The sequence below is a fragment of the Camelus ferus genome, chromosome 17, assembly GCF_009834535.1.
Source record: "Camelus ferus isolate YT-003-E chromosome 17, BCGSAC_Cfer_1.0, whole genome shotgun sequence".
NCBI classification, from domain to species: domain Eukaryota; kingdom Metazoa; phylum Chordata; class Mammalia; order Artiodactyla; family Camelidae; genus Camelus; species Camelus ferus.
In genome coordinates this window covers 26,584,133-26,652,158 of record NC_045712.1, presented here as the reverse complement: position 1 = coordinate 26,652,158, position 68,026 = coordinate 26,584,133, and the positions used below count along the sequence as shown (strand labels likewise).

The window sequence follows — 68,026 nt, the reverse complement described above, 5'->3', positions numbered from 1 at the left end:
TTCCCGATCCTTCCTTGCGTCCTTGCAGTGTCCCCTGCCAGGTTCTCAGGATGCAACTCCCTGGATGGGGGTGTGCCGTCCCTGCCTCCAGCATCTGGCTTTCCTTGTTTGTCCTCACAGCCTGTCAGAGTGGAGGTCTTCTCAGGAAAGACCCCACAGCCCTTGTGCCCAGGCAGGCTGGCCCCTGAACCCACATCTGGTCCTTGAGAAACCATTATGCACCCGTCACCCCAATAAACTCAGGGAATGAGCCGTGATCCTGCATGGCCCGCCTGCTTTTCTCCTCCCAGCCATCTTTCTTGTCTGTGAGAATCCAGGATAAAAGGAAATGGACCCCGGTCTGCTGTGCCCCAAACCCACCAGCACTCTGAGTTGGCCAGTGGATGAGGAAAATGAGACCCAAGTAAATCACTCAAACAAGGAGCCTCTGCCCAGAAAATGGCAAATCCAAGACATGGACCCAATGCCTCCCACTGACCCACCATGCTGTCCCTCTCACGGGGACAAGGGGAGGGATTGGGCTCACCCCTGCCCTCCCCAGGGTCCTGGGAAGGCAGCCATGGTGCTGTGAGGGTGGGGACTTGGGCCGGGGGTGAGTGTCAGGACCCTCCACGCAGGGTCAGCTTCCTCTTTCCCACTGACCACTTCACGTGAAGTGAGGAGCTGGGGAGAACCACGAGGGTAAGTCACCCTGGAAACCCCTCAGCCAGGCTGGGATGTCCCAGGCCCGGGGCTTGGAGGAGAAGGCAGCCGGCAGGAGGGCAGCCCTACTCCACCCCAGGAGGACAGGAGACCAAGCAGAGGCTGCACCCGCCACACTGCAGCCAGGAGACTCGGCGGGCATCCGGGGCTGTGCTGCTGCTGCTGCTGCTGCTGCTGCTGCTGCTGCTCCAGAGTCTGGCTTGAGCTGAACCCACCTCCCTGGCCACGGACATCAGCCTGAGCCAGGCCCAGGCTCGATCTCACCATCAACTAGGACAGCAAACATCCAACCAGCTGGTCCCAGCAGGATGACACGTTGAGCTGGGCCAGGGTGCAGGCTGAATGGGAGGATGCCCAGCTTTGCAGAAGAGACCAGGCTCCCAGCCCCAGATGTGGGGCAGACGGGTGGGCATGGGTACCATTCCTGTGAGTGGGTTTTTACTGGGGACACGGGTGCAGAGAAGCCAGGCTGGTTTCCAGAGCCTAAGAGGGTATTCTCTCCCCTTTGAGGATCTGGATGCCTCAAGTACATCACAGAGGGCACCTCCTCCCCACCCCTCTACCAGGACAAGGACCTGCAAAGCCCAGCATCTCAGGTCAGCCTCCTGGAGGCCGTGTGCTTCAGGCAGGAGGCAGGCCAAGCCTATCCAGACATTAAATTCCAGGAGGACGGAGTCAGACAGGACACCTCACACGAGGCGCACACCCCCTCCATCTCCCCAGGTGGCTCTGTGGTCCTTCCCCACAGCCTGGCTTGTTGTTAGTGTAGATCAATCAGTCTTTTCGTGATGCCTTGGGAAGGTAGAAACAGCCCCTCCAGAGGCTCTGACATCTACCGTGCACTTTGTAAAGTGACTTGAGAAGGGACCAACTCCTGGGGGAGGGACGAACTGGAGATCAGAATATAATTTCCACAGATTTCATTTCCTCAGTCCCACCACTCAGATGGATCCCAGGTCCAGCTCAGCAGATCCAGGTCTCACCTGCTTTTGCTTATTTCTAAAAAGAAATTTAGGAGATTTTAAAGGCACGTTTCTGACCACTCCCCACCAGCTGAGAACCACTGATCATGTCTCCAGCAAAACCTCCCTCCCTAGGAGTGTCTTCCCTTTCTGAAACGGAGCTCGGATTAAAACAACAAACAAGGGAAGAGTCTGGGGAGCTGGGATCGCAGGCTGGAGGGGGATGGAGACTGGGAAGGCTGGTGGGTGGCAGGGACTGTGGAGGGTAGAGCTGGGGCTGCTGGGAGCCATGCTGCGTTGGTGTGAAACTCAAGATATGAAGAGGAGACCAGCCTGATCCCCTGCTGTCCGTGCAGCTGGTGAAGCAGGGGGGTCCCTCCATGGTGGAAGGAGGTCCTGCCGTGATGGTCACCTGTGTGCCCATGAAAAACCTCACTGAAGTGTGTTTCTTTCCAAGGACTGGCCACCTGAGTCCAAGGATGCGGCCTGTGCATGTGGTCCTTCAGGGCACAAAGGACACCCAAGCATCCACCTCCTCTGAGCTCACAGCACTCTTGTCAGCAGGGCAGCCAGGGCTTCCACCAGTCTCCTTTGGGCAGGGAGGAAACTCAGGTCCAGGGCGGGGTTGAGGTGTGGCCTTGGGAGGAGGTCTTGGCCAAGTCAGGGTTGATGGCAGGATCCAGAGCTCTGGCTCGTGTGTGGAGTTTCCCATGGCCCCATCTGGGGCCTCTCTCTCTCTCTCAGACTAGCTCCCTGGTCCCCTCTGTCTGTCCCCACCACCCCCAACCCTGGCCAGCCCTGCATCTCTCCTGCAGCCCATTGCTTTTGGAGACTCAGTTCTAACTCTGGGCTACAGTCCAACAGCACTCTGGGCACCCAAGAGCTGCTCTGGGGTCCGCTTCTGCCTTGTTTTCCCGCTCTCTTCCTTCCCTTCCTGGGCCCTCCCCTGCCCTCTGCTTGCTCAAGGCTGCGGGCAAGGTCTCAAGGATTTTTAGGCAAGTGCACAGGGAAATCAGCTTCTAGCGCCTCCTGCATGTGTTGTGGGAAGTGTGGCATCACCACTGGCCAGAACTGGCTACATAACTAGCAAATTGAAATTGCAGGACCCCTTGCTCAAATAGTATAGAGTATTTCAAGACCTCAAGAACAGAGTATTAAACCAAGTATAGGGCCCTCCTGACCATAGGGGGCCTGTGTGACTGCACTGGTGACACAGTCATGATGCTGGCCCTGCCCCCAGCTCCCCAAATACAGTCATGGCAAGAAGGGCTCCAAGGAGCTGCTTCAGGAGTTCCTCAGATAGTGGAGGTTTTAATAGTCTGCGAAATACAATACTCACGACTCTGATTTACTGGTTCACTGAAGTCTTCTGTATAAAAAAAATAAGAGTTCTAAACACACACTCATACAGGCACGTATCAGTGCTGACTGTGGCAACTCCCATTATTCAGAAGGGGTGACCAGGCCCCAGCAGAACACGGGAGAACGGGATTAGTGAGGCCTCAGAGGCGGAAGTGGCAGGGCTGTGGCTGGACTCCGAGGCCAGTGCTCTTTCCACTGCCTACACAACAGACACTGCAGCCAGTGTCCAACATCCGGCAGTAGCACTGCCTCTCGCTTGCTATTTACTTTGCAGCAAGAGGCTCCCAACCTCCCTGTGCCTCCATTTCCCTCTCTGTAAATTTGTCCTCAGAAAGTACACACCTCATGTGGCTGGTCAAGGACATAGTACAGGAATCAATGCAGCTCATTACTGCTGAGAGTTCCTACCAGGGCAGAATTTTCCCAAGGAACTCAAAGCTGGTGAGAAGCCAACCAATGATTAGACTGCCAGACTCTAGAGCCTAAGGACCCAATGAGCATTTGGAGGCAGGTTTCTGCCCTGTTCATAGTAATAGCTGCTGTTTATGGGGCAATTCTGGGTCCTTCATTCCCAACTTCTTTCTCTGGGTTGACTCTTTTATCAGACCTCATCCTTGATCAGCCACCTGTCCCCATGGAAGGATGGGGAAGGAGACCTCAGTCCTAAGGTTTAGGAAACACAAAGGTGCAGAGGCAGGAAAGCACAGGGAGGATTTCAGGGGGACCTGATATCTAGTCACCGTGGGTATGTAGTTACTTTTTCCTTGTAATCACCTCCTTTTCCTCCTCTGACTTAGGGAAAGGATACAGCTTGACCAAGAGGCTACTGGGGCAACAACTGAACAGTGATGCTGGATTGCCCAGAAGCCCCTCTCTCCTTCCTTCTCCAAGGTTGAGTGTGCAATCAGCATCATCTGTCCAGGCTGTCAGCTTCCAAGGTGCCCCATCCAATCTCCCAGTGACCCACAGGCCAACCAAGACCAAGAGCTACACCTCCAGACACAGAGCCATTCCATGGGAGACAAGATTAGAATTAACTTCATGGTCTCTGGATTCCTCTATCACTATTGGCTCATTCATTCTCCCAGCTGGGTTCCCTTCTCCTCCCATGCTCGCCACTTCAGGGTGGTGTCTCAGACAGGGTCCTGGGCAGGGAGTCACTGACGTCAAGTCAGAATGGACCTCCTGAGGCTGTGGGAGCCCTGAAAGGAAGTGCCATGTCTGCTTGGAGTCAGATAAGATTTCATAAGGTGAAAGGTCACAGCAAGCAGAGGGATCAGATGCAGAGATGGGAGAAGAGCAGAGGCTTTGAGGGGCCTGAGGTTGGGATGGACGTGGTGGTGTTACAGAAAAATGTGTTACAGCTCACTGTTACAGGGCAGTTGTGAAAGGAACCTGGATCTGGGCAAGAGACCAAGAAGCACTCGGAGAGTTGGAGAACTCAGGTTTATTACGCCAGCGGGCCCAGTGGAGTTAACACTCCAAGCTCTGGACCCCGTCTGTAGATTTACACAGGCTTTTATAGGCTATCAGTTTACACTTTGCAATATCATATGCAAATAAGGTATAACAAAAGTTGACTAATTAGGAACAAGCTTTGTAGAAATGGACTAATCAGGAGTGAGAGAAATAACCAATCAGGAGTGAGCTTCATGCAAATGAAGCACTACAAATGGACCAATCAAGAGTTAGCTTAGGGAACCAGTAGAATCTAACGGGTAAGTTCCACTTTCCTAGAAGTAAGCCGTTTCAGAGGCAAAAAGTGAGATAAAGCCACTGGGCCAGGGAACCAGATGGTGCTGGCACGAGAGTAGTGGCCCTGCCTGGGGGTCCTGCCATTCTTTTTTATGGGGCTTCCCTCCTCATTCCCCACTTTCGATGCTCTCTAATATATGTACTGAGCATCAACCTTTAGAGTGGTGCCCATTATTCATCACTGGGCTCTTCCTGGTCCAGAGGCCTATACTGAGTAACTAGTAGCTGTAGCCTTAGTGACTCTATTTGTGAGCTAATGAAATGGGTAACGAGTTTAACGATGCAGGGACCAAACAGCAGTGCTAGAAGAATCATAAGGAGGGGGCCCGCTAGGGGGAGGAGCCAGGAGGCCCAACTCCAGACGTTATTCCATTGTGCCCAGGAATTTGCTAATTCCTAGTTTCTGCGTTCAGCTCGATCTCGTAGTTGTTGGACCATATTTCTGACAATTCCTAATTGATTTACACAGAAACAGCATTTCTCATTTAGGAAGAGACAGAGTCCCCCCTTTTCGGTAGTGAGCAAGTCTAAACCCCTCCTGTGCTGTAGGACTACTGCTGCTAGGGAGTCCAACTGGTTTTGTAGAGACATTAAGGACTCAGCCACTCGTTTTGAGTCTTCAGTGACCTCAGCAGATAAGTGCTGGTAATAGTAGGATGATGAGGCTATTCCTCCTATACCTGTGCCTACTCCAGTTGCTATTCCCACCGAGTGAGTAGTGGTATCAGTGGGATGGCCCTTTTTGATTGAGTATGGGCCACCAGGGGTATGGGAAGGCTCTGGTTATTAGGTATTATGTCCATCTGAGGGGTAAGGAAGGCCAATGTGCTAGTACCTGTCCAACTGGCTGGCAGGCACCGCTAGGTGTGTGTCCCGCATACAAAAAAGGTTCCTGGGCTCAGTGTGCACCAGGGTTTGACAGACATACAACCATAAACAGCTGTGCAGTTATGGGTTTGGGCACACTGGGCAGTAGCTAGATTTCTCATTGAATGTTTTGTCCCTGGGTTGTAGATGCAGTCAAGAGCTGTATGGGCCAATCATACATTAACTGACTTGCGGCTTACATCTGCGGAGTCTGGGGACTACCCAGGCTGACCATTAAACTTGATTAGATCTGAGAGACCTATCAGGCTGGCTACATGGTGCAGGGGACCAGGACGCAGGCAGAGCCAGCGATCACTTGCTAGTTGTGGGTTAGTAGTATTAATGTGGTAATGGACCTTGCCTAATAAGGGACTTAATTGAGGGTTCCGGTTATAAGGCGTGGGCCTACGTCTGTTTTTTACCCCCAGTCCTTACCGGGTCTATAGAAGAGCCCTGAGCGTGTGGGCCGGGGATTTTTTGGGGGAAAAAGGTCCCTGCCAAGTGCAAATCGGTGAACGGGTCCCATTGGAACCCCCATCATTGAAACAGATATGTTAGCAACTATTTTTACAAGTACCAGAAGGGACTGAGGTTTCTTTTTTTTTTTTTTTTTTTTAACAGAGAGGTATGGTTCCTACAGCAGACACTGACGGACCATTAGGCTTCCTATTGTAGAGAGATAGAGTACAGCTAGTATTAGATTCTGGCCTATGTTCCAATCCTGGAGTGCAGTGACTATCAGTCCTACAGCCAGCAATATAGCAATACTCATTACTAAAATAAAGTCGGGGCGGCAGTTCACTTTATGTCTTGATCGGTGGTTCCTCGGGCTTCCGCCGTGCGTTCACTAGCCAGCTTCCGGGTGTGGCTAGAGCAAGCTCTCTGGCAGGTGAGGCGGGTGTCTCTGGTCCTCATTTCAAGTGGCTCCTCGAGGTCCTGGTTGATTCTCCAGACATCCTCGTCTCGCAGTGGCGCTTCCCTCTTTGCTCTGGTGTGATGAATCCACGGGGTGATACCTGCAACTTTAAGAGCTGTTGGAATGGTTAACATAACTGGGTAGAGGCTTCTCCAAGTGGGCTCGAGGGGCTCCTTTTCCCAGTCTTTTACCCAGACTTGATCTCCAGGCTCATATGGGTTTAACATTGTTCCCCGTGAGACTGGGATCCTGTCAGTTACCCACCTATGGACTTTCTGCATAGTTTTTTCGGGGCCCTGCATTTGCTTATGAAGTTCTAAGCTTCCCGTGTCTCTAAGTCTTTCTCCCAGTATCATTAGGGGAGGGGGTTTCCCATGTAGGATTTCAAAAGGGGAGGATCCCATCTTGGACCAAGGGGCACAGAGTACCCACTGGAGAGCCATGGGAAGGGTGTCAGTCCAAGGTAGTTGAGTCTCTCAACTGAGCTTTGTTATATCCTGTTTTAGGGTCCGGCGCATGCGCTCTATCCTCCCTGAACTCTGGGGCCTGTAGGCCTCATGTACATTCCGGCGGACGTTTAGTGTTTTTGCCACTTGTTGTGCTATTTCCACCATGAGTGCGGGTCCATTGTCTGACCCTACGGTTAATGGCATCCCGAATCTGGGAATAATGTCTGTGAGTAAGCCCTTTATTACTTCTCTTGTTTCCTCAGTCCGTGTTGGGTATGCTTCTACCCATCCTGAAAAGGTGCAGATAACAACCAGCAAGTAGTTGTATCCTCTGCTGGGCCCCATTTCTGAGAAACCCATTTCCATATCTTTAAAAGGAGCCTGGCCATAGCACTGGATTTCTCTTGGTCCAGCTGACCCCTGTTGTGCATTGTTTTGAGCACATATGGGGCAGCGCTGTGAGACTGAGGCACAGAGGGATGGAAGACGAGGGATCAGACAGTACCGTTCCAGCAGGGCCTCTAAGGCATTCTTTCCCAGGTGGGTGAGCTCATGTTGCTGAAGGACCACCTGGTGGGCTAATCGTTCAGGTATATATATCCGTTTGTCAGGCATCACCCACCATCCTTCCTTTCCGCTGGTTCCTCTAGTTTTGGCCCATGAGTTTTCCTCTTGGCTGTATGCTGCAGATGTTGGCAGCAGTTTGGGTGCCAGTCGAACCTTTGAGATGGCCCCAAGATCTCTGGCATGGCATGATCGACTTGCCGCTTTTTGCGTAGCCTGATCTGCTAGTTGGTTTCTTCTGTTTATGGGGTCATTTCTTTTTTTGGTGTCCTTTACAGCGGATGAATGACATCTCTGTGGGCTCCCAGATTGTCTCTCATAGATGCCCATGGCGGACTCGTCTGGCTTTTGGATTATGGTGATTTTAGACATGTTGGTTGGTTTCCTTGGCCCGGCTCGCAACCCATGTAGGAGGGCTCTCTGATATGTCCGCAGAGCCTCCCGTTCGGCTTGGGAGTTAGAGTTCCATTCTGGTCTTGCGTCTGGGGCTGCGTTCCAGGCCCATTCCTCCGCATCCAGGGTTCCCTCTGGGGCCTGCTCTTGTAGCCATTTTCTAGTTTCTGTTATGATCTGCTTTCTTTCTTTAGTATTGAAGAGTGTCAGGAGCAGCTGCTGAATGTCATCCCAAGTCAGCTGGTGGGTCTGGAAGATGAACTCTAGGAGGCCAATCATGGCCTGGGGTTTTTCTGAATGTGGCGGAGCGTGGTGTCGCCAGTTCAGGAGATCCGTTGTACTGACAGGCTGGTGGTACAGGATGGAGTGGCTGGGCTGTACAGACCCATCATCATGAACTTGTTGGGGTCCTTGTGTCGCCCAGAGAGGCATCTGGAGGGTAGCCACTGGCTGGGCGGCCTGCAGGGCCGAATGGAGTTTCCACCCCTTGGGCTCCCGGCCCAGAGCCCAGGGCCACCGTGGTGGTACAGGCGGCGGTGGACCGTCTGGAGAGGCAGCTGTGGTGGAGCCGCAGAAGCAGGAGGAACATACTGGCAGCGGTAGCAGTGGCAGTCCTTCAGGGTTCCCACGAAGGACTGGCCTCGTTGTGTCCTTTCTTTTCATCTTTAACGTCGGGACCACAAGGATCTTATATTGTCCTTGATCATTCACACAGACCTGGACCCATGGAGGCAAGGTCTGGGCGATCGTTAGCCAAGAGTCAATATATGGGATTTGGTCGCGGTGCCCTGGGGGCGTGGTGATTATCCAGTATATGGCCCCGACAGCTGACAGGTCGAGTGTGCCTTCCGGGGGCCATCCCATCCAAAGGCGGGCCACCCTGACTCGCACAACGTGCGCAATTTTTCTGGTGTCAATTTAATTCTATAGTTTCCTGAGAAACTCTTTCTGAAATTTTTAATCATGCAGTCCAGAACTGTCGGCCTTGATTTTGAGGCTCCCATTATTATTAGCTGACAGATTTTGTGGCCTATAGGTGTGGGTGTGCTCCTGGCACCGAGGACTGTGACCCCAGCATCTCTGTTTTTTCCACCCCTCAAAACTGTGGAGTTCTCAAAAAGCTCGCTGCCTCACTGGGCCTAATACCTATCTGCTTGGCTGCAAGTGCTGCCAGTGAGTCAGGGCTGTAACGTTTGGCAAGTAACCCTGAGACTCCCCTGGGCCTGGATGAGCTCTGGGGGTCCCTGCATAAAGTCTTTTCTATAGCCTGAATTGACAAAATATGAGGCCAGGATGGCTGGCTGGTGGCAGAATAAATGGACCAAAAAGGAGGACCTCAAAGGAGGGTTCCAGCCAGTCCTGGGGTGGGTCCCTCTAGCTCAGGTCTTGTGGTCTTAATTTTAGACAGAAAGGTAGTATTGAGCCTGGTTTATTAACTGCGACAGGATATTCTGGGGGACTGGTGACAAGGTCGTGTCTGAAACTTTTAAAAATAATCTCGTCTTAGTTCCCAAGGGCACAGGGGTCATTTACTCATAGGCTGTTCTACGTCACTTTCCCTCCCTGTGTAGCCACCCCGTGCCGGTGTCGCAAACGAGACAAAGGGAGGGTTTTCGCTGAGCCCGCCTGGCCGCTCCCCTCGTGGGGACGAAGGTGCCTCTTAGCTTTGGCGGGTCAGTATAAGCCGCTGACTCCGATCGACACACCGAGGGGCCGATACCACCACGAGCCGTATGAAGGTCACCACGGAACTGCAGGTTGGGACTCACTCGAACTCCATAGCAGAATGCCATGGAGCTACAAACTCGAACCTGATCAGCATGTTTTTCAGGCCGCACACAAATTCTCACACACACACACACACAAACACAGATTACCTTGCACATTTCCCTCCCTATCACCGGGGTGTCCCTAATCTAACCTAATCTAACGTGATCTCCCTGTCCAGAATACCATCAGATGGGGATCATAACCTGATCTCCCCGTGCAGAATACTATCAGACGGGGAGCATAACCTGATCGCCCCATTCAGAATACTGTCAGGTGGGGAGCGCAACTTGATCTCTCTGACTGGAATACCGTCAGACTGGGAGCCTGGAGGAGGTGATCTATCTCCTCTTCTTCCACTTGGACAGAACCTGAATACCCTACCTAAATATGGATGCTTCCTAGGGCTCCTACCTTGTCCGGCCGTGTTACTTGGTGAGTTGGTCCGTCCTTCCAGAGTCCCATTGGGGCATAGCTGTCCAGAGGACTCAATCACCTCCGCGAAGGAGGACCCAGGATACTGTCAGGTGGTGCGCCTCCTCCTTGGCTTTTGGCCTTCCTGACCTCCAGGCGGCTGCTCTGCCGCCCCAGCAGCTCAAGGGGCTGATGTGATTGGAATCTCGCTGGGACCTCCAGAAATGTTTCAGCAAAGTGTGTCACATCTCAGTGTTACAGCTTAGTGTTATAGCTCAGTTGTGACAGCAAGCTGGATCCGGGCAAGGGACCAAGCAGCACTCGGAGGGTTGGAGATCTCAGGTTTATTATGCCAGAGGGCCCAGAAAAGTTAACACTCCAAGCTCTGGACCCTGTCTGTAGGTTTACACAGGCTTTTATAGGCTACCAGTCTAGACTTTGCAACATTTTGCAACACCATTTGCAAATAAGGTATAACAAAGGTGACTAATTAGGAACAAGCTTTGTGGAAATGGACCTATCAGGAGTGAGAGAAATGGACAAATCAGGAGTGAGCTCCATGCAGATGAAGCACTACAAATGGACCAATCAGGAGTTAGCTCAGAGAACCAGTAGAATCTAACTGGGTAAGTTCCGCTTTCCTAGAAGTAAGCCATTTCAGAGTTTAAATAGCGAGATAATGCCACTGGGCCAGGAAACTGAATTGTGCTGGCAGGAGGGTAGTACCCCTACCTGGGGGTCTTACCGTCTTTTTCATGGGGCTTCCCACCTCATGAAAACACACACGCACATGCACACACGCACGCACGCACGAGCGCACACGGCCTGCCACAGTTAAGTACTTGGTCCTGGTAAGTGGGAGGAGAGGAGAAAAGTAAAAGTGAAGCCTGGAGCAAACTGTTTTCACAAGAATTTATTTTTCAAATCCTGACCCAGGGCAAAGCAGACCCTTAGGAGTCTCCCCGGGCCTCTGATTCGCTAAATGCCCTTATACAGGAGTTATCTGTAAATCTTTCACCTTCTTGTAGCAAATCTTGGCGGGCTGAATGGGAATGCAAATTTGGCAGGGGTAATTAGATGGGAGGGGGGAAATTTGGCAGAGGAAACTCAGGAGGAGGGAAATTTGGTGGAGGGAAATTTGGCAGAGGAAACTCAGGAGGAGGGAAATTTGGCGGAGGGAAATTTGGCGGAGGGAAATTTGGCGGAGGAAACCGAGGAGGAGGGAAATTTGGCGGAGGGAAATTTGGCAGAGGGAAATTTGGCAGAGGAAACTCAGGAGGAGGGAAATTTGGCGGAGGGAAATTTGGCGGAGGGAAATTTGGTGGAGGAAACCGAGGAGGAGGGAAATTTGGCGGAGGGAAATTTGGCGCAGGGAACCTCTGCCGTGGTATCCTCGGCGGTAGAAAGGGTAGCGGGCGAAATCTCCGGGCCTGTGGATCAAAAGAAAGTTTTCTTGTACTAACTGGGCCACAATCACAAGGCCCTTCTCTCCACACTGAACCACATTCCAGGTGGACTCCAGGAACTTGGGTCCCCAGTTCACCTCTGCCTGTGACATTAGGAGCATATCACCTCACCCACGCACAGATGAGGACACTGGTTCCAGAGATGATAAGGGGCTTCCCAGGGGCACAAGCCCATCCCAGCAAAGCTGGATGGGAGCAGGGGCAGAAAGTCCATTACTCTAGTCAGTGCCTTTCAAGCAGTCAGGATGCCCAGGAAGCCTTAAAATAAGAATTGCTGGCACCCACCTCAAACTAATTGGGTAGATCTCAGTGGGGCCAGAGAATCAGCCATTTTCTCTAGTTCCCAAGTGGGGAGCCCACTGAGAGAACCACTGCTGTAAGGGATTCCAGAGCCCAGCCTGGAGACCTGGGGCTCTGGTGAGGGGGAGCCAGGGGAGGAGGAATTTCCTCCCCTTAAAGTGATGGCACAGAAGGGAATTGGTCCAAAAGATGTTCCACACCCCACTCCTACAAGTAGCCCCTACAGCCCAGAAGGAGTCATTAACCTTATCACAGGTGATGTCCTTTTGGTCCTTGGACTGGTCCAGAGTGACTGTCCCCACACACTGTTTCACCAGCTAGAAGGGGAGACTCCAGGTCAGACTGGAAGCCCTGAACCATAACCACCCAGCCTCACCACAGGGGCTGCAAGCCTTCCTTTGGACCCTCCTGTTCAGGTCCTTGGGAGGCATCCGCCAGTGCCCCCAGCCTCACCCCATTCTCCTTGAAGGCACACTGCTCCGTTGGCTGCTGTGTCCTCCTGGGACACACGGTCTCCTTCACCGTGAAGCTCACAGGCTTTGGGGCATCTGGGTTCTCGTCCTACTCAAGGATCAAAGTGGGGAGACTGGCTCAGGCTCATGCTTCTTTGTGTGACCTGTCTCCCTGCCCCCAGCAGGACAGCCCCCTTGACAGCCCGTCCCATGTGCCTGGCCCTGGGCTGGGAGCTGGGTGCAGAGGGGAGGAGGACACAGCCTGGTCCTGGGCTCCCAGGCGCACAGGGAGCAGGAGGGGACCTCAGACCGGCTCTCCTGAGGGGCAGCTCCCCCTTAGAGGGGTGAGGGAAGTCAGCGGACACCTGCAGGGAAAGACCTTGTCACTGGAACCTCCAGGCTGAGCACAGCCCTTCCCTGGAAAGGAGACAATGGTGTGCACAGGGGAAGTCACATCCCAGAGCCAGTGACCCCGGCGTATCCCTGGAGCCCCCAGGAGTCCCTGGAGCCTGAGCGGGCTGTCAGGGCTCTGTTCCCACAGCAGAGATGCCAGGCAGAAGGCTTTCACAACGAGAGGGGACCCAGCTCTGGGAGGATTTCTGTGATAGGTGGGATCCCACCTACAGGGAGAGGTGCCTTCCTGACAGGAGGTACAGCACGAGCAAAGGGAGGGACAGTGTGGCTAAGCCTGGCGGGAGACGCCTCCCTTCTCAGCCCCTCCCCGACTCACAGCCTTGGGCGGCAGGTCCAGCTCCAAGAGGCGGTAGAGATTGGGGTCTGAGGACTGCTCATTGAGGCGATCCACAGCTCGAAGCACCGCCTCCCTATAGCTCAGGGCCTGGGCGCTGGCCCAAGGCACCGCTAGTCCCAGCAGCAGTAGCCACAGTGGCCAGTGGCCCAGGGAGAGGCTGGCCCTCTGGGTCTCCATGGTCCCCGAGTCTGCCTCCTCCCAGCCCACAGGACCCTCCTTTATGCTCAGCCTGGGCCTGATGCAATTGCTCAAGCAGGAGCTTTCCCCACCTGCCCCATCCCTGCCCCCTGCCAGGGTGTGAGCTGGACTTGCCTCAGGCCCCGCTCTTGCCTCAGGGGATTGCTGGGCAGTGGGTGAGGTCTGCCTCCTGTGCAAGGTGAAGAAATGGTTTCTCCATCTCCCTGACAACATCTCAGCCTCTCCTGGGCCCCGTGGGGACTTTCATGGGCAGGGTTGCTCCAGAGGGTTGAGTCCTGCCAGGAGACAGAGGGAACAGGCTGTGTCCTACACCCTCTCGGCCTCCTCACTGTGACCTCCTCAGAATCAGGCTGACATCCAACCAGAGAAACAGCAACTCCCCATCTCGGCTCCCACAGCCTCACGAAGTCTCTTCTGACTTGTCCCCAAGGTACTCCCTATCCAGGGCTCAAGTTGAGACACCAGGATGGAGCGGCCGGTGTGGGAGGAGGAGGGGGCCCAGCTGGGAAAATGAATGAGTCGATATGTCAGAGCGGCCTAGAGACCGTGATGTCAATTCTAATTCAGTCTCCCATGGAATGGCCCTGTGATCGAAAGCCTGAGTTACCTCTTGGCTTTCTTTGACCTATGGAACTCTGGGCAATCGGATGGGGCACCTCAGAATGTGACAGCCTGGACAGATGCACTGGTTGCACACTCAGCCTTGGAGAAGGAAGGAGAGAGGGGCTTCTGGGGAACCTGGTGTCACAGTCCAGGTGTTGCCCCAGTGGCATCTTCGTCAAGCTGTATCATTTTCCCAAGTCAGAGATGGAAAAGAAGGTGAATACAGTAGAAAATAACTAGCAATACTCACGGTTACTGGGTGTCAGGTCCCCCTGAAATCTTCAGTCTGCTCTCCTGCTTCTGCACCTTTGCGTTTGTTCAGACTTTAGACTGAACTTCCATTCCTCATCCTTCCCTGGGTCCATGGAGTGTCCCCTTTCAGGACTTCAGACTGCAACTGCCTGGATGGGGGTGTGCTGTCCCAGCCTCTAGCATCTGACTTCCCTGGTTTGTCCTCACAGCCTGTCAGAGCAGAGGTCTTCTCAGGAAAGACCCCATAGCCCTAGTGCCCAGGCAGGTTAGACCCTGACTCCACATCTGGTTCTTGAGAAACCCTCATGCACCCATTACCCCGATAAACTCAGGGAGTAAGCCATGATCCTCCACGGACATCATTCCTTTTCTCTCCCCAGACATCCTTCCTATCCATGAGACACCAAGGAAATGGAAGTGCACCACTGTCCGAAATAGTACCCCAAATATGGGGGAATATCAACAAGCTCTCTGACTGCCCAGTTGATGAGGAAAATGAGACCCATGGGCTACGTCATTCCATCAAGGACCTCCTACTCAAAAAATGACAGACTGGGGACATGGAGTCATGCCCCTCAATGACCCATCACCTGTCCTTTTCACAGGGACAAGGGGAAGGATTCAGGCCCTGCCCCCTGCCCCCTGCCCCCTGCCCTCTGCAGGGACCTGCGATGGCAGCCATGGTGCTGTGAAGGCAGGGATTTGGGTCGAGGGTGAGGGTCAGGACCCTCCGCTCAGGGTCAGCTTCCTCTTTCCCATGGACCAATTCAGCTGAAACTAGGAGCTGAAAGAGAACCACGAGGTTAAGTCATCCTGGAAAAGACAGCAGAAGGCATTTAGTGTCTGCAGGCGTGTCTGGGCGCCTACAGGATCGTCACCTGCCAGGACCCACTTATCGGTCAGCACACTAGGCAGCGGTCCTAGCCCCTGAGACATCTAGGGATCCACAGAAAGTTTCACTTTTAATTGTTTAAAATCACAGATGAAAACACTGACATATTGATGAATACATAAGATGAAAAGCAGCTTGGGTTATATTCATGTTTATATGAATGCAGTTGTATAATACAAGTTTTAAGAGTATTCTGTGAATGAAGAGGCCCAGGAAGATAGAAGTGCCAGGGCCCTGAAAGTCCCAGTGTACCCCTGTCTCCCCTGTCAGCATCCTTCCCTGCTCTGGCTGGGTAGGCAACAGGGGCAGAGTGACACACAGGAGAACACGGGGGTGCGAATGGGACACAAGGAACCCCCACTCTCGGGCGGAAGCTAGAGAGTCCATGGGGCTGGGGAACAGGACTCGGGATGTGACTGGCACGGGCATCCCTCAGTCGGAGCAGAGCAAGCCTGGAGGCCCCCCACTGTGTCAGCTGCTGACTAGTAAGGACCAGACGCAAAAGGCTCGTGCAGACGGGCCAGTTCTGCTCGCTCAGGACAGAATGACATGTATTTCCCTCCTGCTGTTCTGATGGGGATTCCAAGTGTCTCTCTGGGTCCCTGCTCCGACACACGAGCCAGATCTGTGCCCTGAGATGGACCCAGACTAACTATGGTCTCCTAGACTCCATCAGCCTCCGCCTCAGATTCAGCCCCTATGTGGTACTCGACCTTGTTTTTCAAGCTAAGCCATTGACCATCCTCTCAAATTAGGCTATGTGGGTCCCAATTACAGATAGACAAAGGCCCAGAAAGATCTCTTCTTCTGCCTAGGGCCACACAGGCAGAGGAGCAATGGCTTTCAGATGTCCATACTCCTCAGAATTCTCTTTCTCTGCCCTATTCATGACAATGTGAAGTGCCCTGTCACATATAGGGGCCCCGAAAATGACTCCGGAGACCTCAGAAGAGGGGGTCAAGGGCCACATCAACAAGGACCTTGCCTGATAACAGCCCAGTGTCCCTCCCTGGCACAGCGGGGGTCTGGGGGAAGGAGAAGCCCCTGTGTGTCCCCATTCAAGGCCTCCCCTCTTCCTTACCTCTTGCTTCTCCTCCCCTCACTGCGTGGGACTTCTGTGCCCCCAAATCTCTGAGGCTGCCCCCACTGAGGTCCGTGGCCTCCACATCTGCACAAACACCGGGAAACCACTAGGAGTCATCGCCCCGGGCTCTCGGGCTCCTGTCCTACTCTGAGCACTTTGTAAACTCCTCAGGGCCCCTTGGCTGCCAGCGCTGCCCCGCCCCAACTCCTCTCCCGCACCCCTACCCTGCACACCTCTGCCTCTCCTCTCTCTCAGCTCCACGTCAGGCCCCACACCCGAGCCACCTGGGATGAGCTGGCCGGGCTCCACACAGCTCCACCGCCATCCTAGGCCGGTTCTCTAGAAGCAGGGCCTGAGCTGGGAATTCAGAGTCATGTGATTAATTGAGGGGTGTGGTCAGCAGGAGGGGGAGGAGAGCAGGGTTGTGCAGAGGAAGGAGCTGAGCACAGAGATGCTCCCTGTGAGCCCAGCTTCAGCCTCACCTAGAAAAGCCCAGGAACCAGAATTGCACCCCTGCTTTAGGAGTGACTGAGGCAGGGGCTGGGCTCTGATGTCCCCTCATAGTCAGTCACCAGCCACAGAATGGGGGCAGAGAGGACAAAACCCCCAGGCTTCTCTTGGGGAGGCCTTGAAGCCGGGGAATATGGCACCTGAGAGCCATCAGCATCCATGTCCCACCCTCCTGAAGCAGGATCAGCAATCCTGGGAGACAACTGCAAACAGATGACATCAGCACAGCCCATATCATCCTGATGAGTGAGCCCTCTCTCAGGTTGGACAGTGATGGACCAGCTGTGATGGGCCTGATGTGTAGCATTTGCTGATTTCCATGCTGTAAATTCTTCCACCAAGGCAGATTTCAAGCAACCAAGAGTTTAATGACCAACTCAGAAAATCCTGAAATTTTAACAAGTAGCTCTTGCAGTCTTGTATGCTGTGGCAGAGACACGACACAGTCCCTGGGTTTCCTCTGTGAGGTTTCCTGCCTCACCTGGGGTGATGTAAAGTGAGAAGCATGGGTTCCTCTAACCTGCCTCAAATCAGGCCCACCTGCTCCCCATGAACAGACGAGCCTGACAGATTACAGAGCCCATGCTCTGCGCGGGTCCCGCCCGCTGTCCCTCTGACACACGGGGGCTCTGTGTGTTGGTGCAGGTCGGCCCAGGAGCAGAGCTCAGGCCAGCATTCAAGAGGAAGCAGGTGCTCTGGGAGGCGATTTCTTCGAAGCACCAGCAGGAAAATAGAGATGTGAGACCGGGCAGAATCGACATCAGAAGAGGACAAGTCAATAGACAGGTCACTGAAGTGGGGACAGGGGCTCCACCCAGCTGGGGACCTCAGGGAGGGGGGACACATCTGGGAGTGGGCCCCCCCAAGGAGTGAGGAACAGAAGAGACGTTTCCACCAATGAGGGAAAAGTCCCAGCGATGGTTGGTTGAGGCTGCTCCCGGGACTGCCGCCTCCCCCGTGATTCCAGTCTGCCCCCAGCAAAGGTCAGCTACAGAGTGGGGAGTGGGCAGGACAGGGACAGTGTCTGAAACCCCCAGGCAAACAGACATGTGGCCTGTGTGTCACTGTGTGTGTCTCTCACTCAGGCAGAGCCCTTCACCCCGATGAGCAGGAGGCTTGCTTCTAATGGTGCCAATTGTGGTACCATTGGATCCCTGAACACAAGCCCACACCTGAAATCTGAGACCCCACAGAAGAAAGACTGATGTGTCTCAATGCCCAGAGCAAAAGCCAGGAAGGGTGGGCTCTTGCAGAGTTCAGATTGTGAGGGAAGTCGAACAATCTGGACATTTTACCTTCAGGCTGACCCTAGAGCCCGCCAGCAGGAGACAGAGCTGTGTCTCCCCGAGTGATTAACAAGCGACCTGGTCCTCCTGGACTGTCACCTCCATACCAGCAGGAACAGCATCCCCAGCATCACTGCACACAGACTAGGTCTCCTTAAGCCCCTACTGGGTGGAGGAGGAGGAGGGCGGGGGAGTGTGAAGGGCATGGGGTTCCTGGGAATGGAGCCCTGTCCTTTCCCCTCCCGGCCCTGCTGCCTCTCCCCGCCATCCTGGAAGGAACAGCTGCCACACCCATCTCTGTGTTCAAAAAGTGAGCACGCACGCACACACACACACACACACACACACACAAGAGGGCAATGGGGGTTAAGGACCACTGGTAAGAGTAGGACAAGAGATAGGTGAATTTGAAATTCATAAGAATTTATTTTCCAGAGTTTGAACAACTGAGCCAGAGTTAGGTGATCATTAGGACTCTACCCTGGGCGAATTTTATCACCAACGTATCCGATTACTTTCCCAATCGCATCTCGAACCCTGTTCACACGCTTACGGATGGAATCACGAATCCGGCCAAATAACCCGACACTTTGGAGCTGTGCAGCAGAAAAAAACAGGATTCTTGTGAGGATTGACTTAGGGACAAGACCAGATCCCTCCCCACCTGAAAATCTTCCATCTTGGAACACCGAAGGAGAGTTAAGGCACCATTTGACCTCCTTGTCTGTGTCACTTTGGAGCACGTGGTTGAATCATCATCTCCCACAGACAGATGAGGACCAAGGTCCAGAGATGACAGGGGGCTTCCCAGGGGCACAAACCCATCTCAGAAAAGCTGGGACGGGAGCAGGGGCAGAAAGGTCCTGTCTCTAGTCACTGCCTCTCAAGCTTCAGCACACTCAGAAATCCCTCAGAAGGGCTCTTAGAATAGAAATTACTGGGCTCCAACACAGACAATGCTTCCGTAGGTCTGAGTCATGCCTGAGAATCAGCCTTTTTCTCTAGTTGCCAAGAGGGGAGCCCAATGAGAGAACCACTGCTCTAAGGGATTGCAGAGCCCGGCCTGGAGACCTGGGGCTCGGATGAGGGCGAGCCAGGGGAGGAGGGCTCTCCTGTCGCTACAGGGATGGCACAGAGGGGAATTGGCCCAAAGGCTGTTCCACACACCACCTCCAACAATAGCTCCTACAGCCCAGAAGGGGTCACTCACCTCATTACATGTTATATCGAAGTTGTCTCTGAGCTGGTACAGGTTGACTGTCCCCAAACACTGTTTCACCACCTGGAAGGGGAGACTCCAGGTCAGACTGGAAACCCCTGAGCCATAAACACCCTTCCTCACCCCAGGGGCTGCTAACCACCACGCGCCCCAAGCCTTCTGTTCGGGTCTTGGGAGGCATCCACCAGCGCCCTAAGCCCCCAGCCTCACCCCATTCTCCTTGAAGTCACACTGCTCCGGAGGCAGCTGTGTCCTCCTGGGACACACGGTCTCCTTCACCGTGAAGCTCACAGGCTTCGGGGCATCTAGGTCCTCGTCCTGCTGAAGGATCAAAGTGGGGAGACTGGCTCAGGCTCATGCTTCTATGTGTGACCTGTGTCCCTGCCCCCAGCAGGACAAGCCCCTTTGAGAGCAGGTCCATGTGCCTGGCCCTGGGCTGGGAGCTGGGTGCAGAGGAGAGGAGGTCACAGCCTGGTCCTGGGCTCCCAGGCACACAGGGAGCAGGAGGGGACCTCAGACCGGCTCTCCTGAGGGGCAGATCCCCTTGGAGGGGCTGAGGGAAGTCATGGGACACCTACAGGGAAAGATCTTGTCACTGGAACACCCCAGGCTGAGCACAGCCCTTCCCTGGTGGGGAGACAATGGGGTGCACAGGGGATTGGAAGCAGGGAAGTCACATCCCAAAGCGAGTGACCCCAGCGTATCCCTGGAGCCCCCAGGAGTCCCTAGAGCCTGAGCGGACTGTCAGGGCTCTGTTCCCACAGCACAGATGCCAGGCAGAAGGCTCTCACAAGGGGAGGGGACCCAGCTCTGGGAGGATTTCTGTAGAGTGGGATCCCACTTAGAGGGAGAGGTGCCTTCCTGACAGGAGGTACAGCGCGAGCAAAGGGAGGGACAGTGTGGCCAAGCCTGGCCGGAGACGCCTCCCTCCCCAGCCCCTCCCCGACTCACAGCCTTGGGCGGCAGGTCCAGCTCCAGGAGGCGGTAGAGATTGGGGTCTGAGGACTGCTCATTGAGGCGATCCACAGCTCGAAGCACCGCCTCCCTATAGCTCAGGGCCTGGGCGCTTGCCCAAGGCACCGCTAGTCCCAGCAGCAGTAGCCACAGTGGCCAGCGGCCCAGGGAGAGGCTGGCCCTCTGGGTCTCCATGGTCCCCGAGTCTGCCTCCTCCCAGCCCACAGGACCCTCCTTTATGCTCAGCCTGGGCCTGATGCAATAGCTCAAGCAGGAGCCTTCCCCACCTGCCCCATCCCTGCCCCCGGACAGGGTGTGAGCTGGACTTGCCTCAGGCCCCGCTCTTGCCTCAGGGGATTGCTGGGCAGTGGGTGAGGTCTGCCTCCTGTGCAAGGTGAAGAAATGGTTTCTCCATCTCTCTGACAACATCTTGGCCTCTCCTGGGCCCCATGGGGAGTTTTTTGGGCAGGGTTACTCCAGAAGGATGAATCCTCCAGGAGACGGAGGGAGCAGGCTGTGTCCTACACCCTCTCGGCCTCCTCATTGTGACCTCCTCTGAATCAGGCTGAAAGAGTGTATTCACCACACAACCTCCAGCTCCTGGGCCTCCTGGTCCCCAACAGGCACTCAGTTAACATATGATGAATAGATGGCAGGACCACCCCCATCTAGTGCCTTTCACACCCATCCACTCCCTAGGCAGACATCAGGGCCACACCGTCCTATTCTGCGGACCCAGCCCTCAGCCAGTCAGGGCATCTCCTCCACTGTCCCCTCTTCTGGATTCTTCTCCTTTGCCTTCTTCACTCTAAAAATGTCCTGTCCCAGCCCCTTCCAGATGCACACTGTTCCCCTTACCCAGACAGCCAGTAAGAGAAGGCTCATCTACACTCTGACCCCACTATTTCTCCTCTTTCAACTCAAGGTCCATGCCTGCTTAACAGCTTTCGAATGATACAACGGCCATGCTGAAGCCTTGTCCTTGCCTTCACAGGTGCCAGGGACCCCTCTGTCTACTGAAACTGCCCCCTCCCCCATTCTCCCCTGGGACCACCTTCCTGGGTCCACTTCCTGGCCTCCCGGGTGCCTCCTGCTCTGTCTAATCTAAGTACTCAACTTTTAATAAAACTTTTACTGCAGGGCTTGCACACGTGATCTGTACAGCTTCTCAAAGCAGTTCTCATGCATTCTGGGCACATCCCTTCCTCAGATACTAGTTATCAGGGACACACATCACTGGTCTGTGTGTCCGAGGCAACACTCCTGTGAACACTCCTGGTTGTCAGCACAGGGCTGTCTGGGGCTGTTGGCTAGGAGCCCTCACGGGAGCCCTGAGCTGAGAGCCTGGGAACCCCACCTGCTCCTTCCTCTGAGGGCCCTCCCTGTCCCCACTGTCACCCCTGCCCTGTCCTACCACCATCTCCTCTCCTCTGAAGTGTAGCCACAACCTCCAGACTCCACCTTTTCTGGTTCCAGGCTCTTCCCACACCACAGCCCAGTGTTCCCTGCCATTGTCCAGGGGTCCATCAAACCTCCCGCCTTGAGTCAGTGGCTCAGGGTCTGGATCAGGTTGTCCTCAGGTGCTCACCTGCAAAACCCTGTGTCAGGCCGCCACGTCCACCCCAACCTCTCAGGCCCCTCGGAGCCTCTGCTCTTCTCATATCGCTACACCTGATCCCTCTGACTGCCGTGACTTTTCGTTTTGTGAAGCCTTATCTGACCTTCAACCAGAGAAACAGCAACTCCCATCTTAGCTCCCACAGCCTCACAAAGTCTCTCTGACTTGTCCCCAAGGTACTCCCTCTCCAGGGCTCAGGTTGAGACACCAGGATGGAGTGGCCAGAGAGGGAGGAGGAGGGGGTCCAGCTGGGAAAGTGAATGAGCCGATGTGTTAGAGGATCCCAGAGACCAGATGCCAATTCTAATCCAGTGTCCCATGGAATGGCCCTGAGACTGAAGGCCTGGGATAGGCCATGGCCACCTGTGACCTGGGGACTCTGGGCAACGGAATGGGGCACCTCAGAAGGTAACAGCCTGGTCGGATGTGCTGGTTTCGCACTCACCCTTCGAAGAAGGAAGGAGAGAGGGGCTTCTGTGCAACCTGGTGTCACAGTCCGGGTGTTGCCCCAGTGGCCTCTTGGTCAAGCTGTATCCTTTTCCCAAGAAGGAGGAAGAAAAGGAGGTGATTGCAGTAGAAAATAACTAGCAAAACCCACGGTGACCGGGTATCAGATCCCCTTGAAATCCTCTCTGTGCTTTCCTGCCTCTGCACCTTTGCGTTTGCTCAGACTTTGGACCGCAGTCTGGGTCCTTGGAATGTCGCCTGTCAGGTCCTCAGACTACAACTGCCTGGATGGGGGTGTGCTGTCCCTGCCTCTAGCATCTGACTTTCCTGGTTTGTCCTCACAGCCTGTCAGAGCAGACGTGTTCTCAGGAAAGGCCCCTCTGCCCTTGTCCCCAGGTTGGTTGGCCCCTGACTCCACATCTGATCCTTGAGAAACCCTCATGCACCCGTCGTGCTAAGAACCTCAGGAAATGAGCCATGATCTGCACGGCCCGGCTCCTTTTCTCCTCCCAACCATCCTTCCTGTCTGTGAGACTGCAGAGACCCCAAAGCAATGGAACTGGACCAGAACCCCAAACTGTGCCCCTAACCTTGGAAATATCCACCAGCTCTGACTGCCCATTTGATGAGGAAAATGAGACCCATGGGCTACGTCATTCCATCAAGGACCTCCTACTCAAAAAATGACAGACTGGGGACATGGAGTCATGCCCCTCGATGACCCACCACCTGTCCTTTTCACAGGGACAAGGGGTAGGATTCAGCCCCTACCCCCTGCCCTCTGCAGGGACCTGTAATGGCAGCCATGGTGCTGTGAAGGCAGGGATTTGGGTCGAGGGTGAGGGTCAGGACCCTCCGCTCAGGGTCAGCTTCCTCTTTCCCATGGACCAATTCAGCTGAAACTAGGAGCTGAAAGAGAACCACGAGGTTAAGTCATCCTGGAAAAGACAGCAGAAGGCATTTAGTGTCTGCAGGCGTGTCTGGGCGCCTACAGGATCGTCACCTGCCAGGACCCACTTATCGGTCAGCACACTAGGCAGCGTTCCTAGCCCCTGAGACATCTAGGGATGCACATAAAGTTTTACTTTTAATTGTTTAAAATCACAGATGAAAACACTGACATATTGGTGAATACATAAGATGAAAAGCAGCTTGGGTTATATTCATGTTTATATGAATGCAGTTGTATAATACAAGTTTTAAGAGTATTCTGTGAATGAAGAGGCCCAGGAAGATAGAAGTGCCAGGGCCCTGAAAGTCCCAGTGTACCCCTGTCTCCCCTGTCAGCATCCTTCCCTGCTCTGGCTGGGTAGGCACAGGGGCAGAGTGACACACAGGAGAACACGGGGTGCGAATGGGACAAAAGGAACCCCCACTCTCGGGCGGAAGCTAGAGAGTCCATGGGGCTGGGGAACAGGACTCGGGATGTGACTGGCACGGGCATCCCTCAGTCGGAGCAGAGCAAGCCTGGAGGCCCCCCACTGTGTCAGCTGCTGACTAGTAAGGACCAGACGCAAAAGTCTCGTGCAGACGGGCCAGTTCTGCTCGCTCAGGACAGAATGACATGTATTTCCCTCCTGCTGCTCTGATGGGGATTCCAAGTGTCTGTCTGGGTCCCTGCTCCAACACACGAGCCAGATCTGTGCCCTGAGATGGACCCAGACTAACTATGGTCTCCTAGACTCCATCAGCCTCCGCCTCAGATTCAGCCCCTATGTGGTACTCGACCTTGTTTTTCAAGCTAAGCCATTGACCATCCTCTCAAATTAGGCTATGTGGGTCCCAATTACAGATAGACAAAGGCCCAGAAAGATCTCTTCTTCTGCCTAGGGCCACACAGGCAGAGGAGCAATGGCTTTCAGATGTCCATACTCCTCAGAATTCTCTTTCTCTGCCCTATTCATGACAATGTGAAATGCCCTGTCACATATAGGGGCCCCGAAAATGACTCCGGAGACCTCAGAAGAGGGGGTCAAGGGCCACATCAACAAGGACCTTGCCTGATAACAGCCCAGTGTCCCTCCCTGGCACAGTGGGGGTCTGGGGGAAGGAGAAGCCCCTGTGTGTCCCCATGCATGGCCTCCCGTCTTCCTTACCTCTTGCTTCTCCTCCCCTCACTGCGTGGGACTTCTGTGCCCCCAAATCTCTGAGGCTGCCCCCACTGAGGTCCGTGGCCTCCACATCTGCACAAACACCGGGAAACCACTAGGAGTCATCGCCCCGGGCTCTCGGCCTCCTGTCCTACTCTGAGCACTTTGTAAACTCCTCAGGGCCCCTTGGCTGCCAGCGCTGCCCCGCCCCAACTCCTCTCCCGCACCCTTACCCTGCACACCTCTGCCTCTCCTCTCTCTCAGCTCCACGTCAGGCCCCACACCCGAGCCACCTGGGATGAGCTGGCCGGGCTCCACACAGCTCCACCGCCATCCTAGGCCGGTTCTCTAGAAGCAGGGCCTGAGCTGGGAATTCAGAGTCATGTGATTAATTGAGGGGTGTGGTCAGCAGGAGGGGAAGGAGAGCAGGGTTGTGCAGAGGAAGGAACTGAGCAGAGAGGTGCTCCCTCTGAGCCCAGCTTCAGCCTCACCTAGAAAAGCCCAGGAACCAGAATTGCACCCCTGCTTTAGGAGTGACTGAGGCAGGGGCTGGGCTCTGATGTCCCCTCATAGTCAGTCACCAGCCACAGAATGGGGGCAGAGAGGACAAAACCCCCAGGCTTCTCTTGGGGAGGCCTTGAAGCCGGGGAATATGGCACCTGAGAGCCATCAGCATCCATGTCCCACCCTCCTGAAGCAGGATCAGCAATCCTGGGAGACAACTGCAAACAGATGACATCAGCACAGCCCATATCATCCTGATGAGTGAGCCCTCTCTCAGGTTGGACAGTGATGGACCAGCTGTGATGGGCCTGATGTGTAGCATTTGCTGATTTCCATGCTGTAAATTCTTCCACCAAGGCAGATTTCAAGCAACCAAGAGTTTAATGACCAACTCAGAAAATCCTGAAATTTTAACAAGTAGCTCTTGCAGTCTTGTATGCTGTGGCAGAGACACGACACAGTCCCTGGGTTTCCTCTGTGAGGTTTCCTGCCTCACCTGGGGTGACGTAGAGTGAGAAGCATGGGTTCCTCTAACCTGCCTGAAATCAGCCCCACCTGCTCCCCAAGAACAGACGAGCCTGACAGATTACAGAGCCCATGCTCTGCACGGTCCCGCCCGCTGTCCCTCTGACACACGGGGCTCTGTGTGTTGGTGCAGGTCGGCCCAGGAGCAGAGCTCAGGCCAGCATTCAAGAGGAAGCAGGTGCTCTGGGAGGCGATTTCTTCGAAGCACCAGCAGAAAAATAGGGAAGTGAGACCGGGCAGAATCGACATCAGAAGAGGACAAGTCAATAGACAGGTCACTGAAGTGGGGACAGGGGCTCCACCCAGCTGGGGACCTCAGGGAGGGGGGACACATCTGGGAGTGGGCCCCCAAGGAGTGAGGAACAGAAGAGACGTTTCCACCAATGAGGGAAAAGTCCCAGCGATGGTTGGTTGAGGCTGCTCCCGGGACTGCCGCCTCCCCGTGATTCCAGTCTGCCCCCCAGCAAAGGTCAGCCACAGAGTGGGGAGTGGGCAGGACAGGGACAGTGTCTGAAACCCCCAGGCAAACAGACATGTGGCCTGTGTGTCACTGTGTGTGTCTCTCACTCAGGCAGAGCCCTTCACCCCGATGAGCAGGTGGCTTGCTTCTAATGGTGCCAATTGTGGTACCATTTGATTCTTGAACACAAGCCCACACCTGAAATCTGAGACCCCGCAGAAGAAAGACTGAATGTGTCTCAATGCCCAGAGCAAAAGCCAGGAAGGGTGGGCTCTTGCAGAGTTCAGATTGTGAGGGAAGTCGAACAATCTGGACATTGTACCTGCAGGCTGACCCTAGAGCCCGCCAGCAGGAAACTGAGCTGTGTCTCCCTGACTGATTAACAAGTGGCCTGGTCCTCCTGGACTGTCACCTCCATACCAGCAGGAACAGCATCCTAAGCAGCCCTGCACACAGACAAGGTCTCCTTAAGACCCTACTGGATGGAGAAGGAGGAGGGCGGGGGAGTGTGAAGGGCATGGGGTTCCTGGGAATGTAGACCTGTCATGTCCCTTCCGGCCCTGCTGCCTCCCCCCGCCATCCTGGAAGGAACAGCTGCCACACCCATCTCTGCGTTCACGGAAGTGACCACATTCACAGACACACACACGCAAACACACCCACACACAACCTCGGCCTCCCAGCGTTTAGGACCTGGTGACAGTAAGTGGGAGATACCGGAGGAAGTTGTTTTCAGAACAATTTATTTCAGAATCTGAAACACTGAGCCAGAATAAAAAAGACCCTTAGGACTTCCGGGGGCTCACAATTCAGCAGAGTCCTCTGATGGGCAAGGTATCAGCCAATCCTTCACCGTCGTCTTCTAACAAACGGCCGCGGAAATGGAAATGGTGGTATTGGCGGGATTGGTGGGAAAGGGGGAAATGGGAAGGGTCCAGGTGGGAATGGTGGTGGAAAAAATCCCCTTACACTCTGGAGCTGTGAACCAGGAAGAAACAGGCTTCTTGTCAGTACTGATCCAGAATCAAAATGATTCAGGTCCCTTTCTACACATCCTACTCCTGAGCCACTCCTGGAGGCTTGGGTCCCATTCACTCTGTGGCTATAACTTTGGAGCATGTGGTTGAATCCCTACTCCCATAGACAGATGAGAAAACCAGGACACAGAGATGCCAAGGCCTCCCCGGATCACTGGCCACCACAGCTGGACAGAAGCAGAAGCAGAAATCCCATTACTGTAGTCAGTGCCTCTCAAACTTCAGCACAGTCAGAATCCCCAGGAAGGCTTCTTAAAATACAAATTTCTGGGACACACCCCAACTTTGTCTCAGTAGGTCTGAATGTGGACTAAGAAGCTGCCTTTCCAATAGTTCCCAGGTGATAATGCCACTTAGAGAACAAACCACTGCTCTAAGGGATTGCAGAGCCCAGGCTGGAGACTTGGGCTCAGGTAAGGGGGGAGCCAGGGTAGGAAGCCCTGAATGAACAAGAACAAAACTGGTCCAAATGATGTTCCACACCTCTCCCCAGAGCAGCTCAAAACAAGAAGGGCCACTCACCTTATTACAACTGATGTCTATTTGGTCCTTGACCTGGTCCAGAGTGACTGTCCCCAAACACTGTTTCACCACCTGGAAGGGGAACCTCCAGTTCAGACTGGAATCCCTGAGCCATAAACACACAGCCTCACCCCAGGGGCTGCTAACCACCCTCCGAAGCCTCTTGTTCGGGTCCTTGGGAGGCATCCGCCAGCGTTCTCAGCTCCCAGCCTCACCCCTTTCTCCTTGAAGTCACACTGCTCCGGTGGCAGCTGTGTCCTCCTGGGACACACGGTCTCCTTCACCGTGAAGCTCACAGGCTTCGGGGCATCTGGGTCCTCATCCTGCTCAAGGATCGAAGTGGGGAGACTGGCTCAGGCTCATGCTTCCTTGGGTGACCTGTGTCCCTGCCCCGCAGCAGAACAGCCCTCTTGAAAGCCCATCCCATGTGCCTCGCCCTGGGCTGCGGGCTGGGTGTAGAGGGGAGGAGGACACAGCCTGGTCCTGGGCTCCCAGGCACACAGGGAGCAGGAGGGGACCTCAGACCCCATCTCATGAGAAGCACATCCCCCTTTGAGGGGCTGAGGGAAGTCAGGGGCACCTGCAGGGAAAGACCTTGTCACTGGAAGCTCCAGGCTGAGCACACCCCTTCTCTGGTGGGGAGACAATGGCATGCACAGGGGATTGGAAGCAGGGAATTCACATCCCAGAGCCAGTGACCCCAGCGTATCCCTGGAGCCCCCAGGAGTCCCTGGTGCCTGAGAGGGCTGTCAGGGCTCTGTTCCCACAGCAGAGATGCCAGGCAGAAGGCTCTCACAAGGGGAGGGGACCCAGCTCTGGGAGGATGTCTGTGAGAGGTGGGATCCCACCTAGAGGGAGAGGTGCCTTCCTGACAGGAGGTACAGCGCGAGCAAAGGGAGGGACAGTGTGGCCAAGCCTAGGCGGGAGACGCCTCCCTCCCCAGCCCCTCCCCGACTCACAGCCTTGGGCGGCAGGTCCAGCTCCAGGAGGCGGTAGAGATTGGGGTCTGAGGACTGCTCATTGAGGCGATCCACAGCTCGAAGCACCGCCTCCCTAAGCTCAGGGCCTGGGCGCTGGCCCAAGGCACCGCTAGTCCCAGCAGCAGTAGCCACAGTGACCAGCGGCCGCAGTGGAGAGGCTGGCCCTCTGGGTCTCCATGGTCCCCGAGTCTGCCTCCTCCCAGCCCACAGGACCCTCCTTTATGCTCAGCCTGGGCCTGATGCAATTAGCTCAAGCAGGAGCCTTCCCCACCTGCCCCATCCCTGCCCCCGGCCAGGGTGTGAGCTGGACTTGCCTCAGGCCCCGCTCTTGCCTCAGGGGATTGCTGGGCAGTGGGTGAGGTTGCCTCCTGTGGAAGGTGAAGAAATGGTTTCTCCATCTCCCTCACAGCATCTCGGCCTCTCCTGGGCCCCATGGGGCAGTTTCATGAGCAGGGTTGCTCCAGAGGGTTGAGTCCTCCAGGAGACGGAGGGACCAGGCTGTGTCCTAAACCCTCTCGGCCTCCTCACTGTGACCTCCTGAGAATCAAGCTGAAGGAGTGTATTCACCACACAACCTCCATCTCTACACACCGCCTGGCACCCAGTAGGCATCTAGTTAAAGTTCGATGAATGGATGACAGCACCACCTCCAACCAAAGCCTGATGCAGTCAGCCAGCACCTGGGCAGACAGTCAAGAACCCTCCATCCTGCTCTCTAGACTCAGCCCTCAGCCAGTGAGGGGCTGCGCTCCATCTGTCACCTCTCCTGGATTCTTCTCCACTGCCTTTCTCAACCTAAAAATGTCTTGTCCTGAAGACTTAAACAGATATTTCCCCAATGAAGACATACAGATGGCCAATAGTCACGTGCAAAGATTCTCAATATGGCTAATTATCAGATAAATGCAAATCAAAGCTACAGCAAGGTATCAACTCATACTGGTCAGAATGGCCATTATTAAAATGCTGGAGAGGGTCTAGGGAAAAGGGAACCCTCCTACATTGTTGATGGGAGTGTAATTTTGTGAAACTGTGATTGAAAACAGTGGAGACCTTTAAAAACTAAAGATAGACTCACTGTATAATCCAGCAACCCTGGGCATATATCCAGAGGAAACTCTAATTCGAAAAGATACCTGCACCCCAATGTTCATAGCAGCACTGTTTACAATAGCCACGACATGGAAACAGCCTAAATGTCCATCGACTGGATAAAGAGGCTGTCGTATTTATATACAGTGGAATACTACTCAGCCATAAGAAAGAATAAAATAATGCCTTTTGCAGCGACATGGATGGACCCAGACATTATCATACTAAGTGAATAAGCCAGGAAGAGAAAGACAAAAACTACATGATATCACTCATATGTGGACTTTTTAAACGACACAAATGAACTTATTTACAAAACAGAAACACACTCACAGACATAGACAACAAACTTATGGCTACCAGGAGTGGGAAAGGGGTGGGGAGGGATAAACTGGGAGTTCAGGATTAGCAGATGCTACTATATGTAAAATAGACACACAAGGTCCTACTGTATAGCACAGAGAACTATATTGACTATCCTGTAAAAACCTGTACTGAAGAAGAATATGAAAAGAAATACATACATGTATAACTGAATCACTATGCTGTATGCCAGAAACTAACACAACGCTGTAACTCAACAATACTTCAATAAAAAAAATGAATAAAAATGTCGTGTCCCCAGACCCCACTATCTTGTCCTGCTGTCCTGCCTCCCAAAACCAAGCCCGAGATTCCCCACAACCAAGCCTGAGATCGGATCACCCGCATCGTGACCCCAATGTGTTTTCTCTCACACTCAAGGCCCTATAAGCTGGCCAGCCGTCGCTGGATCCAAAACCCATGCTGACGCGCTGTCTTTATTTACACAGGCTCTGGGCTTCCCTCTGTCCTCCCGCAACCGCCTCCTGCCCCATTCTCTGCTGGTGTCGCTCTCCTGAGTCCCCTCCTGCCACCTTGTTTCCTCTTTTTTCTCCGTCTCCTCCCAGGACCCTCTTCGTAATACACAGGGCTTGCACAGGTGCACCCAGATGGCTTCTCCTCGCAGTCCTCACACATTCCTGGGCACATCCCTTCCTCAGATACCAGTTACCAGGGACACACATCACTGGTCTGTGTCTCTGAGTCAAGACTCCTGTGAACACCCCTGGCTGTCCGCACAGGGCTGTCTGGGGCTGTCGGCTGGGAGCCCCCACGGGAGCCCTGAGCTGGCAGCCTGGGAGCCCCCACTGGCTCCTTCTTCCTCTGAGGGCCCTCCCTGTCCCCCCGTCACCCCTGCCCTGTCCTGCCACCACCCCCTCTCCTCTGAAGTGTAGTGACAACCTCCAGACTCCACCGTCTCTGGTTCCAGGCTCTTCTAGAAATCAATTCTCCTTCCACATTGTGTCTGGGGGCTCCATCAAATTGCCGATTTGGCCATTTTCACCCCCTGCCTTCAGCAGCTCACACACCTCCTCCCGGCATCAGGGTCTGAACCTTGATGCTTCCCACGGTCCTCACTCGCTGCCCCGCATGCTCAGGTCAGGCTGCCACGTGCACCCCGACCTCTCAGGCCTGTCTCGAGCTCTTTCCCTTCCTCCCGACTCTGCACCTGATCCCTCTGCTTGCTGTGACCTTCCACCATGTGAAGCCTTGTCTGACCTTCAACCAGAGAAACAGCAACTCCTATCTTGGCTCCCACAGCCTCAGGAAGTCTGTTCTGACTTGTCCCCAAGTGACCCCTTCTCCAGGGCTCTGAGGTGGCCAGTGTGGGAGGACAAGGGAGCTCAGCTGGGAGAATGAATGAGCCAATGTGTTACAGTGGCCCAGAGACCATGACACAAGTTCTAATCCAGTCTCCCATGGAATGACTGGGGTACCAATTGGCCTCAGGTGACCTGTGGGATTCTCGGTGTTTGGCTGGGGCAAGTCAGAAGGCGATAGTCTGGACAGATGGCCCTGGTTGCACTCTCAGCCATGGAGAAGGAAGGAGAGAGGGGCTTCTGTGCAACCTGGTAACACAGTCCAGGTGTTGCCCCAGTGGCCTCTTGGTCAAGCTGTATCATTTTCCCAAGTCAGAGTTGGAAAAGGAGGTGATTACAGGAGAAAATAACTAGCAATAGCCACGGTGACCAGGTATCAGGTCCCCCTGAAATCCTCCCTGTGCTTTCCTGCCTCTGCACCTTTGTGTTTCCTAAACCTTAGGACTGAGGTCCCCTTCCCCATCCTTCCATGGGGACAGGTGGCTGATCAAGGATGAGGTCTGATAGAGGAGTCAACCCACGGAAAGAAGTTGGGACCAAAGAGACCAGGATTGATGGTCCAGAAACAGCATCTCTTATTATCAACAGGGCAGAAAGCGGCCCCCGAGGGCTCGATGGGTCCTTAGACTCTGGAGTCCAGCAGACATGTGTCTGATCATTGGTTGGCCTCTTATCAGCTGTGACTTCTTTGGGAAAACTCTGCCCTGGTGGGAACTCGCAGCAGCAATGAGTGGGAGCCCAGCTCTCATTGTCTCAGACACAACTGAGAAGCCCACACGGGGAGCGGGAGGGTGAGCTGTAGACAGGCGCATCTGGGCACTGCCTCCATTTCCTGCATTCCCTGGCTGAGTTCTTGCTTAGACAGCGAGAGGAGCAGGGTGAGAGGGAAGGGGGTCTAAGGAGCCGGGTCAGGACTGGGAGGGTCTCCAAGGTCACAGTAGCTGTGCCTCGAGATGGTCAGGCTAGGCCTTGGGTTCTCTCCTAACGTTCCCCCCAACCCAACAGAGGACACCCCAGCCAAGAGGTGGGAGCAGACGGTCCTGCTGGAGCTGGTAAGGGTGTGTTTCCACCGCCTGGCACCCTACGTGGGTTCCCTCCTTTCCCATCCCCCTCTATTTCCCATCCCAGTCTGGTTGAGGCAGACATCCCATCCTGCAGTTAAAACCCCCAACTGGAAAAAGCACAGTCTCACCTGTGTTTAGACACTTCCTTATCCCAGCCCCAAGCCCTGGACTTCAAAATGGTACAAGAGAAGGAGCCAGGGTCAGGGCTGAGCGACCTGTCCTCTGGTCCTGCCTTCTGCCCAACCTGGGGAGCACATACGTGACCTTAAACCAGACCTTCACCAACTGCACCTCTTTCTCCTGGTTTGTAAAATGGGAGATTTCTTACACATGCATGGGAGGCCCTCTTCTCCTCCATAGAGAAACTCCTCCCATACGAACTTGGACATGAGGATCAGAGTCCCAGTCTCTACAGAGCCTTCCAGACTCCTGGGGGAAAGAGGGACAGCAGCCATCCACTCCATAGCCACCCCCAGGACATGCTCACATGGAGAGCCTGCCACAGCACAGGCCATTGTCGGCGTCCCCCTGAAGTCCCACTTGTCGGGAGCCTCACTCACGTGCATGGGGAGGAAGAAACCATGGTGCTTCCTTGTATCTTTGTTGGGCCGAGTTGGGGAACTAGAAACCCTTGAGACACGTATTGGTGCGAATGCTATGTCCACCATATGGACTACAGTGCAGCCGTTTCAAAAAATGAGCTGGCAACTACCCAAATATCCTTCACAAGTAAAAGAATAAGCGTATTCTGGTATATTTATACAGCGGACTACAACTTAGCAACAAAATATGAACGAAGATAATTACACACAATAACACGGAGGATTCTCACAAACATGTTGCATGAAGAAATTACCTGAAAAGCGTATATACGGTATGGTTCTATTTTCTACACATTTCAAAATCTGGCATCACTGATCTGTGGCGTTCAAAGTCGGGGTCATGGTTAAGGGTAGAAGGGGGAGGAGACTTCTGGGTGCTGATTACACTTTGGCGTTCACATAGCAAGCACTCAGCAAGCTGTCCATTTATCAGTGGTGTGTTTTTCTTATGTAGTTGTAATATTTCAATTGAAGGTTTTAAAACTAGAAAGTTGCCAGATGTATCTTTAAGGGGAAAAGGCCAATTGCAAAATAAACGTACTAACTGATTCCATTTATGTAAACATCAGTCACCATAAAGCAAGACACGGTATCTTTATGTGCCTATATGTATATACATGTCTAGAAAAAACATCAGAACAGACACTCACACGATTGATGAATGGAGGTTGTTTCTAATGTGGAGATTGTGATGCGTGAGGCAGGAAAGCAAGTTGTCAAAAGGAGTGTATTTGTACTAGGATTGCTTGAATATTTTATAAGGAGGATATGTCCCTTAACAATGCTTACAATTAAAAAGAAGTGGGTGAGGAGGGAGGAGGAGCAGGAGGAGGAGGCACGATGGGTGTAGGACTCCGTGGGCCCAGGTGCTCTTCACAGTGTTGTCACTATGACAACCCCAGAAGCAGGTTTTGCCTTGGCGATGGGAAGGGTCCCAGAGCTGCTCTGAGAGCAGTTACCAAACTCAGTGAGATGGGGCTGGAGAGAGGAGGGCATCTCCCCTCCTCTCCATAGAAAATCTCTCCCCAGTGGACGTGACCTCCAAGCAGGGGATGCCTTGCTCAGCAGGGACAGTCACCGTTCATTTACCTATTTCAGGGCCAGTGAGGGCGAATGTCCACAACTGTGGCCCCAGTTAGAACCACTAGGGAGGCACAGACAGAGTGAACAAGATAAATTTTGGGGGCTGTCTTCCGGGGCAAGCATCACAGCCCACAACCCTGCCCACTGAGCACAGGGACCTTCTTCATGCACAGGTGTAAACTGGATGTCTTGGAGGCTGAACAGCTGCAGCGGCCAAACCCACACAACAACCTTGAACTTAGCTCATTCTGAGAATGGGCTCAGACCTGGGCCCCGCCTCTGCCCCAGCACTCTGCCCTCCCACAGCTCCCAGGGGCCAGCGGGCCAGGCAGAGTGAGGAGTTCCGCTCCTCCCTCCGCAGCAACCTAATAACGGGGGTTATGACAGACCGATTCCTTCGCACACACTCCCAGTTTCAGCCCTTACCGCGCTCCAGCCCTCTCAGGCGGTCCCCACACTGCCAATCCCAGACCACTCCTAGGGTCTGCCCTCGGAAGCCTGAGCCTCAGCACCCATCCCCAACAGGGCCCCCAGCCCCCACAGCACCTGCAGGCTCCTGTCTGGGGCTGGGGGGCTCAGTGACGTGGTTCAGATCCTCCCCCGGTCTCTGTTCTGCCTGTCGCAATGAAGTACCCAGCGGCAGACAGAAGGAATTCCCTTAGTTTCCTCTGTAGAACCTCACTCAACCTGGGGTGACGTAGAGTGAGAAGCATGGGTTCCTCTAACCTGCCTGAAATCAGCCCCAACTGCTCCCCAAGAACAGACGAGCCTGACAGATTACAGAGCACGTGCTCTGCGCGGTCCCGCCCGCTGTCCCTCTGACACACGGGGCTCTGTGTGTTGGTGCAGGTTGGCCCAGGAGCAGAGCTCAGGCCAGCATTCAAGAGGAAGCAGGTGCTCTGGGAGGCGATTCCTTTGAAGCACCAGCAGAAAAATAGAGAAGTGAGACCGGGCAGAATCGACATCAGAAGAGGACAAGTCAATAGACAGGTCACTGAAGTGGGGACAGGGGCTCCACCCAGCTGGGGACCTCAGGGAGGGGGGACACATCTGGGAGTGGGCCCCCCAAGGAGTGAGGAACAGAAGAGACGTTTCCACCAATGAGGGAAAAGTCCCAGCGATGGTTGGTTGAGGCTGCTCCCGGGACTGCCGCCTCCCCCGTGATTCCAGTCTGCCCCCCAACAAAGGTCAGCTACAGAGTGGGGAGTGGGCAGGACAGGGACAGTGTCTGAAACCCCCAGGCAAACAGACATGTGGCCTGTGTGTCACTGTGTGTGTCTCTCACTCAGGCAGAGCCCTTCACCCCGATGAGCAGGAGGCTTGCTTCTAATGGTGCCAATTGTGGTACCATTGCATCCCTAAACACAAGCCCACACCTGAAATCTGAGACCCCGCAGAAGAAAGACTGATGTGTCTCAATGCCCAGAGCAAAGCCCAGGAGCGGGGTGCGTGGGCTCTTACAGAGTTCAGATTGTGAGGGAAGTGGAACCATCTGGGCACTGTACTTACAGGCTGAACCTAGAGCCCGACAGCAGGAGACTGAGCTGTGTCTCCCCAAGTGATTAACAAGCCACCTGGTCCTCCTGGACTGTCACCTCCATACCAGCAGGAACAGCATCCCCAGCATCACTGCACACAGACTAGGTCTCCTTAAGCCCCTACTTGGTGGAGGAGGAGGAGGGCAGGGGAATGTGAAGGGCATGGGGTTCCTGGGAATGGAGCCCTATCCTGTCCCTCCCGGCCCTGCTGCCTCCCCCCGCCATCCTGGAAGGAACAGCTGCCACACCCATCTCTGTGTTCACGGAAGTGACCACACACGCACACACACACACACACACAAGAGGGCAATGGGGGATAATGACCCCCGGTAAGAGTAGGACAAGAGACAGGTGAATTTGAAATTCATAAGAATTTATTTTTCAGAGTTTGAACAACTGAGCCAGAGTTAGGTGATCATTAGGACTCTACCCTGGGCGAATTTTATCACCAATGTATCCGATTACTTTGCCAACCTTATCTCGAACCCAGTTCACACCGTCATGGAAGAAATCACGAATCCGGGCCAAATAACCCGACACTCTGGAGCTGTGCAGCAGAAAGAAACAGGATTCTCATGAGGATTGACTTAGGGAAAAGACCAGATCCCTCCCCACCTGAAAATCTTCCATCTTGGAACACCGAAGGAGAGTTAAGGCACCATTTGACCTCCTTGTCTGTGTCACTTGGAGCACGTGGTTGAATCATCTCTCCCACAGACAGATGAGGACCAAGGTCCAGAGATGACAGGGGGCTTCCCAGGGGCACAAACCCATCTCAGAAAAGCTGGACGGGAGCAGGGGCAGAAAGGTCCTGTCTGTAGTCAGTGCCTCTCAAGCTTCAGCACACTCAGAAATCCTTCAGAAGGGCTCTTAAAATAGAAATTATTGGGATCCACCACACAATGATTCCTGTAGTTCTGAGTCATGCCTGAGAATCAGCCTTTTTCTCTAGTTGCCAAGAGAGGGAGCCCACTGAGAGAACCACTGCTCTAAGGGACTGCAGAGCCCGGCCTGGAGACCTGGGGCTCCGGTGAGGGGAGACCCAGGGAAGGAGGGCTCCTCCTGCCACTACAGGGATGGCACAGAGGGGAATTGGTCCAAAGGCTGTTCCACACACCACCTCCATCAGTAGCCCCTGCAGCCCAGAAGGGATCACTCACCTCATTACATGTTATATCGAAGTTGTTGTCCCTGAGCTGGTACAGGTTGACTGTCCCCAAACACTGTTTCACCACCTGGAAGGGGAGACTCCAAGTCACACTGGAACCCCTGAGCCATAAACACCCAGACTCACCACAGGGGCTGCTAACCACCACCTGCCCCAAGGCTCCTGTTTGGGTCTTGGGAGGCACCCACCAGCGCCCGAAGCCCCCAGCCTCACCCCATTCTCCTTGAAGTCACACTGCTCCGGAGGCAGCTGTGTCCTCTTGGGACACACGGTCTCCTTCACCGTGAAGCTCACAGGCTTCGGGGCATCTGGGTCCTCGTCCTGCTCAAGGATCAAAGTAGGGAGACTGGCTCAGGCTCATGCTTCTTTGTGTGACCTGTGTCCCTGCCCCCAGCAGGACGGCCCCCTTGACAGCCCGTCCCATGTGCCTGGCCCTGGGCTGGGAGCTGGGTGCAGAGGAGAGGAGGACACAGCCTAGTCTTGAGCTCCCAGGCACACAGGGAGCAGGAATGGAACTCATACCCGCTCTCCTGAGGGGCAACTCTACCTTGGAGAGGCTGAGGGAAGTCAGGGGACACCTGCAGGAAAGACCTTGTAAACTGGAACACCCGGGCTGAGCACAGCCCTTCCCTGGTGGGAAGACAATGGGGTGCACAGGGGACTGGAAGCAGGGAAGTCACATCCCAGAGCCAGTGACCCCGGCGTATCCCTGGAGCCCCAAGGAGTCCCTGGAGCCTGAGCGGGCTGTCAGGGCTCTGTTCCCACAGCAGAGATGCCAGGCAGAAGGTTCTCACGACGGGAAGGGACCCAGCTCTGGGAAGATTTCTGTTAGAGGTGGGATCCCACCTAGAGGGAGAGGTGCCTTCCTGACAGGAGGTACAGCGCGAGCAAAGGGAGGGACAGTGTGGCCAAGCCTGGCGGGAGACGCCTCCCTCCCCAGCCCCTCCCCGACTCACAGCCTTGGGCGGCAGGTCCAGCTCCAGGAGGCGGTAGAGATTGGGGTCTGAGGACTGCTCATTGAGGCGATCCACAGCTCGAAGCACCGCCTCCCTATAGCTCAGGGCCTGGGCGCTGGCCCAAGTCACCGTTAGTCCCAGCAGCAGTAGCCACAGTGACGAGCGGCCCAGGGAGAGGCTGGCCCTCTGGGTCTCCATGGTCCCCGAGTCTGCCTCCTCCCAGCCCACAGGACCCTCCTTTATGCTCAGCCTGGGCCTGATGCAATTGCTCAAGCAGGAGCCTTCCCCACCTGCCCCATCCCTGCCCCCGGCCAGGGTGTGAGCTGGACTTGCCTCAGGCCCTGCTCTTGCCTCAGGGGATTGCTGGGCAGTGGGTGAGGTCTGCCTCCTGTGCAAGGTGAAGAAAATGGTTTCTCCATCTCCCTCACAGCATCTTCGGCCTCTTCCTGGGCCCCAGTGGGGAGTTTCATGGGCAGGGTTGCTCCAGAGGATTGAGTCCTCCAGGAGACAGGAGGGACATGGCTGTGTCCTACACCCTCTCGGCCTCCTCACTGTGATCTCCTCAGAATCAGGCTGAAAGAGTGTATTCACCACACAACCTCCAGCTCCTGGGTCCTCCTGGTCCCCAACTAGGCACTCAGTTAACATATGATGAATAGATGGCAGGACCACCCCCATCTAGTGCCTTTCACACCCATCCACTCCCTAGGCAGACATCAGGGCCACACCGTCCTATTCTACGGACCCAGGCCTCAGCCAGTCAGGGCATCTCCTCTACTGTCCCCTCTTCTGGATTCTTCTCCTTTGCCTTCTTCACTCTAAAAATGTCCTGTCCCAGCCCCTTCCAGATGCACACTGTTCCCCTTACCCAGACAGCCAGTAAGAGAAGGCTCATCTACACTCTGACCCCACTATTTGTCCTCTTTCAACTCAAGGTCCATGCCTGCTTAACAGCTTTCGAATGATACAACGGCCATGCTGAAGCCTTGTCCTTGCCTTCACAGGTGCCAGGGACCCCTCTGTCTACTGAAACTGCCCCCTCCCCCATTCTCCCCTGGGACCACCTTCCTGGGTCCACTTCCTGGCCTCCTGGGTGCCTCCTGCTCTGTCTAATCTAAGTACTCAACTTTTAATAAAACTTTTACTGCAGGGCTTGCACACGTGATCTGTACAGCTTCTCAAAGCAGTTCTCATGCATTCTGGGCACATCCCTTCCTCAGATACTAGTTATCAGGGACACACATCACTGGTCTGTGGGTCCGAGGCAACACTCCTGTGAACACTCCTGGTTGTCAGCACAGGGCTGTCTGGGGCTGTTGGCTAGGAGCCCTCACGGGAGCCCTGAGCTGAGAGCCTGGGAACCCCACCTGCTCCTTCTTCTGAGGGCCCTCCCTGTCCCCACTGTCACCCCTGCCCTGTCCTACCACCATCTCCTCTCCTCTGAAGTGTAGCCACAACCTCCAGACTCCACCTTTTCTGGTTCCAGGCTCTTCCCACACCACAGCCCAGTGTTCCCTGCCATTGTCCAGGGGTCCATCAAACCTCCCGCCTTGAGTCAGGGGCTCAGGGTCTGGATCAGGTTGTCCTCAGGTGCTCACCTGCAAAACCCTGTGTCAGGCCGCCAAGTCCACCCCAACCTCTCAGGCCCCTCGGAGCCTCTGCTCTTCTCATATCGCTACACCTGATCCCTCTGACTGCCGTGACTTTTCATTTTGTGAAGCCTTATCTGACCTTCAACCAGAGAAACAGCAACTCCCCATCTTAGCTCCCACAGCCTCACAAAGTCTCTTCTGACTTGTCCCCAAGGTACTCCCTCTCCAGGGCTCAGGTTGAGACACCAGGATGGAGTGGCCAGAGAGGGAGGAGGAGGGGGTCCAGCTGGGAAAGTGAATGAGCCGATGTGTTAGAGGATCCCAGAGACCAGATGCCAATTCTAATCCAGTGTCCCATGGAATGGCCCTGAGACTGAAGGCCTGGGATAGGCCATGGCCACCTGTGACCTGGGGACTCTGGGCAACGGAATGGGGCACCTCAGAAGGTAACAGCCTGGTCGGATGTGCTGGTTTCGCACTCACCCTTCGAGAAGGAAGGAGAGAGGGGCTTCTGTGCAACCTGGTGTCACAGTCCGGGTGTTGCCCCAGTGGCCTCTTGGTCAAGCTGTATCCTTTTCCCAAGAAGGAGGAAGAAAAGGAGGTGATTGCAGTAGAAAATAACTAGCAAAACCCACGGTGACCGGGTATCAGATCCCCTTGAAATCCTCTCTGTGCTTTCCTGCCTCTGCACCTTTGCGTTTGCTCAGACTTTGGACCGCAGTCTGGGTCCTTGGAATGTTGCCTGTCAGGTCCTCAGACTACAACTGCCTGGATGGGGGTGTGCTGTCCCTGCCTCTAGCATCTGGCTTTCCTGGTTTGTCCTCATAGCCTGTCAGAGCAGACGTGTTCTCAGGAAAGGCTCCTCTGCCCTTGTCCCCAGGTTGGTTGGCCCCTGACTCCACATCTGATCCTTGAGAAACCCTCATGCACCCGTCGTGCCAACAACCTCAGGGAATGAGCCCTGATCTGCACGGCCCGCCTGCTTTTCTCCTCCCAACCATCCTTCCTGTCTGTGAGACTCCAGAGGCTCCAGAGCAATGGAACTGGACCAGAACCCCAAACTGTGCCCCTAACCTTGGAAATATCCACCAGCTCTGACTGCCCATTTGATGAGGAAAATGAGACCCATGGGCTACGTCATTCCATCAAGGACCTCCTACTCAAAAAATGACAGACTGGGGACATGGAGTCATGCCCCTCAATGACCCACCACCTGTCCTTTTCACAGGGACAAGGGGAAGGATTCAGGCCCTGCCCCCTGCCCCCTGCCCTCTGCAGGGACCTGCGATGGCAGCCATGGTGCTGTGAAGGCAGGGATTTGGGTCGAGGGTGAGGGTCAGGACCCTCCGCTCAGGGTCAGCTTCCTCTTTCCCATGGACCAATTCAGCTGAAACTAGGAGCTGAAAGAGAACTACGAGGTTAAGTCATCCTGGAAAAGACAGCAGAAGGCATTTAGTGTCTGCAGGCGTGTCTGGGCGCCTACAGGATCGTCACCTGCCAGGACCCACTTATCGGTCAGCACACTAGGCAGCGGTCCTAGCCCCTGAGACATCTAGGGATCCACAGAAAGTTTTACTTTTAATTGTTTAAAATCACAGATGAAAACACTGACATATTGATGAATACATAAGATGAAAAGCAGCTTAGGTTATATTCATGTTTATATGAATGCAGTTGTATAATACAAGTTTTAAGAGTATTTTGTGAATGAAGAGGCCCAGGAAGATAGAAGTTCCAGGGCCCTGAAAGTCCCAGTGTACCCCTGTCTCCCCTGTCAGCATCCTTCCCTGCTCTGGCTGGGTAGGCACAGGGGCAGAGTGACACACAGGAGAACAGGGGGTGCGAATGGGGCACAAGGAACCCCCACTCTCGGGCGGAAGCTAGAGAGTCCATGGGGCTGGGGAACAGGACTCGGGATGTGACTGGCACGGGCATCCCTCAGTCGGAGCACAGCAAGCCTGGAGGCCCCCCAGTGTGTCAGCTGCTGACTAGTAAGGACCAGACGCTAAAGGCTCGTGCAGACGGGCCAGTTCTGCTCGCTCAGGACAGAATGACATGTATTTCCCTCCTGCTTCTCTGATGGGGATTCCAAGTGTCTCTCTGGGTCCCTGCTCCGACACACGAGCCAGATCTGTGCCCTGAGATGGACCCAGACTAACTATGGTCTCCTAGACTCCATCAGCCTCCGCCTCAGATTCAGCCCCTGTGTGGTACTCGACCTTGTTTTTCGAGCTAAGCCATTGACCATCCTCTCAAATTAGGCTATGTGGGTCCCAATTACAGATAGACATAGGCCCAGAAAGATCTCTTCTTCTGCCTAGGGCCACACAGGCAGAGGAGCAATGGCTTTCAGATGTCCATACTCCTCAGAATTCTCTTTCTCTGCCCTATTCATGACAATGTGAAGTGCCCTGTCACATATAGGGGCCCCGAAAATGACTCCGGAGACCTCAGAAGTGGGGGTCAAGGGCCACATCAACAAGGACCTTGCCTGATAACAGCCCAGTGTCCCTCCCTCGCACAGAGGGGGTCTGGGGGAAGGAGAAGCCCCTGTGTGTCCCCACTCATGGCCTCCCCTCTTCCTTACCTCTTGCTTCTCCTCCCCTCACTGCGTGGGATTTCTGTGCCCCCAAATCTCTGAGGCTGCCCCCAGTGAGATCCGTGGCCTCCACATCTGCACAAACACCGGGAAACCACTAGGAGTCATCGCCCTGGGCTCTCGGGCTCCTGTCCTACTCTGAGCACTTTGTAAACTCCTCAGGGCCCCTTGGCTGCCAGCGCTGCCCCGCCCCAACCCCTCTCCCGCACCCCTACCCTGCACACCTCTGCCTCTCCTCTCTCTCAGCTCCACGTCAGGCCCCACAACCGAGCCACCTGGGATGAGCTGGCCGGGCTCCACACAGCTCCACCGCCATCCTAGGCCACTTCTCTAGAAGCAGGGCCTGAGCTGGGAATTCAGAGTCATGTGATTAATTGAGGGGTGTGGTCAGCAGGAGGGGGAGGAGAGCAGGATTGGGCAGAGGAAGGAGCTGAGCAGAGAGGTGCTCCCTCTGAGCCCAGCTTCAGCCTCACCTAGAAAAGCCCAGGAACCAGAATTGCACCCCTGCTTTAGGAGTGACTGAGGCAGGGGCTGGGCTCTGATGTCCCCTCATAGTCAGTCACCAGCCACAGAATGGGGGCAGAGAGGACAAAACCCCCAGGCTTCTCTTGGGGAGGCCTTGAAGCCGTGGAATATGGCACCTGAGAGCCATCAGCATCCATGTCCCACTCTCCTGAAGCAGGATCAGCAATCCTGGGAGACAACTGCAAACAGATGACATCAGCACAGCCCATATCATCCTGATGAGTGAGCCCTCTCTCAGGTTGGACAGTGATGGACCAGCTGTGATGGGCCTGATGTGTAGCATTTGCTGATTTGCATGCTGTAAATTCTTCCACCAAGGCTGATTTCAAGCGACCAAGAGTTTAATGACCATCTCAGAAAATCCTGAAATTTTAACAAGTAGCTCTGGCAGGCTCATATGCTGTGGCAGAGACACGACACAGTCCCTGGGTTTCCTCTGTGAGGTTTCCTGCCTCAACCTGGGGTGACGTAGAGTGAGAAGCGTGGGTTCCTGTAACCTGCCTGAAATCAGCCCCACCTGCTCCCCAAGAACAGACGAGCCTGACAGATTACAGAGCACGTGCTCTGCGCGGTCCCGCCCGCTGTCCCTCTGACACACGGGGCTCTGTGTGTTGGTGCAGGTTGGCCCAGGAGCAGAGCTCAGGCCAGCATTCAAGAAGAAGCAGGTGCTCTGGGAGGCGATTCCTTTGAAGCACCAGCAGAAAAATAGGGAAGTGAGACCGGGCAGAATCGACATCAGAAGAGGACAAGTCAATAGACAGGTCACTGAAGTGGGGACAGGGGCTCCACCCAGCTGGGGACCTCAGGGAGGGGGGACACATCTGGGAGTGGGCCCCCCAAGGAGTGAGGAACAGAAGAGACGTTTCCACCAATGAGGGAAAAGTCCCAGCGATGGTTGGTTGAGGCTGCTCCCGGGACTGCCGCCTCCCCCGTGATTCCAGTCTGCCCCCCAGCAAAGGTCAGCTACAGAGTGGGGAGTGGGCAGGACAGGGACAGTGTCTGAAACCCCCAGGCAAACAGACATGTGGCCTGTGTGTCACTGTGTGTGTCTCTCACTCAGGCAGAGCCCTTCACCCCGATGAGCAGGTTTGCTTCTAATGGTGCCAATTGTGGTACCATTGCATCCCTGAACACAAGCCCACATCTGAAATCTGAGACCCCGCAGGAGAAAGACTGATGTGTCTCAATGCCCAGAGCAAAAGTCGGGGGTGGGGTAGTCTTGCAGAGTTCAGATTGTGAGGGAAGTGGAACAGTCTGGACATTGTACCTGCAGGCTGACCTTAGAGCCCACCAGCAGGAGACTGAACTGCGTCTCCCTGAGTGATTAACAAGAGGCCTGGTCCTCCTGGACTGTCACCTCCATACCAGCAGGAACAGCATCCCCAGCAGCACTGCACACAGACTAGGTCTCCTTAAGCCCCTACTGGGTGGAGGAGGAGGAGGGCAGGGGAGTGTGAAGGGCATGGGGTTCCTGGGAATGGAGCCCTGTCCTGTCCCTCCCGGCCCCGGTGCCTCCCCCGCCCTCCTGGAAGGAACAGCTGCCTCACCCATCTCTGTGTTCACAGGAGTGACCACACACACACACACACACACAACAGGCCTCCCAGTGTTATGGATTTGGTCCCTGTGTGTGGGATCAGGTGACACAATTAAAATTGAAGCCTGGAGAAATTTTTTTCATAAAAATTTATCTTTTGATGTCCAGGTCCTGACCCGGGGCAGGCAAACCCTCTGTACTCTTCCTTCGGCCTTTATGGGACAGTTATCAGCGAACCATTCACCGTCCTCTCGGAAACCTTGGAATAGGAAACCTTGGTGGCGGCAATACTGGCCTTGGTATCCTTGGTGGGATATATGGACGTGGCACCCTTGGCCTTGGCAGCCGTGGCCGGCGAATGCTCCTAACACTCTGAAGCTGTGAACCAGGAGGAAACAGATTTCTTCTGGGTCGGAACCAGGGTCAACCCAAGACCCCCTGTCCTCACCTGCTGATCCCCCTCCCAGTGCCACCCCAGGAGCCCTGAGGCCCCAGTTCACCCTCTGGGTGTGACCTTTGGAGCACATAGTTGAATCCCTACACTCACTCACAGAGGAGGAAGCGAAGACCCAGAGATGACAAGGGGCTTCCCAGGGGCACAAGCCCTTCCCAGCAAAGCAGGACAGAAGCAGGGGCTAAAAGCCCATTACCCTAGTCAGTGCCTCTTAAACTTCAGCACAGAATCCCTTAGAAGGGCTCTTACAAGACAAATTACTGGGCCCCAACCTAGACTCTGATTCAGTACGTCAGAGTGGGGCCTGAGAATTTTTGCCGTTCTGACACGTCCTGTATGGGGAGCCCAATGAGAGAACCACTGCTCTAAAGGATTGCAGAGCCCGGCCTGGAGACCTGGGGCTCGGGTGAGGGGGAGCCAGGGGAGGAGGGCTTTCCTGCCGCTACAGGGATGGCAGAGAGAATTGGTCCAAAGGATGTTCCACAAACCAGACCCAGCAGCAGCCTCTGCAGCCTGGAAGGGGTCACTCACCTCATCACAGGTGATGTCCTGTTGGTCCCTGGACTGGTCCAGAGTGACTGTCCCCACACACTGTTTCACCACCTGGAAGGGGAGACACCAGGTCACACTGTAACCCCTGAGCCATAACCACCCAGCCTCACCCCAGGGGCTGCAAATAACACCACACCTTCGAGCCTCCTGTTCCTGTTCTTGGGAGGCATCCACCAGCACCCCCAGCTACCAGCCTCACCCCAGGGGCTGCTAACCACAACCCGCCCCAAGCCTCCTGTTCGGGTCTTGGGAGGCACCCACCAGCGCCCTAAGCCCCCAGCCTCACCCCATTCTCCTTGAAGTCACACTGCTCCGGTGGCTGCTGTGTCCTCCTGGGACACACGGTCTCCTTCACCGTGAAGCTCACAGGCTTCGGGGCATCTGGGTCCTCGTCCTGCTCAAGGATCAAAGTGGGGAGACTGGCTCAGGCTCATGCTTCTTAGTGTGACCTGTGTCCCTGCCCCCAGCAGGACAGCCCCCTTGACAGCCCGTCCCATGTGCCTAGCCCTGGGCTGGGGGCTGGGTGCAGAGGGGAGGAGGACACAGCCTGGTCCTGGGCTCCCAGGCACACAGGGAGCAGGAGGGGAACTCAGACCCGCTCTCCTGAGGGGCAGCTCCCCTTGGAGGGGCTGAGGGAAGTCAGGGAACACCTGCAGGGAAAGACCTTGTCACTGGAACCCCAAGGCTGAGCACAGCCCTTCCCTGGTGGGAAGACAATGGGGTGCACAGGGGACTGGAAGCAGGGAAGTCACATCCCAGAGCCAGTGACCCCAGGGTATCCCTGGAGCCCCCAGGAGTCCCTGGAGCCTGAGCGGGCTGTCAGGGCTCTGTTCCCACAGCAGAGATGCCAGGCAGAAGGCTCTCACGAGGGGAGGGGACCCAGCTCTGGGAGGATTTCTGTAGAGGTGGGATCCCACTTAGAGGGAGAGGTGCCTTCCTGACAGGAGGTACAGCACGAGCAAAGGGAGGGACAGTGTGGCCAAGCCTGGCGGGAGACACCTCCCTCCCCAGCCCCTCCCCGACTCACAGCCTTGGGCGGCAGGTCCAGCTCCAGGAGGCGGTAGAGATTGGGGTCTGAGGACTGCTCATTGAGGCGATCCACAGCTCGAAGCACCGCCTCCCTATAGCTCAGGGCCTGGGCGCTGGCCCAAGGCACCGCTAGTCCCAGCAGCAGTAGCCACAGTGGCCAGCGGCCCACGGGAGAGGCTGGCCCTCTGGGTCTCCATGGTCCCCGAGTCTGCCTCCTCCCAGCCCACAGGACCCTCCTTTATGCTCAGCCTGGGCCTGATGCAATTGCTCAAGCAGGAGCCTTCCCCACCTGCCCCATCCCTGCCCCCGGCCAGGGTGTGAGCTGGACTTGCCTCAGGCCCCGCTCTTGCCTCAGGGGATTGCTCGGCAGTGGGTGAGGTTGCCTCCTGTGTAAGGTGAAGAAATGGTTTCTCCATCTCCCTGACAACATCTTGGCCTCTTCTGGGCCCCATGGGGAGTTTCATTGGCAAGGTTGCTCCAGAGGGTTGAGTCCTCCAGGAGACGGAGGGACCAGGCTGTGTCCTACACCCTCTCGACCTCCTCACTGTGACCTCCTGAGAATCAAGCTGAAGGAGTGTATTCACCACACAACCTCCAGCTCTACACACCGCCTGGCACCCAGTAGGTACTCAGTTAACATATGATGAACAGATGACAGCCCCACTTCCATCTTTGCCTTCCCACCCAGCTTGTCCCCAGACACCAAGGCCACACCATCCTGTTCTCTGGACCTAACCATCAGCCAGTGAGGGGCGTGACTGCATCTGTCCCCGCTCCTAGTCTTCTCTGCCTTTCTCAGAGTAAAAATGTCGCATCCATAGATCCCAAAAGAACTGGCTTGTTGCCCTAGTCCTTCCCAGCCGAGCCCGAAGAAAGGTCACGTACACTATTGACCACATTTCTTTGTCCTCTGTCACACTCAGAACCCCTGCAGGATGGCCAGCCTTCCCTGGATCCAGAGGCTACACTCAAATATTGTCCTTATCATCACAGGACTGTGGACTCTCTGTCCTGTGAAACAGCTCCCTTCCACTTCTCCCCTGGTGTCCCTCTCCTGGGTCACCTCCCACCTCCTTGGTGGCTCCTGCTCGGTACCCTCCCAGGACCCTCCTCATAGTACACAGGGCTTGCACAGGTGCACACGGGCGGCTTCTCCTCCCCATCCTCACACATTCCTGGGCACATCCCTTCTCCAGATGCCAGTTATCAGGGACACACATCACTGGTCTGTGTCTCTGAGTCAAGACCCCTATGAACATCCTGGTTGTCCGCACGGGGCTGTCTGGGGCTGTTGGCTGGCAGCCCCCACAGGAGACCTGAGCTGAGAGCCTGGGAGCCCCCACCTGCTCCTCCTTCCTCTGAGGACACTCCCTGTCCCCCCTGTCACCCCTGCCCTGTCCTACCACCTCCCCTTCTCCTCTGAAGCGTAGCCATATCCTCCAGACTCCACCGTGTCTGGTTCCAGGCTCCCCCCATACCAAAGTCCACTCTCCATGCCATTATCCAGGGGTATACCAAGCTGCTGATTCCAACATTTCAACCCCTGCCTTCAGGGGCCCAACACCTCCAGCAGGCTCAGGGCTGGAGTCTTGCCACCTCCCATCCTCCTCAGTCGCAGCCCTGCACTCTCAGGTGTCAGGGGGCACATCCACTCCAACCTCTCAGGCCCCTCAAAGCCTCTGCTCTTCTCCCATCTCTGCACCTGATCCCTCTGCCTGCTGTCATCTTTCACCTTGTGAAGCCTCCTCTGACCTCCAACTAGACACAGCACTTCCTCTCTTGGCTCTCACAGCCTCAGGACGTCCCTTCTGACTTGACCTCAATGGTTCCCTGTCCAGGGCTCTGGCTGAAACTCTAGGCTGAGGTGGTGAGTGTGGGAGGTGGAGGAGCCCAACTGGGAGACACAATGGGCCAAAGCAATAGAGGGGCTCAGAGACTTCGAAGCAAATTCTATTCCAGTCTCCCACGGAATGGCCGTGTTTCTGTGAGGACTGTGGTGGTTCTTGGAATCAGTTTGCCCTCAGGACCCTTGGGGCCTTGGACATGGTACCTTACAAGGTGTCAGCCTGGACGGATGTGCTGGTTGCACACTCAGCCTTAGAGAAGGACGGAGAGAGAGGGACGTCTGGGCAACCTGGTGTCACAGTCCAGGTGTTGCCCCAGTGGCCTCTTGGTCAAGCTGTATCATTTCCCAAGTCTGAGGAGAAAAAGGAGGTGATTACAGGAGAAAAATACCTAGCAATACCCATGTTGACCGGGTACCAGGTCCCCCTGAAATCCTCCCTGTGTTTTCCTCCTGTATGCCATGGCATTTGCCCAGACTTTAGGCTGAAGTCCCCTTGTCCATCCTTCCCTGTGTCCTTGGAGTGTCCCCTGTCAGGTTCTCAGACTGCAACTCCCTGGATGGGGGTGTGCCGTCCCTGCCTCCAGCATCTGGCTTTCCTTGTTTGTCCTCACAGCCTGTCAGAGCGGAGGTCTTCTCAGGAAAGACCCCACAGCCCTTGTGCCCAGGCGGGCTGGCCCCTGAACCCACATCTGGTCCTTGAGAAACCATTATGCACCCGTCACCCCAATAAACTCAGGGAATGAGCCGTGATCCTGCATGGCCCGCCTGCTTTTCTCCTCCCAGCCATCTTTCCTGTCTGTGAGAATCCAGGATAAAAGGAAATGGACCCCGGTCTGCTGTGCCCCAAACCCACCAGCTCTCTGAGTTGCCCAGTGGATGAGGAAAATGAGACCCAATTAAATCACTCAAACAAGAAGTCTCTGCCTGAAAAATGGCAAATCCAAGACATGGACCCAATGCCTCCCACTGACCCACCATGCTGTCCCTCTCACGGGGACAAGGGGAGGGATTGGGCTCCTCCCCTGCCCTCCCCAGGTCCCTGTGAGGGTGGAGATTTGGGCTGGGGGTGAGTATCAGGACCCTCCACGCAGGGTCAGCTTCCTCTTTCCCAGTGACCACTTCACGTGAAGTGAGGTGCTGGGGGAGATCCACGAGGGTAAGTCACCCTGGAAACCCCTCAGCCAGGCTGGGATGTCCCAGGCCCGGGGCTTGGAGGAGAAGGCAGCCGGCAGGAGGGCAGCCCTACTCCACCCCAGGAGGACAGGAGACCAAGCAGAGGCTGCACCCACCACACTGCAGCCAGGAGCCTCGGCGGGCATCCGGGGCTGTGCTGCTGCTGCTGCTGCTGCTGCTGCTGCTGCTGCTGCTGCTGCTGCTGCTGCTGCTGCTACTGCTGCTCCAGAGTCTGGCTTGAGCTGAACCCACCTCCCTGGCCACGGACATCAGCCTGAGCCATGCCCAGGCTCGATCTCACCATCAACTAGGACAGCAAACATCCAACCAGCTGGTCCCAGCAGGATGACACGTTGAGCTGGGCCAGGCTGCAGGCTGAGTGGGAGGATGCCCAGCTTTGCAGAAGAGACCAGGCTCCCAGCTCCAGATGTGGGGCAGGTGGGTGGGCATGGGTACCATTCCTGTGAGTGAGTTTTTTCTGGGGACACGGGTGCAGAGAAGCCAGGCTGGTTTCCAGAGCCTAAGAGGGTATTCTCTCCCCTTTGAGGATCTGAATGCCTCAAGTACATCTCAGAGGGCACCTCCTCCCCACCCCTCTACCAGGACAAGGACCTGCAAAGCCCAGCATCTCAGGTCAGCCTCCTGGAGGCCGTGTGCTTCAGGCAGGAGGCAGGTCAAGCCTATCCAGACATTAAATTTCAGGAGGATGTAGAGCAGTCTACCCAAGCAATAGAAATAAAAACAAGAATAAACAAATGGGACCTAATTAAACTTAGAAGCAAAGGAAACCATAATAAAACAAAACGAAAACCTATGGAATGGGAGAAAAGTTTTGCAAATGAAACCGACAAAGGTTTGTTCTCCAAAATATATGAGCAGCTCATACGACTTAATAAGAAAAAAACAAACAACCCAATCCAAAAATGGGCAGAAGACCTAAACAAGGAATTCTCTAAGGAGGAAATACAAATTGTCAATAGGCACATGAAAAAATGCTTAGTATCACTAATTATCAGAGAAATGCAAATTAAAACTCACACCAGTCAGAATGGCCGTCATTCAGAAGTCCACAAATGACAAATGCTGGAGAGGCTGTGAGGAAAAGGGAACCCTCCTACACTGCTGGTGGGAATGCAGTTTGGTGCAGCCACTGTGGAAAACAGCATGGAGATTCCTCAAAAGACTAGGAATGGACTTACCACATGACCCAGGAATCCTGCTCCTGGGCATATATCCAGAAGGAACCCTACTTCAAAATGACACCTGCACCCCAATGTTCATAGCAGCACTATTTACAATAGCCAAGTCATGGAAACAGCCTAAATGTCCATCAGCAGATGACTGGATAAAGAAGATGTGGTATATTTATACAATGGAATACTATTCAGCCATAACAACCGACAACATAACGCCATTTGCAGCAACATGGATGTTATTGGAGAATGTCATTCTAAGTGAAGTAAGCTAGAAAGAAAAAGAAAAATACCATATGAGATCGCTCATATGTGGAATTAAAAAAAAACATAAATACAAAACAGAAACAGACTCATAGACATAGAATACAAACTTGTGGTTGCCAGGGGGATGGGGGGTGGGAAGGGACTGAGATTTCAAAATGTAGAATAGATAAACAAGATTGTACTGTGTAGCACAGGGAAATACATACAGGATCTTGTGGTGGCTCACAGCGAAAGAGAATGTGACAATGAATGTATGTATGTTCATGTATAACTGAAAATTGTGCTTTACGCTGGAATTTGACACAACACTGTAAAATGACTATAACTCAATAAAAAATGTTTAAAAATAAAATAAAATTAAAAAATTTAAAAATAAATAAATAAAATTTCAGGAGGATGGAGTCAGACAGGGCACCTCACACGAGGCACATACCCACCTCCATCTTTCCTGGATGTCTCTGCAGTCCCTCCCCAGAACATGGCTTGTCCTAGTAGAACTGTTTTGTCTGCTCATGGATATCCTGGTAAGGTAGAAACAGCCCCTCCAGAGCCCCCACTTGGGCCTTGCCAGCTAGCACACCCTTTGTAGAGTGGCTAGAGAAGGGATCAACTCCTAGGGTAGGGACGGACTAGAGATCAGAATAGAATTTCCACAGATTTCATTGTTCCAGCCAGGAATCTTTTCACGGGTCCCAGGTCCAACTCAATAGATACAGATGGCACCTGATTTTGTTTATTTCTCAAAGGAAATTTAGATTTTAAAACACCTTCCTGCCCACTCAACTGCCCATAGGGAACCACTGATCCTGTCTCCAGCAATAATCTCCTTCCATAAGGATTTCAACCAACGCACAAGGAAAAGAGACTCAGGAGCTGGGATTGCAGGTTGGAGAGGGAAGGGGATGGAGACCGGGAAGCTGAGGGGTGGCAGGGACTGTAGGGGTAGAGCTGGGATGCTGGAAGCCATGCTGTGTAGGGGTGACACCAGCCTGTGAAGAGGAAACAAACCTGATCGTCCTGCTGACTCTTAAGTTGGGTCTCTCTCCACTCTGCTGGGAGGTCCTGCCATGATGGTCACCTGTGTGCTAACGGGAAACCTCACTGAAGTGCCTTTCTTTCCAAGGAATTCACTAATGGCAGCAACACTGAATGGGGCCCCTGGGGTCCATTCTGTCATCAAAGCAACAACCCTAATACTCATCCCTGGGATGGTCATGGTAACAACACTGTGAGGGGAGCCTGGGGCCCCTTGAGTCCTTCATGGCTGTGGAGTCTGAACACCTGAGACCAAGATGTGACCTGAGCATGTGATCCTGCAGGGTACAAAGGGGTACTGAGCATCCACCTCCTCTGACTTCACAGCACTTTTGTCAGCAGGGCAGGGCAGGGCTTACCGCCAGTCTCTTTTGGCCAGGGAGGAAACTGAGGCCCAGGTTGGGTATGGGTATGGCCTTGGAAGGAAGGTCTTGGCCAAGATGTGGTTGATGGCAGGACTCAGAGCTCTGGCTCCTGTGTGGAATTTCCCCTGGTATGATCTGGGGCCTCCCTCTCCCTTGGATGAGCTCCCTGGCCCCTTCTCCCTGATCCCACCAACCTTCACCCTGGCCAGGCCTGCATCTCTCCTGCAGCCCACTGCTTTAAAAGGTTCTGGAGAGTGAGATTTTTGACCAGTTGCTCTCTGGGTATTGCAGGGCGAATGAATGGGGTCTCCATCTATGATAAGTACCACTCTCTTCTGTTGCTTCAGGAGCATCCTCTGCCCTCTGGCTACTGAAGCCTTGAGGGGAGGACTCAGGGAGAATTGCATCAAGGATGGAGGGAAGTAAGCTGTTCTTAAAATGTTTTCCGGGGCCTCCATCCTGTATTACTTCAAATGTGGAGTCACTACTGGCCAGGATCAGCTATATCATTTGCGAAATAAAAATGCAGGGCCCCTTGTTCAAAATTACTAAGAATTTCAAGTCCTAAGAAATAGATCATTACCCCTAAATAGACATCTCTCCAAAGAGGACAGAGAGATGGCCAACAAGCACATGAAAAGATGCTCAACATTACTAATTGTCAGAGAAATGCAAATCAAAACTACTTCACTTCACTTCACTTCACACCAGCCAGAGTGGCCATCATTCAAAAGTCCACAAATGATAAATGCTAGAGAGAGTGTGGAGAAAACAGAACCCTCCTACACTCTTGGTGGGAATGTAAATTTGTGCAGCCACTATGGAGGGCAGTATGGAGGTTCCTTACAAAACTAAAAATAGAGTAACCATATAGTCCAGCAACCCCACTCCTGGGCATGTATCCAGAGAAAACTATAATTCAAAAAGACACATGCAACCCAATATTCATAGCAGCACTATTTACAATATGGAAGCAACCCAAATGTCCATTGACAGATGACTAGTTAAAGAAGATGTGGTATATTTATACAATGGAATATTACTCAGCCACAAAAAAGAATGAAATGCCATTTGCAGCAACATGGATGGACATAGAGATTGAAGTAAGTCAGACAGAGAAAGCCACTTATATGTGGAATCTAAAAAAAATGATACAAATTCTATTTCCAAGCTAAAAATAGACTCATGGACATAGAAAACAAACAATAGTTACCAAAGGGGAAAGGGCAGGGTGGGATAAATTAGGGGTTGGAGATTAACAGATACACATTTCTATACATAAAATAGATAAACAACAGGGATTTACTGTACAGCACAGGGAACTATATTCAATTTCTTGTGATGGGCTACAGTGGAACAAGGCTGGGGCTGGACTCCCAGGCCAGTGCTCTTTCCACCGCCCATAGCTTCACCAGCTCTCCTACACAAGGGGGCATCTGGAGCTCATGACCTGGCCCTGGCCTCCTCTCCAGCCCTGATCCCTACCTCAGCCTGGCCTAGGAGTTGTAACCTCATGTTCATGATCATAATCATGATCATCGACATCCTTCCTGCCCTTCCAGCAAGCAGAGCCGGGCAGCACAGTTGGCACAAGGTTAGAGTCACCCACCACATGGCTCTTCTTTGCAACTTGCAGCTGCAGTAATGTGATTTTCCAGGGGCGCAAGAGGAGATGAAAACAGCAGTGAGAAGTATTATTCATGTGATTTGACCCTCTTCCAGCCGCTGTGCACCTCCTCCCTCATTCCTGAGCCTCAAAATTAAACATTCTACTTAACTGGAAGGTAGCTTCCAGGGAGTTGCCGCATTTAGAGCTCAAGTTGCTTTTCTCAAGTGTGTGCTCCACTGAAAGGTGAGCCTGGTTATCCAGTTATCCTCTTGGTGTTTCCTTTCATAGTCCATTCATCTTCCAATGGCACCAACTGTTTGGAGATGAGACCAGGCATAAAAGGTCCAGGGAGTATTTCGGGCAGCTGTGCACTCCTGGGTACTTCTTACTATAAGGCAGTACCATTGTGGATGGGATGTGAATTCGAATAGGCAACCTAGACCATCTATGAGTCCTTGAATACCATGGCCCACACACACTGTGCAGACAGGGATGGCACCCCAGCTTGTTGCCCCGGAGTCCCCTTTGTCACTCAGCTGTGGAGCTGGCAGTCAGGCACAATCGCCAGGCTTCCTTGGCCTGAGATACTGGCAGGCATCACTACACTTTATTTTAGGGCCCTTTCGTGGATTGTAGATGAATTACAATGCCCTGTGTGTTGGTATATCGACATGGTGTGATTCCCGACACGGGCGGTGCAGATTTAATTCACTTGTTGATTCTATTTATGTTTGTTCTTGAATGACTTTTTTCTATGGGCACCTGCTTGAGGCATGAACAGGGGATGTGAGTGCTAATGATTCTGTTGCCATAACTTTTTTCCCCACAGAGACTGAGACTTCATCATCCAGTTGTCCCACAGCCAGGCACCAGACCACACTGCCAGTCCATGATGTGAAAAATACAACAAGGTGAATTTGGAGGGTGTCTTCCAGGGCAAGCATCACAGCTCACAACTCCACCCATTGAAGAGGGCCCTTGTTCGTGCCTAGGTGTAAATAGACGTCTCTGAGGCTGAACCCCGTGTACACTTCTCTGGGGGAATATCCATTATATTGTTGTTTTCATTTTTTTTACTCTTTTGTGATAGGGGTGTTGCTTTGTTAGGCTCTTAATGCCTGATAATGCCCAGCAACAAGCCAGTGATGCTTCTCGAATGGGCTAGACGTGGTGTCCAGCAAGTGCTGTGTCCGGATCCACAGGAGGAGTGTTGCCTTGTGTCAACTTCCTTCTTCCACAGACTCCAGGCTGCATAATTCTCAGTACCTGACACTTGTCACTTGAAAGGTTCTTTAGGACAAACTGGCCTGAGTGGGAGGCAGTCTGTACAGCCTACTGGTTGGTTCCTTTAAGCACCTCTGCCTCCACCAGCTCTTTAGCTGCTGCGTGGGATCTCCGTCCCTGTCCACCCTTGTCTTGTCAGCTGCTTTACTGCCACTACGTGGCTGAGTGGGGGAGCCTGAAGGGCCCCATCATGTGCTTGTCCCAATGTCACTTTCCTAACCTTGGCCCCTCCCCAGTGGCAGCCCCCCTCACATTAGGAGAAGTTCTCATTCTGAGACCTCTATTTCCATAAGGCATTCAGTGAGATGGGTACCTGGCTGTGTGGACTGTCCATCAATGAAATGGCACAGATTAGTTCAAGGACACCTTAGAGGCCATGTTGGCTGAAGCACCTTTGTAAACTGAAAAATGTGAGGCACCACCATTGGTGTAAAGAGAAGTGGTCAAAGGAGCAGTTGGGGCCAGAGCCCCGAGGAGTGTGAGTTTTTTTCACTGTAAGACAAAAAAGAACCAGCTTTTCTTTCAGTGCTTTTATCCCCTCCTTTTTGAGGTCATGACCTAGTAGACTATCAGGGTCTGTTTCATTGATCATTCTTTCAGGGGACTTCTCTTGTTCTTTTAATTGGGAGTGGTTCCTCTGCTTCTTCATTATGCTTATGTCTCTCTGGCTCTGTGGAATAAGGAGTATCAGTTATCTACCGTGGTGTTGAAGGGCTGTTTGGTTTTTTTTAAGAGGAAGTGTTCCTGTGTAGACTGTGTGTGTCTGATAATTTTGTCGTGAAGTCTGTTTTTAGTGTGTATAGTTGCCACATCTTTCTTCCATGTGTGTTGGCTGTTATCCCTTTGATTGGGTGTGTGGCCGATGTTGTGGTGATCAGAGCCTGCCCTGATTGTTGGGTGGGGCCTCCTTTTTGTTCTGTGAATGTCACAGCCCTGGCAGGGGCTGGGTCTGCTCCCTTTTGTTGGAATGGAGGCTTCCAGACCCATTTCTGAGCTGCAGTGTGTGGTAGATGGGGTTGGAGAGTGTCAAGTACTCTTGGTTGATATTGACCTTGTCCCCGCTTTAGCTGCAGGAATGTCACTACTCTGCTCTGGTATCCCCCAAGTTCTGTGCCCTCAGAGCTACCAGTGCATCCACCAACACCAGGCACTGGGGTCCACCGTAGTGATCATGCAGTCACACACTTGGATCTGCTCTGTATACACTCCCAGCCATGGCCCCCAGCACACTCCAGCCCCCTGAGGCTGACTCTCTGCTGTCCCGAGCCTCTGCCCCGCCCACCTCCTCTGGCTCCCTTCCCGCACTAATTTCCTTTTTCTTCTTTTTTTTTTCTACCAGATTTTGTGAGGAATCTTCTTTTCTTTTGAAGGAGGTGATGTTCTGCCAAACTTCAGCAAGTGTTCTTGTAGTAAACTATAATAAAAAAGAATACGAAAAGGAGTATATGTGTGTATATGTATGACTGTAGCATTATGCTGTACACCAGAAATTGACACAAAATTGTAAACTGACTATACTTCCATTAAAAAAAAAAACAGGATTATAAAAACAATCCAAAAGAAGGCAGAAAAGGAGGTAAAACTAAGATACAAATTGAATGAATAAAAGAGCTACAAGACATAAGGTTATAAGCCAGATATGGAGTGATTACATCACGTAAATGGTGCTGAGTTAGCCAGGTTTTCTAGTTTCTGTATCTGTCATTTTCACACCTGCCTGCCCCTCCCCAGGTTAGCAGATTCGAAGAGTCAGCGGGTCCTCTCTCCCTAAGCACACCTTTCCAGTGCATGCTGACCTCCCCCATCCGACCCTCTCTGCCTCTTTGTCCCCTGTCATAATCGCCCCAGGGCCAGGCACCATACACTTAGGGCAGCCCCTCCACTCCACCCCCAGCCCACGAATGTGATCAAACTAGTCAGTTCTCAGCCTAGTCGGCCTCACTGTGCCCAGCGCTTCCTTCCCTGGAGAACCATTGCACAGGCTTCTCCACAGCTCCCGCCTGGCCCTCTGCCTGCCTGACCTCCCCACGGGCCCTCATCGCGGGTCTTCCTGGGAACTGCGAGCCACACACTTATTTTGCAAAGGCAACGCGCTCCCGCCCTGGTGATGGGACTGCAGCTGAACAAAACCTCAACCCTCAGTACAGTTTAAAACAGGGAGAGTAAGAGAACAAGAGCTGCAGAGACAGACAGAGAGGGAGGGAGGGAGGGAGAGAAACAAACAATTTAGGCAAAATACTAACATCGATGACCCTGGAACAGAGACATGTAGGTTTTATGTACTATTTTTGTGTTTTTCCATAAATTTTAATTTACTGCCAAATAAAAAAAAATTTTAAATGTTAAAGCCACAACACTGAGTACAGCTCTGTGGTTAGATGAGTGGCTCCCCCTAGTCTTAAGAAACACAAATGAAATTATAAAAAGGTAGAGAGCCAGCTCTGCCACCTCAGCTTCAGATAACTTCTCTGGATCTCAGTTTCCTTAACTCACAGCACAGAACAAATCTGTATAACAGCGAGTTCTCACTTTTATTGGCAAAAATTTCTGTTGCCAGTGAGACAGAGAAGTGGAACATTAACAAAATCCCACTCATACTGATGAGATTCAATAGAAACAGTGATGAGAGGATTGAGTTTCCCAGGGAACCCCAGTTCCCAGCCCCTGCCTGCCAAGACAGGGCAGAGAAGCCCCCAGGGAAGTGCCTCCAAACTCCCCATTGGCCCTCCTGCTTGCCCTGCAGTACCCACAGATGGCCAGTGGAGGCGATCTCAGAGCAGTTCCAGCAAGTGCCCGGAGTCCCCAGAGAGCAGCAGTATTTATTTCCCTGTCAGCGTGGGCACACAGCTACCAGCAAAACCACAGCTGATCATTTAGGCAGAGTAGGCACAGTACCTAGGGACCATTATACTCCAAGGGACACTCAAAATGTTTTCATTTTAATTACCTTTGAAATCAGAAGACAAAAAAGATGATAATAACAATAAATATTTAATATTAAATCCAGCCTTGTTTAATTTCATCTTTATACAAGTGCAGTTGTAAAATATAATATTTAATACCATCTGGTGGATGAAGTGGCCCAGAGGGTAAAAGTGCCAGGGCCCACGAGAGTCACAATGTAGATGTTGTCTCCCTGCCAGCATCCTGCCTGCTCTGGCTCAGTAGACACAGGGACAGAGTGACACACAGAAGAAAGGAGCACTGTTGGTGGGACCCCAGGAACCAGGGCACCCTCCAACTCTTGGATTGAAACTAGACAGTCTGTGGGGGTGGGGGACAGTACTCTTGGGGTCTGACTGGCACAGGCATCCCTCAGTCATATCAGAGGAAGTCTGGAGGGTCCCCCCTATTGTGCTAGCTGTTGACCTTCTAATGGCCACATGGGAAATGTGAGTACAGAGGGGCCAGTTCCCTGCTCTCAGGGAAGTCTGGTGGGTGCAGGGGCTGCATTTCATTCATCCCCTCCTGTCCTGATGGGAATTCCAAGTGTCTCTCTGGGTCCCTGCTCTGACAGATGACCCAGCTCTGTGCCCTGAGACGGACCCAGACTAACTATGGTCTCCTTAACTCCCTCATCCTGCCTCATTCAGATTCAGCTCCTGTGAGGTCCTTGATCTTGTTTCTTTAGCTAAGCCATTGACCACCCCCTTAAATTAGGCTATGTGTTTCCCAATATAGATAGATAGAGGTCCAGAAAAGATCTCTTCTTCAGGTGGTCTTCTTCAGGTGTGGTCTTCTCCAGGACCACACAAGCAGAAGAGCAATGGCTTTCAGATGTCTAGACTCCTCAGAATTTTTTTCTGCCCAATTGAGAGTGATGTGCAGTGCACTGTCCCCGGTGGAGAGCCCCAAACTAAATCCTTAGACCTCAGAGGTGGGGGTCAAGGGCCAGGAACAAAAGGGCCTGATAACTGCCCAGTGTCCCTCCCTGGTACAATGGGTGTGTGGGGGAAGGAGAAGCCCCTATGTGTCCTCACTGATGGCCTCCCCTCTTCCTTAACTCTTGCTTCCCCTCCATGCTCTGCATTGGGCTACTGTGCCCCCAAATCTCTGAGGCTGCTCCCACTGAGGTCAGAGGCCTTCACACAAACCCACACCAGAAATCTGAGATCCAGCAGAAGAAAGACTGATGTGTCTCAATGCCCAGAGCAAAAGCCAGGAAAGGTTGGCTCTTGCAGAGTTCAGATTGTGAGGGAAGTGGAACAATCTGGACATTGTACCTGCAGGCTGACCTTAGAGCCCACCAGCAGGAGACTGAACTGCGTCTCCCTGAGTGATTAAAAAGAGGCCTGGTTCTCCTGGACTGTCACCTCCATACCAGCAGGAACAGCATCCCCAGCAGCACTGCACACAGACTAGGTCTCCTTAAGCCCCTACTTGGTGGAGGAGGAGGAGGGCAGGGGAGTGTGAAGGGCATGGGGAGAGGGGCCTGAGAATGGAGCCCTGTCCTGTCCCTCCTGGCCCTGCTGCATGCCCCTGCCCTCCTGGAAGGAACAGCTGCCTCACCCATCTCTGTGCTCACAGGAGTACTGTTGCAGCAAATTGTGTTACAGTTCAGTGTCACAGCTCAGTGCAACAGCTCAGTTGTGACAGCAAGCTGGATCCAGACGAGACCAAGCAGCACTCGGAGGGTTGGAGATCTCAGGTTTATTACGCCAGCGGGCCCAGTGGAGTTAACACTCCAAGCTCTGGACCCCGTCTGTAGATTTACACAGGCTTTTATAGGCTATCAGTTTACACTTTGCAATATCATATGCAAATAAGGTATAACAAAAGTTGACTAATTAGGAACAAGCTTTGTAGAAATGGACTAATCAGGAGTGAGAGAAATAACCAATCAGGAGTGAGCTTCATGCAAATGAAGCACTACAAATGGACCAATCAAGAGTTAGCTTAGGGAACCAGTAGAATCTAACGGGTAAGTTCCACTTTCCTAGAAGTAAGCCGTTTCAGAGGCAAAAAGTGAGATAAAGCCACTGGGCCAGGGAACCAGATGGTGCTGGCACGAGAGTAGTGGCCCTGCCTGGGGGTCCTGCCATTCTTTTTTATGGGGCTTCCCTCCTCATTCCCCACTTTCGATGCTCTCTAATATATGTACTGAGCATCAACCTTTAGAGTGGTGCCCATTATTCATCACTGGGCTCTTCCTGGTCCAGAGGCCTATACTGAGTAACTAGTAGCTGTAGCCTTAGTGACTCTATTTGTGAGCTAATGAAATGGGTAACGAGTTTAACGATGCAGGGACCAAACAGCAGTGCTAGAAGAATCATAAGGAGGGGGCCCGCTAGGGGGAGGAGCCAGGAGGCCCAACTCCAGACGTTATTCCATTGTGCCCAGGAATTTGCTAATTCCTAGTTTCTGCGTTCAGCTCGATCTCGTAGTTGTTGGACCATATTTCTGACAATTCCTAATTGATTTACACAGAAACAGCATTTCTCATTTAGGAAGAGACAGAGTCCCCCCTTTTCGGTAGTGAGCAAGTCTAAACCCCTCCTGTTCTGTAGGACTACTGCTGCTAGGGAGTCCAACTGGTTTTGTAGAGACATTAAGGACTCAGCCACTCGTTTTGAGTCTTCAGTGACCTCAGCAGATAAGTGCTGGTAATAGTAGGATGATGAGGCTATTCCTCCTATACCTGTGCCTACTCCAGTTGCTATTCCCACCGAGTGAGTAGTGGTATCAGTGGGATGGCCCTTTTTGATTGAGTATGGGCCACCAGGGGTATGGGAAGGCTCTGGTTATTAGGTATTATGTCCATCTGAGGGGTAAGGAAGGCCAATGTGCTAGTACCTGTCCAACTGGCTGGCAGGCACCGCTAGGTGTGTGTCCCGCATACAAAAAAGGTTCCTGGGCTCAGTGTGCACCAGGGTTTGACAGACATACAACCATAAACAGCTGTGCAGTTATGGGTTTGGGCACACTGGGCAGTAGCTAGATTTCTCATTGAATGTTTTGTCCCTGGGTTGTAGATGCAGTCAAGAGCTGTATGGGCCAATCATACATTAACTGACTTGCGGCTTACATCTGCGGAGTCTGGGGACTACCCAGGCTGACCATTAAACTTGATTAGATCTGAGAGACCTATCGGGCTGGCTACATGGTGCAGGGGACCAGGACGCAGGCAGAGCCAGCGATCACTTGCTAGTTGTGGGTTAGTAGTATTAATATGGTAATGGACCTTGCCTAATAAGGGACTTAATTGAGGGTTCCGGTTATAAGGCGTGGGCCTACGTCTGTTTTTTACCCCCAGTCCTTCCCGGGTCTATAGAAGAGCCCTGAGCGTGTGGGCCGGGGATTTTTTGGGGGAAAAAGGTCCCTGCCAAGTGCAAATCGGTGAACGGGTCCCATTGGAACCCCCATCATTGAAACAGATATGTTAGCAACTATTTTTACAAGTACCAGAAGGGACTGAGGTTTCTTTTTTTTTTTTTTTTTTTTTAACAGAGAGGTATGGTTCCTACAGCAGACACTGACGGACCATTAGGCTTCCTATTGTAGAGAGATAGAGTACAGCTAGTATTAGATTCTGGCCTATGTTCCAATCCTGGAGTGCAGTGACTATCAGTCCTACAGCCAGCAATATAGCAATACTCATTACTAAAATAAAGTCGGGGCGGCAGTTCACTTTATGTCTTGATCAGGTGGTTCCTCGGGCTTCCGCCGTGCGTTCACTAGCCAGCTTCCGGGTGTGGCTAGAGCAAGCTCTCTGGCAGGTGAGGCGGGTGTCTCTGGTCCTCATTTCAAGTGGCTCCTCGAGGTCCTGGTTGATTCTCCAGACATCCTCGTCTCGCAGTGGCGCTTCCCTCTTTGCTCTGGTGTGATGAATCCACGGGGTGATACCTGCAACTTTAAGAGCTGTTGGAATGGTTAACATAACTGGGTAGAGGCTTCTCCAAGTGGGCTCGAGGGGCTCCTTTTCCCAGTCTTTTACCCAGACTTGATCTCCAGGCTCATATGGGTTTAACATTGTTCCCCGTGAGACTGGGATCCTGTCAGTTACCCACCTATGGACTTTCTGCATAGTTTTTTCGGGGCCCTGCATTTGCTTATGAAGTTCTAAGCTTCCCGTGTCTCTAAGTCTTTCTCCCAGTATCATTAGGGGAGGGGGTTTCCCATGTAGGATTTCAAAAGGGGAGGATCCCATCTTGGACCAAGGGGCACAGAGTACCCACTGGAGAGCCATGGGAAGGGTGTCAGTCCAAGGTAGTTGAGTCTCTCAACTGAGCTTTGTTATATCCTGTTTTAGGGTCCGGCGCATGCGCTCTATCCTCCCTGAACTCTGGGGCCTGTAGGCCTCATGTACATTCCGGCGGACGTTTAGTGTTTTTGCCACTTGTTGTGCTATTTCCACCATGAGTGCGGGTCCATTGTCTGACCCTACGGTTAATGGCATCCCGAATCTGGGAATAATGTCTGTGAGTAAGCCCTTTATTACTTCTCTTGTTTCCTCAGTCCGTGTTGGGTATGCTTCTACCCATCCTGAAAAGGTGCAGATAACAACCAGCAAGTAGTTGTATCCTCTGCTGGGCCCCATTTCTGAGAAACCCATTTCCATATCTTTAAAAGGAGCCTGGCCATAGCACTGGATTTCTCTTGGTCCAGCTGACCCCTGTTGTGCATTGTTTTGAGCACATATGGGGCAGCGCTGTGAGACTGAGGCACAGAGGGATGGAAGACGAGGGATCAGACAGTACCGTTCCAGCAGGGCCTCTAAGGCATTCTTTCCCAGGTGGGTGAGCTCATGTTGCTGAAGGACCACCTGGTAGGCTAATCGTTCAGGTATATATATCCGTTTGTCAGGCATCACCCACCATCCTTCCTTTCCGCTGGTTCCTCTAGTTTTGGCCCATGAGTTTTCCTCTTGGCTGTATGCTGCAGATGTTGGCAGCAGTTTGGGTGCCAGTCGAACCTTTGAGATGGCCCCAAGATCTCTGGCATGGCATGATCGACTTGCCGCTTTTTGCGTAGCCTGATCTGCTAGTTGGTTTCTTCTGTTTATGGGGTCATTTCCTTTTTTGGTGTCCTTTACAGCGGATGAATGACATCTCTGTGGGCTCCCAGATTGTCTCTCATAGATGCCCATGGCGGACTCGTCTGGCTTTTGGATTATGGTGATTTTAGACATGTTGGTTGGTTTCTTTGGCCCGGCTCGCAACCCATGTAGGAGGGCTCTCTGATATGTCCGCAGAGCCTCCCGTTCGGCTTGGGAGTTAGAGTTCCATTCTGGTCTTGCGTCTGGGGCTGCGTTCCAGGCCCATTCCTCCGCATCCAGGGTTCCCTCTGGGGCCTGCTCTTGTAGCCATTTTCTAGTTTCTGTTATGATCTGCTTTCTTTCTTTAGTATTGAAGAGTGTCAGGAGCAGCTGCTGAATGTCATCCCAAGTCAGCTGGTGGGTCTGGAAGATGAACTCTAGGAGGCCAATCATGGCCTGGGGTTTTTCTGAATGTGGCGGAGCGTGGTGTCGCCAGTTCAGGAGATCCGTTGTACTGACAGGCTGGTGGTACAGGATGGAGTGGCTGGGCTGTACGACCCATCATCATGAACTTGTTGGGGTCCTTGTGTCGCCCAGAGAGGCATCTGGAGGGTAGCCACTGGCTGGGCGGCCTGCAGGGCCGAATGGAGTTTCCACCCCTTGGGCTCCCGGCCCAGAGCCCAGGGCCACCGTGGTGGTACAGGCGGCGGTGGACCGTCTGGAGAGGCAGCTGTGGTGGAGCCGCAGAAGCAGGAGGAACATACGGCAGCGGTAGCAGTGGCAGTCCTTCAGGGTTCCCACGAAGGACTGGCCTCGTTGTGTCCTTTCTTTTCATCTTTAACGTCGGGACCACAAGGATCTTATATTGTCCTTGATCATTCACACAGACCTGGACCCATGGAGGCAAGGTCTGGGCGATCGTTAGCCAAGAGTCAATATATGGGATTTGGTCGCGGTGCCCTGGGGGCGTGGTGATTATCCAGTATATGGCCCCGACAGCTGACAGGTCGAGTGTGCCTTCCGGGGGCCATCCCATCCAAAGGCGGGCCACCCTGACTCGCACAACGTGCGCAATTTTTCTGGTGTCAATTTAATTCTATAGTTTCCTGAGAAACTCTTTCTGAAATTTTTAATCATGCAGTCCAGAACTGTCGGCCTTGATTTTGAGGCTCCCATTATTATTAGCTGACAGATTTTGTGGCCTATAGGTGTGGGTGTGCTCCTGGCACCGAAGGACTGTGACCCCAGCATCTCTGTTTTTTCCACCCCTCAAAACTGTGGAGTTCTCAAAAAGCTCGCTGCCTCACTGGGCCTAATACCTATCTGCTTGGCTGCAAGTGCTGCCAGTGAGTCAGGGCTGTAACGTTTGGCAAGTAACCCTGAGACTCCCCTGGGCCTGGATGAGCTCTGGGGGTCCCTGCATAAAGTCTTTTCTATAGCCTGAATTGACAAAATATGAGGCCAGGATGGCTGGCTGGTGGCAGAATAAATGGACCAAAAAGGAGGACCTCAAAGGAGGGTTCCAGCCAGTCCTGGGGTGGGTCCCTCTAGCTCAGGTCTTGTGGTCTTAATTTTAGACAGAAAGGTAGTATTGAGCCTGGTTTATTAACTGCGACAGGATATTCTGGGGGACTGGTGACAAGGTCGTGTCTGAAACTTTTAAAAATAATCTCGTCTTAGTTCCCAAGGGCACAGGGGTCATTTACTCATAGGCTGTTCTACGTCACTTTCCCTCCCTGTGTAGCCACCCCGTGCCGGTGTCGCAAACGAGACAAAGGGAGGGTTTTCGCTGAGCCCGCCTGGCCGCTCCCCTCGTGGGGACGAAGGTGCCTCTTAGCTTTGGCGGGTCAGTATAAGCCGCTGACTCCGATCGACACACCGAGGGGCCGATACCACCACGAGCCGTATGAGGTCACCACGGAACTGCAGGTTGGGACTCACTCGAACTCCATAGCAGAATGCCATGGAGCTACAAACTCGAACCTGATCAGCATGTTTTTCAGGCCGCACACAAATTCTCACACACACACACACACAAACACAGATTACTTGCACATTTCCCTCCCTATCACCGGGGTGTCCCTAATCTAACCTAATCTAACGTGATCTCCCTGTCCAGAATACCATCAGATGGGGATCATAACCTGATCTCCCCGTGCAGAATACTATCAGACAGGGATCATAATCTGATCTCCCCATTCCGGATACCATCAGATGGGTAGCCTGGAGGAGGTGATCAGTCTCCTCTTTGTTCACTTTTACAGAATCTGAATACCCTACCTAAATATGGATGCTTCCTAGGGCTCCTACGTTGTTCGGTCATGTTGTTTGGTGAGTTGGTCTGTCCCTCTTGTGAGTCCCATTGGGGCACAGCCATCCAGAGGACTGAATCACCTCTGCAAAGGAGGACCCGTGATACTGTTGGGTGGTGCGCCTCCTCGTTTGCTTTCAGAGTTCCCGAACTCCAGGCGGTTGCTCCGCCATCCCGGCCACTCAATGGGCTGGCATGGTTGGAATCTTGCTGGGGCCTCCAGAAACTGTTGCAGGAAAAGTGTTACAGCTCGGTGTTACATCTCAGTTGTGACAGCAACGTGGATCTGGGCAAGAGACCAAACAGCACACAAGAGTTGGAGAACTCAGGTTTATTACACCAGTGGGCCCAAAGGAGTTAACACTCCTAGCTCTGGACCCCGTCTGCAGGTTTACACAGGCTTTTATAGGCTGTCAGTTTACACTTTGCAACATCATATGCAAATAAGGTATAACAAAAGTTGACTAATTAGGAACAAGCTTTGTAGAAATGGACCAATCAGGAGGGAGAGAAATAACCAATCAGGAATGAGTGAAATGTACCAATCAGAAGTGAGAGAAATAACCAATCAGGAGTGAGCTCCATGCAAATGAAGTACTACAAATGGACCAATCAGGAGCTAGCCTTCAGAACCAATAAAATTTTAGGAGTAAGTTACACTTTTCTAGAAGCAAGCCATTTCAGAGGCAAAAAGTGAGATACAGCCGCTGGGCCAGGGAACCTGATGGTGCTGGGAGGAGAGTAGTGGCCCCGCCTGGGGGTCCTGCCATTTTTTTTTTATGGGGCTTCCCACCTCAGTGGCTCGACCTGAGTGTGCAGGACTGCGAGTAAGGAGGATGGGGAGCATCAAGATCCAAATCCTGATGCAAAGCAGGGTCTATAGGCTTCTGAAGAAAGAGGGTGAAATGGCCAAATTAGTGATTCGATGGAGTCTCCAGACACAGTGTGAAGGGAAGATTGATTTCCGGGAGAGCCTGGAACCAGAGACGGTGGAGTCTGGAGGTTGTGGCTACACTTCAGAGTTGAGGGGGTGGTGGTAGGACAGAGCAGGGGTGGGCAGAGGGACAGGGAGTGTCCTCAGAGGAAGGAGGAGCAGGTGGGGGCTCCCAGGCTTTCAGTTCAGGGCTCCCGTGGGGGCTCCCAGTCAACAGCCCCAGACAGCCCCGTGTGGACAACCAGGGGTGTTCATGGTTTTCTTGACTCAGAGATACAAACCAGTGATGTGTGTCCCTGATAACTGGTATCTGGAGAAGGGATGTGCCCAGGAATGTGTGAGGAATGGGAGGACAAGCTGTCCGGTTGCACCTGTGCAAGCACTGTGTATTAAGAGACGGATCCAGGGACGAGATGGAGCAGGAGCAGCCAGAGAGGTGGGAGGGGACCCAGGAGAGTGACACCAGGGGAGAAAGAGAAGGGGGGCTGTTTCAGGAGGACACAGGGATCCCTGGTACTTGTCAAAGTACAAACAATGCTTGAGTGTGACTTGAATTCAGTGAAGCCTGGCCAGCCTTTAGTGACCGTGAGTGTGAGGCAGAATAATGAACTGGAGTCATGTTGGAGATGACCCTTCCTCATGCTTCGTTGAGTAGGGGTCAGGGGAATAGGCCATGTTTGGTGGGAGCCTGGAGATGAGAAATTGTTGACTGAGAATGCAGTGGAGAAGAATCCAAGAGAGCAGATAGGTGGAGCCAAGCCCCTCACAGGCTGAGGGTTGGGTCCAGAGAATAGGAGAATGTGGAGTGATTGCCCAGACACCAGCTGGGTAGATAAGACTCTTGGTGGGGTTGGTGGTGTCATCTGTTCATGAAGTGTTAACTGAGTACCTACTGGGTTCAGGCATTGCCTAGAGCTGGAGGTTGTGTGGTGAATACACTCCTTCAGCCTGATTCTGAGGAGGTCACAGTGAGGAGACAGAGAGGGTGTCAGACAGTGCCTGGTCCCTCCTTCAAGGAGAATGGGGTGAGGTTGGGGGCACTGGCAGATGCCTCCCAAGGATCTGAACAGGTGGGTCCGGAGGAAGGCTTGCAGCCTCTGTGGTGAGGCTGGGTGGTTATGGTTCAGGGCTTTCTGGAGGACTCAACCCTCTAGAGAAACACTGCCCATAACACTCCCCGTGGGGGCCAGGAGACGCCAAGAATTTTCAGGGAGATGGAGAAACCATTTCTTCACCTTGCACAGGAGGCAGACCTCACCCACTGCACAGCAATCCCCTGAGGCAAGAGCGGGGCCTGAGGCAAGTCCAGCTCACACCCTGGCCGGGGGCAGGGATGGGGCAGGTGGGGAAGGCTCCTGCTTGAGCAATTGCATCAGGCCCAGGCTGAGCATAAAGGAGGGTCCTGTGGGCTGGGAGGAGGCAGACTCGGGGACCATGGAGACCCAGAGGGCCAGCCTCTCCCTGGGCCGCTGGCCACTGTGGCTACTGCTGCTGGGACTAGCGGTGCCTTGGGCCAGCGCCCAGGCCCTGAGCTATAGGGAGGCGGTGCTTCGAGCTGTGGATCGCCTCAATGAGCAGTCCTCAGACCCCAATCTCTACCGCCTCCTGGAGCTGGACCTGCCGCCCAAGGCTGTGAGTCGGGGAGGGGCTGGGGAGGGAGGTGTCTCCCGCCAGGCTTGGCCACACTGTCCCTCCCTTTGCTCGCGCTGTACCTCCTGTCAGGAAGGCACCTCTCCCTCTAGGTGGGATCCCACCTCTCACAGAAATCCTCCCTGAGCTGGGTCCCCTCCCGTTGTGAGAGCCTTCTGCCTGGCATCTCTGCTATAGGGAACAGAGCCATGACAGCCCTCTCAGGCTCCAGGGACTCCTGGGGGCTCCAGGGATATGCCGGGGTCACTGGCTCTGGGATGTGATTTCCCTGCTTCCAGTCCCCTGTGCATGCCATTGTCTCCTTTCCAGGGAAGGGCTGTGCTCAGCCTGGAGGTTCCAGTGACAAGGTCTTTCCCTGCAGGTGTCCCCTGACTTCCCTCAGCCCCTCCAAGGGGTGCTGCTCCTCAGGAGAGCGGGTCTGAGGTCTCCTCCTACTCCCTGTGTGCCTGGGAGCCCAGGACCAGGCTGTGTCCTCCTCCCCTCTGTACCCAGCCCCCAGCCCAGGGCCAGGCACATGGGACGGGCTGTCAAGGGGGCCTGTCCTGCTGGGGGGCAAGAAGACAGATCACACAAGGAAGCATGAGCCTGAGCCAGTCTCCCTACTTTGATC

At 53.6% G+C, this 68,026-nt stretch overlaps 4 protein-coding genes, 2 long non-coding RNA genes and 2 pseudogenes across 9 annotated transcripts in view; 1 reads left to right on the top strand and 7 right to left on the bottom strand.

Moving 5' to 3' along the window:
* Window positions 1-11,119: 11,119 nt before the first annotated feature.
* On the bottom strand, window positions 11,120-13,426 carry LOC116657156 (protegrin-2-like). The gene is made up of 4 exons (XM_032458600.1): window positions 13,100-13,426; window positions 12,371-12,478; window positions 12,163-12,234; window positions 11,120-11,581 (listed from the first exon to the last, which is right to left on the bottom strand). Exons 1-4 carry the CDS (start codon window positions 13,295-13,297, stop codon window positions 11,225-11,227), a joined length of 735 nt encoding a protein of 244 aa, XP_032314491.1. The 5' UTR covers window positions 13,298-13,426; the 3' UTR covers window positions 11,120-11,224.
* An 11-nt stretch (window positions 13,427-13,437) lies between these two features.
* LOC116657166 lies at window positions 13,438-16,495 on the bottom strand. Of its 2 annotated transcripts, none has more exons than XR_004312183.1 (3): window positions 16,374-16,495; window positions 14,172-14,383; window positions 13,438-13,593 (listed from the first exon to the last, which is right to left on the bottom strand). It is a non-coding gene; the product is annotated as an uncharacterized LOC116657166 (long non-coding RNA). The 2 variants fall into 2 exon arrangements; XR_004312182.1 differs by having other exon boundaries at window positions 16,383-16,487.
* A 1,887-nt stretch (window positions 16,496-18,382) lies between these two features.
* Window positions 18,383-21,845, bottom strand: LOC116657157 (antibacterial peptide PMAP-23-like). 2 transcript variants are annotated; one of them, XM_032458601.1, is made up of 4 exons: window positions 20,116-21,845; window positions 19,375-19,485; window positions 19,156-19,227; window positions 18,383-18,541 (listed from the first exon to the last, which is right to left on the bottom strand). In XM_032458601.1, exons 1-4 carry the CDS (start codon window positions 20,545-20,547, stop codon window positions 18,422-18,424), a joined length of 735 nt encoding a protein of 244 aa, XP_032314492.1. In that variant the 5' UTR covers window positions 20,548-21,845; the 3' UTR covers window positions 18,383-18,421. The 2 variants fall into 2 exon arrangements, with proteins under 2 accessions (XP_032314492.1, XP_032314493.1); XM_032458602.1 differs by having other exon boundaries at window positions 19,375-19,482.
* Window positions 21,846-22,206: 361 nt separating this feature from the next.
* LOC116657165 lies at window positions 22,207-24,623 on the bottom strand. The gene is made up of 3 exons (XR_004312181.1): window positions 24,516-24,623; window positions 24,280-24,366; window positions 22,207-23,092 (listed from the first exon to the last, which is right to left on the bottom strand). It is a non-coding gene; the product is annotated as an uncharacterized LOC116657165 (long non-coding RNA).
* Window positions 24,624-26,535: 1,912 nt separating this feature from the next.
* Window positions 26,536-28,479, bottom strand: LOC116657161 (annotated as a pseudogene).
* A 7,309-nt stretch (window positions 28,480-35,788) lies between these two features.
* On the bottom strand, window positions 35,789-37,795 carry LOC116657313 (antibacterial peptide PMAP-23-like). The gene is made up of 5 exons (XM_032459436.1): window positions 37,487-37,795; window positions 36,744-36,851; window positions 36,523-36,597; window positions 36,336-36,430; window positions 35,789-35,909 (listed from the first exon to the last, which is right to left on the bottom strand). Exons 1-5 carry the CDS (start codon window positions 37,682-37,684, stop codon window positions 35,789-35,791), a joined length of 597 nt encoding a protein of 198 aa, XP_032315327.1. The 5' UTR covers window positions 37,685-37,795.
* Window positions 37,796-43,910: 6,115 nt separating this feature from the next.
* LOC116657155 lies at window positions 43,911-46,243 on the bottom strand (annotated as a pseudogene).
* A 19,197-nt stretch (window positions 46,244-65,440) lies between these two features.
* Window positions 65,441-68,026, top strand: part of LOC116657154 (antibacterial peptide PMAP-23-like) — a 3,727-nt gene continuing 1,141 nt past the window's right edge. The window contains exons 1-2 of one of the 2 annotated variants that reach the window (XM_032458599.1): window positions 65,441-65,659; window positions 67,011-67,398. In XM_032458599.1, the coding sequence (XP_032314490.1) occupies window positions 67,201-67,398 (198 nt within the window). In that variant the 5' untranslated portion in view covers window positions 65,441-65,659; window positions 67,011-67,200. Of the gene's footprint in view, window positions 65,660-66,807; window positions 67,399-68,026 lie in introns of those variants that run through there. The other variant, XM_032458598.1, reaches the window with a different exon arrangement.

Coding starts and splice junctions, on each gene's coding strand:
- LOC116657156 (XM_032458600.1), bottom strand. CDS start 13,297: ATGGAGACCCAGAGGGCCAGCCTCTCCCTGGGCCACTGGCCACTGTGG. Junction 12,479..13,099: donor TGGACCTGCCGCCCAAGGCT/GTGAGTCGGGGA, acceptor ATCCTTGAGTAG/GACGAGAACCCAGATGCCCC. Junction 12,235..12,370: donor GTGCCTTCAAGGAGAATGGG/GTGAGGCTGGGG, acceptor CTCCCCTTCTAG/CTGGTGAAACAGTGTGTGGG.
- LOC116657157 (XM_032458601.1), bottom strand. CDS start 20,547: ATGTTGTCAGAGAGATGGAGAAACCATTTCTTCACCTTGCACAGGAGG. Junction 19,486..20,115: donor TGGACCTGCCGCCCAAGGCT/GTGAGTCGGGGA, acceptor TTGATCCTTCAG/CAGGACGAGGACCTAGATGC. Junction 18,542..19,155: donor TCGATATAACATGTAATGAG/GTGAGTGACCCC, acceptor TCTGCTGCACAG/CTCCAAAGTGTCGGGTTATT.
- LOC116657313 (XM_032459436.1), bottom strand. CDS start 37,684: ATGGAGACCCAGAGGGCCAGCCTCTCCCTGGGCCGCTCGTCACTGTGG. Junction 36,852..37,486: donor TGGACCTGCCGCCCAAGGCT/GTGAGTCGGGGA, acceptor ATCCTTGAGCAG/GACGAGGACCCAGATGCCCC. Junction 35,910..36,335: donor TTAGAGCAGTGGTTCTCTCA/GTGGGCTCCCTC, acceptor TCTGCTGCACAG/CTCCAGAGTGTCGGGTTATT.